We start from the raw sequence: 70,528 nt of genomic DNA, 5'->3' as shown, positions 1-70,528 counted from the left end.
GGACACTGGGCTAGATGGACCTTTGTTCTGACCCAGTCTGGCCATTCTTATGTTCTTAGAAACCCAGGAGCTCCCAGCCGCCATGGGCAGCATGGGGACCCCACAGCTCCCAGACATCATGGGCAGACCCTGCAGCTCCCGGCAGCCATGGAGGGCTCTGGAGCCACAGGTGCTGGGGGAATCCAGGAGCTGCAGCAGCAGTTGGCAGATGCCTCCTGCTCCCCGTTGTGTCAGTTATTTGTAGAAAATGTTAGGGACAAGTCAGGGCCTCCATCAATGTTTGTTTCATGCCTGTGACCTGCCCAGGACTTTCATTGAAAATAATCATGACAGAAATCTTTCCCTAGCAATGATGGGGCAACATGCAGCCTCCTTCCCCGGGACTTTACCCCCTGTAGCAAACATGATCCTGCCCCCCCTCTAGGGTGCTGCTGACACTAAAGTAACCTGAACCCCCGACGTACCTGTCACTATTGGTTGGCAGCTGGTTGCCACCCGCATGTCTGTGCTGCTGCTGGGCCACCCCCGCCCCCAAAATCTTACCCCCCTGCCCTGAACCCAACATGGACCAAACATTGTGACCCCAGACCCTGATCCCCACTCTGAACCAACCGCAGCCCCCCTCCCCCCAGCCCTGAGCCCCATTGGCTGCCAGCTCAGGCAGAAACCGTCACCCAGCAACAGGCAGAAAACAGCACCGCGTGGAAGCACACTATGCCCTGTGAACACCCCGGTGCTGTGGCTTCTCGCCAGGCTGGAGGCAGCAGGAACTGGCATCGCTCAGTCTCAAACTGCTTCTCGCGGGTGTGCACTGAGCTCTGAATGCACAATGCCCTGATGGCTCTGCCCAGCATCGCTGTCAGACAACATCACCAATGGGAGATGAGTCTGTCAGAAAACATCACCTAGTGACCGCCCAATGGGACACTAGCTTTCAGAGACCCTCCCCTCACTAGGGCCAATGGGAGATCAGCTGTCAGAAAACACTAGGCAGGCCAACACCAGCCACCTGGGCACTGCCCCTCTTCTCAAACTCCCAGACAGCACCCCACCCCCACCCATCCGCTACCCTGCACCAGCAGCCAGCACAGGGTGGCTTCACTCTGCCTCACCTGGGCATATGCCAGGCACTCCCTGCACAAAGGCTTGTATCACTCTCACCAGCAACCACCCCTCTGCCTGCCTCAACTCCCCACCCCCATCCTTTCACTCTTCTTTTAGGTAATAGAGACCTGAGATCAAGTGCAGAAAAAATAACCACCAATCAGCAAAGCTTTTAAAAGAAAAAAGCTCTACAGCACAGTCTTAAGCCCTACCAAACAAAAAGCCCAATCACAAATCCAACCACACACAGTCTTTCTAGTCCCAACTCTTTACAAATGCCTGGCACCCCTTCCCCACGTCAGCAAATTGCTCCCAGTTCAGGGTGACCGCACACCCCATTGGGGCAGGCTCTGCTCAGCCAGGCTCCCAATAGCCTGCAGTAAACATGTGGGTCCCAGCCCCAAAACATATCCACATTTCACCCCAATGGCCCCAAACTCTCGCTTTTAATATGTAAATAAGGTGCTGCTGCGCTCAGGCCACTCCCCAGCTCTCCAGGGGGCCTGCGGGCTGAGAACAAGGTGATATTTAAATTAGCCAGGAGGCCGCTCGGTCAATTCTTTCTGCTGCCAGCAGCTGGCGCCGGAGAGCTCCGAGCTCGCTCACTTCCCTTTCTCGCGTCGGCTTCAGCCCCCGGGTTACAAAGGCCCCAGCCGGGCGGGATCCCAGCCGCAGAAGGTCCCTTCTCCCCTGGGCTCAGGGAGCGCAGAGCGTGGGGCTGCTCTGTGGGGACGGACTTGCACACTTGGGATGTTAGTGCAAAAACTCCTTCTTGGCTGAGTAAAGGGCAGAGCTCTGCACTTAGCCTGCCCTGAGTGAGGGGTCACCCAAACCAACCCTCACTCGCTAGGCAGGTGGCACCTTCTGCCTGGGGAAAAGGCGACACGTCCCCACTGCCCAGCTCTGCACGGGCAGACAGCCAATGAGAACTTCTATTAACAGGGAAAGAGAATCAAGCCTGAGTTTGGGAAAACCCCACAACCACATTCACATCTACGCTCATAAGCAAAACCCCCACCCCAGAGTACACTGGACAGGGCCCTTCAGTTTCTCACCTTGCGGTGTGACAGCCAATCCAATGTTCCTTTAACAGACCCCTCCCCTCTCCTTCCACCAACCCCCTCCCCTTGGGCAGCAAAGCCCCAGGGGTGGGGGAGGGAGGGGAAGGCATCGAGCGATACCTCAGCTTCTGCTACCGCCACTCCCTCAACTGGCTCTCAGTTTGCCCTGTTCACTCTGTGTCACCGCCGCTCCATGGCATTGTCCTTCACCCTGCTGCTGAGAGCTCCTGTGTCACCACTTCCCCTGCTGCCACCTGCCTGTCACCTTCAAGCGAGGGGGCAGCTGGCACAGTGCCAAGAGTCTAACCTGTGTGGCAGGAGGCGGCTGATGCCCGCAGCCTGCTGGGGAGCTCCCAGAAGTTATTAAGGGACAGAGACTCCTCAATGCCCTTAGTAACAAGGGTTTGGGGCTCACCGAGGCCAGTAAGGGGGTCACTATGTCGGCCTTATAACCCTGGGTGTCAGGTCGCTGTGCAGCTTTGATCTAGAGCTCGGATCCCAACAACCGACCAGCAGCCCAGAGCCTCCCCCTGGATATGCCCCACCTGGTTACTCCTTACAGGCTGACCTTACCCCCTTCCAGCCCCGGATTCGCCCCCTAATCATCCTACTGTCACTCAGAGCTGCAGATGTGGAGGTGCTGACGGAGTAGCTCCCTTTGCTGGACAGCCAGCCAGCCAGTTAGCTGTAAAATCCCTCTTAGTCTGATCTCTGCTTGCTTTACCTGGAAAGGGTTAACGAGCCCACAGGTAAAAGAAAAGGAAGTGGGCACCTGACCAAAAGAACCAAGGTAGAACTTTTTAAAATTGGGAAAGAAACTTTCCCTTTGTCTGTTGTTCTCTGGGCTGCAGGGACAGAGCAGCAATGCTGTGTAAGGCTTGAACCAGGGGTGAAAATTCATCTTTCAAACGTAGAAGAAATTATTTGGATAGGGAATGTTTAGTTTGACACAATCAGGTTTATTTTTTATTTTGGCTTGTGGATCTCCTCTGGGCTAACCCCAGGTGCTTTTGTTTGCTTGTAACCTTTAAGCTGAACCCCCAAGAAAGCTATTTTGGGTGCTTGATTTTTGGAATTGCTCTTTTAAAGTATAGCAAAAACCTAAGATCCAGATGTAATTTTTTCCTTTTTGTTTTTAATACAATTTACCTTTTTTAAGAACAGGATTGGACTTTTTTGTCTTAAGAGGTTTGTGCACATGTTGTTTAATTAGCTGGTGGCATACGCTGATTCCTATTTTTTTCTTTCTCAGCTCTTCCCCGGTGGCGGGGTGGGGCAAAAGGGCTTGAGGGTACCCCACAGGAAGGAATTCCAAGTGCACCTTCCTGGGCTCTCAAAGGGGCTCTGCACTTGGGTGGTGGCAGCATCAACCCATCCATGGTCAGAGAGAAGCTGTAACCTTGGGAGTTTAATACAAGCCTGGAGTGGCCAGTATTAATTTTTAGAATCCTTGCGGGCCCCTGACTTCTGCACTCGAAGTGCCAGAGTGGGGAATCAGCCCTGATACCAAGTTATTCAGTAAGACCCTGTCACGGGGCAGGAATCACCCCTGCGGTGCCTCCTGCTGGTGTCCTGGGAATTAGCTCTTCACCAGCTCCGGAGTGCCCTCTGCAGGCCGGTGTCCCGCTTGCCGCTGGCCCCCGTGTCCCTCCCGGACCCCGGTGCCCTTTACCCAGGGGTTCTGCCCACTGCAGCAACAACCCCCCAATCTGGGTTTCCCCACTCAGGGGAACCCCAACCCCCATTCCCCACCTTGCCTCAGTGGATACTGCCAGTCACCATCTAGCCCCTGCTCACTGGGGCAGACTGCAGTCTGTAAAGGCCACTCATCACAGACAAGGGGGGTTTGGACCTGCTGCCTTTGCCTACCACTGGGCTGCCCTCTGCAACCCCAGTACCCTTCTGGGCCTTTAACAAGGCCAGCAGCCTGGGGGGTTTCCAGGCCAGAGCTCCCCAGCTCCTCTGGCCTTCCCTCAGCCCTGCTCCACTCTAGGTACCCTGTGAGCTCCTAAGCAGCCGGGTCCTTCCCTCTCCGCAGGCAGAGAGAGACTGAATAGCTCCTGGCCCACTGCCCTCTTATAAGGGCCAGCTGGACCCTGATTGGGGCATGGCCCCAGCTGTGGCTGTCTTCCCAATCAGCCCAGCCTTTTTCTCGGCCCCAGCCCTCTCCAAGGGCTGCTTTTACCCTTTCTTAACTGGAGTGGGGTCACCACCCCGCTACAGGCCCTAATTCAGCAAGGGAGTTAAGCATGGAGTCATCCCCCTGCATTCAGCAAAGCACTTACACGTGCTTGAGTCCTGATGCAGCCAACAGGGTTTAAGAACTCGCTCAAATGTAAGCCTGTATTGAAGTACCTTGCTGAACGGTGGGTTAAGTACTTACCTTGCTCTGAATTCAAGTCACTGTGGATGGGCTATTCCTGCCCTCTGTGCCACCCAGCGGCCCTGTGCTAGGAGAGGAGGGCACCCGAAAGTGGGACTTAGACACACAATGACAGCGGCTCATTAACACACCTCCCAAATACGTCAGGCTCTAGAGATGTAAAGCACATGGGGACTTTGTAACAGTGTGTACCTGGAACTGACCCCAAGTCCTGTGGCTGTGATGTGATCTCAGATGTGTCCTCTCTTCCCTTCTGCTCTTGTGACCAACCCTTGGGGCTGGAGGAACCTTCTCTTTCTCCTTGGTCCCATACTGGAATCTTATTGAGTTAGTCTGACATCACCATGGAGATTCTGGTGATGTCACAAATGGAATGGACCATCTGGCCGGTAGGAGCAGAGAGAATGTGATGCTCTGGGTGGAATGAGGGGTGTGGTTTGAAATATCATTGATCATTAGAAAAGGTGGAGAGGAATCCTGCCCCAGGTAGGGAAAGGGAAGTGGAATTACATCAACCGCTCTGCAAGGCGTTACCAGGCTGAAGGTGCCTCCCTAGCCAGTGACTGTGCTGCAGAGTGGACACATTGCTGCTGACGGATAGGCACTGGCCTTCTCAGAGAACTCCTCTCCTGAGGCTGGCAATAGTCACACTGCACACTGAGCAGGGGGAAACACATTCAGTGGCACTGAGAGATGCTTCCGCTCCCTCCTTGGGCATGGTTAGCAGCGAGTGGGCTTTAGAATGCAGACACAGTTGGTGACAAAGCATTTGAAGAAGAAAAAAGACCAAGATTCGTGGGACAGGTTCCAGCTTAGAGTTGGGAACCAAAAAATATTTTACTGACAGCAACATAATTATCTCCTACTTGATGGACATGAAACACATTTAGCACCGTAAAGCCAATTGTTTTTAATTCAGGTCTCAGCCTCAGGACTTCACCCACATTCCTTAGGCCAGCGGTTTTCAAACTTTTTTTCTGGCGACCCAGCTGAAGAAAATTGTTCATGCCCATTGTAGATAAAACTCTGATAATTTTCATATGACTTTACATTGTGCCTCTTCATATAACCTTGTAGTGGGTCTACCCATGTGTGACCTCTGTTTTCATGAAACTTTGTATCAAGGCCTAATATAGAAACCTTGTACTGATAAACCTTGGTATATGGAAACTTTGTATCAAAGCCTCATGTAGAAACTTTGTGTTAAGCCTTGGTATAATGTTAGAGCCCCTAAGGATAGTTAAAGTAGAAGAAAAATGTCTTTTTGCTAGAAGTAGAATAAGATCTCCTTCCTTAATCAATTGCCCTGTTGAATGAATGAGGTGTGAATGAGCAAGGCATGGAAGGCAGCACCTTCAGACAGAGTGGGACTGGGAGCCAGTCCCAAGGACAATAAAATATGTCAAGTGGGCTAACTAAAGAAAAGCAGACATATTGACGGCCTCGGGGGTTAGAAGCAAGCACCTTCTTTTGGAAACACCATCTTTGCAGCATTGGGACAACACCTAGAAGGAAGCAGCACAAAGGACCAATGGACACAGACACAGATTTTGAATCTGGTACAGATCTGCATGAGAGGGAAGCTGCTATAAAAGTGAGGTGTCTTGCAGAGGACCCCGGGTCTCGTCTTGTCAACATGGGAGCATCGATCCGGATCGGCAGAAGCCCGGCTCCACCATCTAACTCACCTGGCCAGTGAAGTTAAGGGGAGCAACTAATTGGTAACAACAACAAGACGGAGTGTGCTTGTGTGTGTATATGTGAGTGCATGAGTGTAATATATATATCATATGCATATGATACAGTGTTAAGGAATACATGTATTACTAATAAATGTGGCATTTTGCCTTATTCCCCCTGAAAAGATCCTGTGCAGTACTTTAAGTATAACACCATGACCCAACAGAGCTGGGGATGAGCGGTTTGGGGTGCAGGAAGGGGCTCTGGGTGTGGCAGGGCTCAGGGCTGGGGCAGGGGATTGGGGCATGGGGTTGGGGTGTGGGGCTCCATAGAATTAAGTCTCACATGTCGCTGGGAACTCGACTTCTTGTGCCCAGAGAGTCTCGGCCCCCCTCAGTAGATGACCCAAGAAACACAGTGTCCGCTTTTTCCAAAGAAGGGCTTGGAAAAGCTTTTCTTCTGTGACCACATGGTCTAATGGATAAGGTGTCTGACTTTGGATTAGGCGATTGAGGGGTCAAGTCCCTTTGTAGTTCTGCTTGTGCAGTTTTATATTTGTGCTGAAACTCCTGCTTCCTTCAGGGCTGTAACTTCTTCCTGGCCGCTCAGGCCAATGCTCTGGTTTCAGCTAGAGCCCCAGGAAGGAGTTGGGGGTTGGGCATCAGAAAGGCTGGGGCATGAGCCCCACGTGCTTCCAGTCTAGCCTTTGCCATTCCTGACTTGCCAAAGAAAATGGGCGGCTGCCCGGGCTAGCGTGTGGAGCAGTTTCCCTCTTCCAAGTGTGCGCCTGTCCCTGTGCTTGAGGGGGTTTGCTACTTGGCATCCAGCTGCAAGAATGAGAGCCAGGAGAGAGCAGTGTCTGGCTCACCTTGGTGGAGAGAAGAGACCTGGTGAGTGTTGATCTCCTTCAGTCTCCCCCCAATGCTGGTCAGTTTTATTGTCACTCTAATAGTCAGTGCTTCCCTTCAGGGCCGGCCCTAGAGGGGTGCGGGGCCCGGGGCAAATCCCCCCTTTCCACCCCAGGCCCTGCCCCACTCCACCCCTTCCCCCAAGTCCCCACCCCTCTCCCGTCTCTTCCCACCCTGCACCTTCCTGCCCCATTCCTCTCCCTCCCCCACCTCTTCCCGTCCCCACTCCTCTCCATCCCCTGCCAGTGTCTCCTGCACACCACTGAACAGCTGAGAGGCACTGAAGGGGAGCTGGTCAGTAAGGCCTGTAGTGGGGGCAAGAGCTGGCTGCCAGTGGGTGCTGAGCACCGATTTTTTTTCTTGTTGGTGCTGCAGCCCCGTAGTAGCCATGGAGTCGCTGACTCGGCTCTTTCACATGCTAGAGAGAGGAGCAGCAGCCAGGGTTATGGCTGATCTATGGGGTCTGGGGCGCTAGGTGAGTGGCAGAGACTTCAGGTGCTGAGAGTTTGCCTGACACTTCAGAACCACAGTGTAAGGTGGTGTCCCAGGGATCTCTATGAAAGGAGCAGAACAGGATTTACTTGGGGAGGGGAGAGAACTGAGAGTGTCTCAGGGGGTTGTAGAGAGGTATTGCCTGGGTTAGAGACTGGCTAAAATACGGGCCTCGCTGTGAGCAGGATTCAAACCTGCACAGGGAAACCCTATTGGATTTCAATTCCAACACCTTAACCACTCGGCCATCACAGCCATGAGTGCAATAGTTCCCCACTGCCAGAGAAACTGGCAAATAATCACAATGCCCAGGCTTGCAGTCATCTGAAATAGAGAATTCACACGGCAAACCTGGCTTACAAAGCACAGGGGGGTTTGGGGTTTGTTCTCTTGCTTAGCCATGTGCAGTCGCACAGAGAGCGCTTTGAAAAGTCTCCCCTCCCACAGAGCGGGAATGGGAAATGACTCTGAACTTGAAGCTTGATGTGAATGAGGATGTCTGGACCAAGGGGCCAGGGACTGGTCTTTCCTAGAGAAACCAGTGACACTCGGAACCAGGGAAGGAAAATGTTTCCTGGAGTCAATAACTGGAATAGCAGCAGTATTGTGCAGCAAAACGTCTCCCAAGAGGAGTTAGCGCATTGGTGGTTCGGTAGCAGAAGTCACAGATACAGTGGGGGAGGTCTAGCTTTGGTTTCTGGTCAACAGAGGGATGAGTTTTATTGTCTCCAAATTTCAGTAGAAAAATTCAGACCTAAACTGTGTGTTGGGGGTTTCTGTGGTTTTCATTTGGTTTGGTTTGTTTTTCTCATTTGAAATGTCCCTTATCAGCACCGGCTCCAGGGTTTTTGCTGCCCCAAGTGGCGGGGAAAAAAAAAAAAAAAGCGGCGATCGCAATTGCGATTGGCGGCACTCCGGTGACTGCTGCACCGTGCCGCTTTCTTCTTCAGCGGGAATTCGGCGGCAGGTGCTTCCCTCCGAGAGGGACCCTCCACCAAATTGCTGCCAAACAACCCGACGTGCCGCCCCTTCCCCTTGGCCGCCCCAAGAACCTGCTTGCCGGGCTGGTGCCTGGAGCCGGCCCTGTCCCTGATAATTTGTCTGGAAAAACTGTTTGGAGAAGGCCAAGGAAGAGTTAGAACAATGACAAATCTCCATGGGAGTGAGGGGGTCTCTCAGCGCGGGGAAGGGGTGGCGATTTTCATGGAGGGGAGTTGAGGAGATAAATGAGAGGCTTTTGCTCCAGCAAAGGGAGGGATTTGGCAGTTTCATTTTTACCAAGCAAACCTCCCCTCCCCCCACACACAGATACACACACTGCTCCCCTGCTGCTGCTGCCCCAGCTCAAACCCCACTGTCACCCCCAGCATGTGACCTACAGCTTCCTGTTGACAAAGCCCTTATCTATCAGAGACAAACTCCCCTAGTCTGACCCTAATCCCAGCTGAGCCCTCCCCACACAGAGCCCAGGACAACCCCGACCTAGGCATGCCGGGGGCTCGGGCTTAATCCTCAAGGCCGAGCACAAAACCTTCAGCCGGGCACGTTTCACTCCCTTCCCACCTCTGCCCAAGTGACAAGGGAGAAATGGACGAGACACGCCGGCTCGAAGACGCCTCCCTCCTACTTCTCTATAAACTGCTGTGACGTTATTAATATGAACTGGGACTGTAGAGATCATTGTTGTCACCACTCTTGGAGTCTTGGAGCCATCGTGGATAGTTCTCTGAAGATGCCCACGCAGTGTGCAACGGCAGGCAAAAAAGCAAACAGAATGTTAGAAATCATTAAAAAAGGGATAAAGAATAAGACGGAGAATATCTTATTGCCCTTACAGAAATCTATGGGACGCCCACATCTTGAATACTGCGTACAGATGTGGTCTCCTCATCTCAAAAAAGATATACTGGCTTTAGAAAAGGTTCAGAGAAGGGCAACTAAAATGATTAGTGGTTTGGAACGGGTCCCATATGAGGAGAGATTAAAGAGGCTAGGACTTTTCAGCTTGCAAAAGAGGAGACTAAGGGGGGATATGATAGAGGTATATCATGAGTGGTGTGTAGAAAGTGAATAAGGAAAAGTTATTTACCTGTTCCCCTAATATAAGAACTAGGGGCCACCAAATGAAATTAATGGGCAGCAGGTTTAAAACAAATAAAAGGAAGTTCTTCACACAGCGCACAGTCAACCTGTGGAACTCCTTGCCTGAGGAGATTGTGAAGGCTAGGACTATAACAGGGTTTAAAAGAGAACTAGATAAATTCATGGAGGTTAAGTCCATTAATGGCTATTAGCCAGGATGGGTAAGGAATGGTGTCCCTAGCCTCTGTTTCTCAGAGGGTGGAGATGGATGGCAGGAGAGAGATCACTTGAAACCACCCTGACATTATCATCAAAGAGGCTGATAAAGGAGGTGCTGTTGTCATCATGAACAGGTCTGACTACCAGAAGGAGGCTGCCAGACAACTCTCCAATATGAAATTCTACAGGCCACTTTCCTCAGATCCCACTGAGGAATACACTAAGAAACTGCACCATCTACTCAGGACACTCCCTACACTAACACAGGAACAAATCAACATACCCTTAGAGCCGCGACCGGGGTTATTCTATCTACTACCCAAGGTCCACAAACCTGGAAATCCTGGACACCCCATCATCTCGGGCATTGGCTCTCCCACCGAAGGACTGTCTGGATATTTGGACTCCCTACTCAGACCCTACGCCACCAGCACTCCCAGCTATCTCCGTGATACCACAGATTTCCTGAGAAAACTACAATGCATTGGTGACCTCCCAGAAAACACCATCCTAGCCACCATGGATGTAGAGGCTCTCTACACAAACATCCCACACACAGATGGAATACAAGCTGTCAGGAACAGTATCCCTGATGATGACTGTCAAGGCTGCTTCCCCACTTTGAACTTTAGGGTACAAATGTGGGGGCCTGCATGAAAACTTCTAAGCTTAACTACCAGCTTAGATCTGGTCCGCTGCCACCACTCCCAAAGCTAATTCCCTTCCCTGGGTATCCTTGAGAGACTCTTCACCAATTCCCTGGTGAATACAGATCCAAACCCCTTGGATCTTAAAACAAGGAGAAATTAACCATCCCCCCTCCTTCCTCCCACCAACTCCTGGTGGATCAAGAGCCAACCCCCTTGGATCTAAAAACAAGGAAAAATCAATCAGGTTCTTAAAAAGAAGGCTTTTAATTAAAGAAAAAGGTAAAAATCATCTCTGTAAAATCAGGAGGGAAAATAACTTTACAGGGTAATCAAACTTAAAGAGCTCAGAGGACTCCCTCTAGCCTTAGGTTCAAAGTACAGCAAACAGAGATAAACACTCTGGCAAAAGGTACATTTACAAGTTGAGAAAACAAAGATAAGCTAACACGCCTTGCCTGGCTGTTTACTTACAAGTTTGAAATATGAGAGACTTGTTCAGAAAGATTTGGAGAGCCTGGATTGATGGCTGGTCCCTCTTAGTCCCAAGAGCGAACAACCCCCAAAACAAAGAGCACAAACAAAAGCCTTCCCCCCCCCCACCAAGATTTGAAAGTATCTTGTCCCCTTATTGGTCCTTTGGGTCAGGTGTCAGCCAGGTTACCTGAGCTTCTTAACACTTTACAGGTAAAAGGATTTTGGAGTCTCTGGCCAGGAGGGATTTTATAGTACTGTACACAGGAGAGCTGTTACCCTTCCCTTTATAGTTATGACAATGACACAGCACAACTTATTGCTGAGCTCTGTGACTTTATCCTCACGCACAATTATTTCAAATTTGGTGACAATATATACCTCCAGACCAGTGGCACCACTATGGGCACCCGCATGGCCCCACAATATGCCAACATTTTTATGGCTGACCTGGAACAACGCTTCCTCAGCTCTCGTCCACTCATGCCCCTTCTCTACCTACGCTACATTGATGACATCTTCATCATCTGGACCTATGGGAAGGAGACCCTGGAAGAATTCCACCATGATTTCAACAGCTTCCACCCCACCATCAACCTCAGCCTGGACCAATCTACACGGGAGGTCCACTTCCTAGACACCACAGTACAAATAAGCGATGGCCACGTTAACACCACCCTATACCGAAAACCCACCGACCGCTACGCCTACCTTCATGCCTCCAGCTTCCACCCCGGACACACCACACGATCCATTGTCTACAGCCAAGCACTGAGGTACAATCGCATCTGCTCCAACCCCTCAGACAGAGACCAACACCTACAAGATCTTCACCAAGCATTCTCAAAACTACGATACCCACACAAGGAAATAAAGAAACAAATCAACAGAGCCAGACTTGTACCCAGAAGCCTCCTGCTACAAGACAGGCCCAAAAAAGAAACCAACAGAACTCCACTGGCCATCACCTACAGTCCTCAGCTTAAACCTCTCCAATGCATCATCAGTGATCTACAACCCATCCTGGACAATGATCCCTCACTTTCACAGACCTTGGGAGGCAGGCCAGTCCTCACCCACAGACAACCCGCCAACCTTAAGCATATTCTCACCAGCAACCACGCACCGCACCATAACAACTCTAACTCAGGAACCAACCCATGCAACAAACCTCGATGCCAACTCTGCCCACATATCTACACCAGCAACACCATCACAGGACCTAACCAGATTAGCTACAACATCACCGGCTCATTCACCTGCACGTCCACCAATGTTATATATGCCATCATGTGCCAGCAATGCCCCTCTGCTATGTACATTGGCCAAACTGGACAGTCACTACGCAAGAGGATAAATGGACACAAGTCAGATATCAGGAATGGCAATATACAAAAACCTGTAGGAGAACACTTCAACCTCCCTGGCCACACAATAGCAGATGTAAAGGTAGCCATCTTACAGCAAAAAAACTTCAGGACCAGACTCCAAAGAGAAACTGCTGAGCTCCAGTTCATTTGCAAATTTGACACCATCAGATCAGGATTAAACAAAGACTGTGAATGGCTATCCAACTACAGAGGCAGTTTCTCCTCCCTTGGTGTTCACATCTCAACTGCTAGCAGAGCACCTCACCCTCCCTGACTGAACTAACCTCGTTATCTCCATACTGATTTATACCTGCCTCTGGAGATTTCCATTACTTGCATCTGAAGAAGTGAGGTTCTTACCCACGAAAGCTTATGCTCCCAATACTTCTGTTAGTCTTAAAGGTGCCACAGGACCCTCTGTTGCTTTTTACAGATTCAGACTAACACGGCTACCCCTCTGATACTTGATCATTACCTGTTAGATTCACTCCCTCTGGGGCACCTGTCATTGGCCACTGTCGGCAGACAGGATACTGGGCTGGATGGACCTTTGGTCTGACTCAGTCTGGCCATTCTTATGTTCTTATGTTCTTGCCCTGACGCTGAAAACACTCCAAGGATATGCATGTACTGTTACCCGTAGTCATGAGTGCTGGCAGCCACAGGGCCACTCCCACCAATTAACAAATACAGAGAATTAAGTTTCAAACAATTATTTATTCCTGGAATTTTTCCTACTGGGGGCCAGGGTACTGCTGTAGGGATGTGGTACTGGAAGAAACTGGGAATGGGGGGGTATTCTGGGCACAGAGCGCATCTGCCCTGGAGCAGTAGTGACACCCTGTGGCCAGTCGGAGTAAGGCACGGAGTTCATCCGCCCTGGAGCAGCAGTGACACCCTGTGGCCAGTCGGGGTAAGGCACAGAGTGCATCCGCCCTGGAGCAGCAGTGACACCTGGTGGCCAGTCGGGGTAGTACACAAAGAGTGTTTCCCAGAGAGGAGTAGTGACAAGCTGTGGCCAGCAGGGGCAGCTCCAGCCTCTTCCCAGTGGTAGAGGCTGAGATGGAGTAGACAGAAGATTGTGGCTGCTGCGCTCCCCGCTCAAAGAGAAAATCCTGGGTACTAAAGCGCTCTTTAACGTAGCAGCAAAAGGCAGAACAAGAATCAGTGGCTAGAAGTTAATGCTAGAAAAACTAAAATGAGAAATAAGGGACACATTTGAAATCGGGTGATAAAACATTGGAACAAAGTCCCCAGGGCAATGATGGATTCTCCACCCCACATGGAGGTGGCAGGAGGGGGCAGGGGGGTTGAAGCAAGTGCTCTCAGGTGATATAGAAAATGATTTCTCTCAGGTGCTTGTCTGGTGGCCTTGCTCACATGCTCAGGCTCTCACTGATCTCCATTTCTGGGGTCAGGAAGGAATTTCCCCCAGGTCAGACTGGCTGGGATGTTGGAGTTTTTGTCGTCCTCTGCGGCATGGGGCACAAGTCACTTGCCCGGATCAGCTGGGTACATCTCACCAAATCAATTCCCTGCCAGTGCAGGGGCCTCAGGTGTTGGTGCCCCTCTGCCTCTCCTGTGCTCCGCCTGTGGCACACAATGGGATATTCTCCTAAGGGCTGGAATATTTTGGTCTAATCCTGGTAGTTGGGCTAAGTGCAGGGGTGACTTTGTGGCCTGTCACGTGTATGGGGGTTAGACGGGATTATTTAGTTGTTTTGACTGGCCGTGAAATCTAGACATGGATGTTCTGGCTACAATGTTGCAGTGTCACTCCAGCTCCCAGGTGCCTCTTTCCAATCGAATCCCGACCAGTATTCAGAGACTGGCAGCTGCAGCGCAAGGCAATAGGGGGCTGGTGGGAGTCACTTTCGGGCCACCACTAGCCCCAGAAAACAGAACCTCTCCCAACATCCCCGACTGCTGCCCATCAGGGTCTCTGGCCGTACAGGAGATGGGCCAGTGCCCCCCCGTGGAAGGAATGAGGGGGATGGAAACCCCCAAGATGGGGAGTTGTGTGTCTCAGCCATGTGGGTGTGTGGGTATCACTCAAACACATGCACTGTACCCACAGGCAGAGCCAGTTCACACTGTAAAACCCCCAGACCCACGAGTCTCAACACAAATTCTGCTTTAACCCATGAGAAACAATCCTGTAATTATTGTGGCGTCTCAGTGCCAGAGGACACCACACCCCTGAGCTGTCAGGAGAGGGCCAGGTGCAGCGTCACTGGAGCACTGTCGGTGCTGCAGCAGCAAGGCCTTGTGCGTGCTGGCCCTGGTGGCTCAGACACATGGCTAAGGGAAAGGTGAAGGTTACACACACCCCCAGCCAGAGCCCTCACCCCCTCCTGCACCCCAACCCCCATCCCCAGCCCGGAGCCCCCTCCCACACCCTGAACCCCTCATTCCTGACCCTCATCCCCGTTAGAGCCCTCACCCCTCCCGCACTCCATGCCTCGGGGATGGGGTGCTGTCTCGGGGAAGGGGCGGGGCTAGGGTGTTCGGTTTTGTGCAGAAAATTGGTAACTCTACTTCAGGCCTAGGGCCTGGGGTGACCTCTCCACTCCAATCTCTATCCAAGCAAATTGGAGCCTGCAGGTTTCCAGTCAGGTTCACTTCATGTCTCTCATTGGAGCCGCTCTGCACTGGCTCCCTGCCCAGATGCTGCTGCTCCCCCATAACCCCACCCAGACCTGCAGCCAGCTGTAAACTCTGGGGGTCACAGCCTGGTCCACATGCGGCTCTGCATCCGTTCCTGGGGATTGCCCTCTGCATCCTGCTCTCTGCAGCTCCTCACCTGCCATGCAGCCACCACTTCCCACACCAGCCCGGCCCTTTCCTGGTTCAGGAACCTTCCCCTCACCTGCCATGTGCCTACCACTTCCCACCACAGCCTGGCCCTTTCCTGGTTCAGGACCCTTCCCCTTACCTGGCCAGAGGAAAGGGAAGTGCAATGGGGAAGGAACTGATGGGGATCGTAGTCCCATTCTTAGCAGATCTATCACAGTCCCAAACATAGGCTGAAAGACTCTACAAACACAGAAAGTTCCTCTCTGCCCTATCAGATTATGAGTCCCAAGGTTTTGGGGTCACACTGATTGCCCCCTCTTGCTTAAAGAAACAGTCTGAAAGTCTGCAGCTGCCTTTTCAGCTCCTTTCTGTACCTTTAACTGCAAACTTTATATTAGATCATTTTGGTGACACACTGATTTCCTGTATTCTTTTACCGATTGAACCCCCGAAGATCCATGAAATGTTATCACGAAATAGAAAATTGAGCAAGTCAAGGTGTTTGTGAAAATGTTCATGTTTTTTAAAGCCATCCCTTGGGTCAGTGAACCCTGATCAATGGACATTCGAGCCAGACTGAAGACTGAGCAACTGCAGGGAACGTCCAGTTGAGAGACAAAGTTTCCCTTTGCCCCAGCAGCAGGGTCAGCAAAGCCAGTGTGACATGAGCTGGCAGGGCCCATGTCCAGGACAGGTCGGTACATTTCCCAATCCTTGGAGACCATGGCCTGAGGCTCAGTAGGCCTGACACTCTGTAGACCCGAGTCTAAGGAAAGAAAAGGGATGGACACTGAACAAGTCAGCACAACCCACTCCTGTTCACTGGGGGCTTTGCAAAAAAGAAAAAAAAAATCCTCAACATTTTAGTTTGGGTTTAGATTTCCATTGAAAATCACAAAGTTTTCTTGGGAAATTAAAAAAAAAATCCCACAAATACAATTGGAATTTTTGGTCCAACTCTGCTCTGATCGCTGGAAAGAAGCCCTTCCTGTTTTCCCAGGGAGACTGTCCATAGGCCTTATTCCATTCGTGTCTCTCCTGCAGACAGGCTGTGTCAGAGAATCATTTCCCTGGCCTGGCACACGCTTTGGTTCACACGCTTTGGTTCGCCATGGCCATGCCTGCTAGGTTCAACCTGGACAGGCTGAACATACCACCTGAGCCATTGGCGGTGAGTTTTATGGGCCCGTGGTGCCTGGGCACCAGGAATATTCCTGGCCTGGGGCCCGGCTCCAGCACTGTTTGAGGCCAGGTCTCTCCCTCGGCCCCGCCTTCTGCCTCTGGGTGCTTCTCCCCCCCCCCCCCCACGCATCCTCCAGGCCATTTAAAACAGCTCGGGGCCCCCACCCACCACCGGCAGCACAACAGAGCTGAGCGGCTTCCTGCCTGCTCGCTCCATGTGGCTGCCACTCCTCCCTGCGGGTCCTGGGCGGGGTGGGTCTGAGTCCCACCCCAAGTGCCCCTGTGACCAATGGGAAGCTGCAGGGGCAGTGCCTGGGGGTAGCAGTGCACGGAGGCACCCCGGCCCGCCCTGCCTAGGAGCCCCAGGTAAGTGCCGCACACCCCCTCCCAGAGCCTGCAGCCCCTCCCCTTTCCACACCCCCTCCCCCTCCCAAACTCCCTCACAGACCCTGCACCCCCTCCCTCCACACCCCCTCCCATCCCCAAACTCCCTCCCAGAGCTTGCACCCCTTACCCCCTCCTACATCCCACCCCTTGCCCCAGCCCAGAGCCTGCACCCAAATGCCATTCCAGAGCCTGAACACCCTAAGAGTATCAATACAGGACAAATTGCTTAGAACAGGGCAGTTGTAGCCCAAGGCTGGGTTTCCTTTACTCTAAAGGCACCAAAGCAGCCAAAGAGAGAGGACTTTGGTTTTACCCCACTGGCTAACCATAAGCCACACAAGCAATTTTCTTAAACACTCCAGTTTCCCAGTATCACCACCAGTGCCACTCGTTATGGGGATGAGTGGTTATGAAAACCAATACCCCAGTAAAAGGGGGAAAAAAGGTTCTCCCGATCCCAAAGGACCAAGCCCCAGACCCAGGTCAATATACAAGTCAGATCTTACCCACAAATCATGCTGATGCCAATCCCTTCGAATCTAAAATCTAAAGGTTTATTCCTAAAAAGAAAAAGATACTGTATAGATGAGAGCTAGAATTGGTTACATGGAATCAATTCCATACAGTAATGGCAAAGTTCTTGGTTCAGGCTTGTCGCAGTGATGGAATAAACTGCAGGTTCAAATCAATTCTGTGGAGTCCATCCACAGCTGGGATGGGTCATTCAGTCCTTTGTTCAGAGCTTCAGTTTGTAGCAAAGTCCCTCCAGAGGTCAGAAGCAGGACTGAAGACAAAATGGAGGGGTTTCCAGGGCCTTTTATATTTTCTACCCAAAGAAGGACACCCTTCCATTCTTACTGTGGAAAATCACAGCAGCAAGATGGAGTCTGGAGTCACATGAGCAAGTCACATGTCCATGCATGACTCAGTTTGCAGGCCGGTGCCATTGTTTAAATGTTAGTTTGAACGTTCCCAGGAAAGCTCAGATGTAGATTGGCGTCTCCCAAAGTCCATTGTCAGTTAAGTGCTTCTTGATTGGGCACTTACTGAGAATAGTCCTTTCTCAAGAAGCTGACCAAATGCATCACTGAGGCTACTTGGAATCAAATACATTTGAGATACAAGTACAGAGCCCATATTCATAACTTCAAATACAAAAATGGTACACACATACAGCTAGCATAATCATAACCAGCAAATCATAACCTTGTCATAGACACCTCACACGACAACCTTTGTACAATATTTGCTGCAAATATATAACAGTGAACATAAGAATGGCCATTTGGGGTCAGACCAAAGGTCCATCTAGCCCAGTATTGTCTGCCGACAGTGGCCAATGCCAGGTGCCCCAGAGGGAGTGAACCTAACAGGTACTGATCAAGTGATCTCTCTCCTGCCATCCATCTCCACCTCTGACAAACAGAGGCTAGGGACACCATTCCTTACCCATCCTGGCTAATAGCCATTAATGGACTTAACCTCCATGAATTTATCTAGTTCTCTTTTAAACTCTGTTATAGTCCTAGCCTTCACAACCTCCTCAGGCAAGGAGTTCCACAGGTTGACTGTGCACTGTGTGAAGAACTTCCTTTTATTTGTTTTAAACCTGCTGCCCATTAATTTCATTTGGTGGCCCCTAGTTCTTATATTATGGGAACAAGTAAATAACTTTTCCTTATTCACTTTCTCCATCACTCATGATTTTATATACCTCTATCATATCCACCCTTAGTCTCCTCTTTTCCAAGCTGAAAAGTCCTAGCCCCTTTAATCTCTCCTTATATGGGACCTGTTCCAAACCCTTAATCATTTAGTTGCCCTTCTCTGAACATTTTCTAATGCCAGTATATCTTTTTTGAGATGAGGAGACCACATCTGTAGGCAGTATTCAAGATGTGGGCACCCCATAGATTTATATAAGGGCAATAAGATATTCTCCATCTTATTCTCTATCCCTTTTTTAATGATTTCTAACATTCTGTTTGCTTTTTTGACTGCCGCTGCACACTGCGTGGACGTCTTCAGAGAACTATCCACGATGACTCCAAGACTCCAAGAGTGGTGGCAACAATGATCTCTATGGTCCCAGTTCATATTAATAACATCACAGCAGTGTACAGAGAGGTGGGAGGGAGGTGTCTTCGAGCCGGCGTGTCTCATCCGTTTCTCTCTTGCCCTTGGGCAGAGGCGGGAAGGGAGCGAAATGTGCCAGGCTGAAGGTTTTGTGCTCGGCCTTGAGGATTAAGCCCGAGCCATCAGCATGGCTAGGTCAGGGTTGTCCTGGGCTCTGTGGGGGGAGGGCTCACCTGAGAGAAGGGTCAGACAAGGGGATTTTGTCTCTGATAGATAAGGGCTTTGTCAACAGGAAGCTGTAGGTCACATGCTGGGGGTGACAGTGGGGTTTGAGCTGAAGCAGCAGCAGGGGAGCACTGTGTGTGTGTGTGGGGGGGGTTCAGTTGGTAAAAATGAAACTGCCAAACCCCTCCCTCTGGTGGAGCAAAAGCCTCTCATTTATCTCCTCAACTCCCCTCCATGAAAATCTCCACCCCTCCCCCGGCGCTGAGACCCCCTCACTCCCATGGAGACTTGTAATTGTTCTAACTCTTCCTTGGCCTTGTGCAGACAGTGTTCCCAGACAAATTATCAAGGACATTTCAAATGAGAAAAACAAAACAAAACAAACAAAAGCCAAAGAAACCCCCACCACACACGGTTTGGGTCTGAATTTTTCTACTGAAATTTGGAGAGAATAAAACTCATCCCTCTGTTGACCAGAAACCAAAGCTAGACCTCCCCCGCTGTATCTGTGACTTTTGCAACCGAACCACCAATGCGCTAACTCCTCTTGGGAGACGTTTTGCTGCACAATACTGCTGCTACTCCAGTTATTGACTCCAGGAAACATTTTCCTTCCCTGGTTCCGAGTGTCACTGGTTTCTCTAGGAAAGGCCAGTCCCTGGCCCCTTGGTCCAGACATCCTCATTCACATCAAGCTTCAAGTTCAGAGTCATTTCCCATTCCCGCTCTGTGGGAGGGGAGACTTTTCAAAGCGCTCTCTGTGCGACTGCACATGGCTAAGCAAGAGAACAAACCCCAAATCCCCCCTGTGCTTTGGGAGCCAGGTTTGCTGTGTGAATTCTGTATTTCAGATGACTTCAAGCCTGGGCATTGTGATTATTTACCAGTTTCTCAGGCATTGGGGAACTATTGCACTTACAGCTGTGAAGGCCGAGTGGTTACGGCGTTGAAATCCAATAGGGTTTCCCTGCGGAGGTTTGAATCCTGCTCACAGTGCGGCCTGCATTTTAGCCAGTCTCTAACCCAGGCAATACCTCTCTACAACCCCCTGAGACACTCTCAATTCTCTCCCCTCCCCAAGTAAATCCTGTTCTGCTCCTTTCATAGAGATGCCTGGGACACCACCTCACACTGTGTCCCTGAGGGATCAGGCAAACTCTCAGCACCTGAAGCCTCTGCCACTCACCTAGTGCCACATACCCCATATATCAGCCATAGCCCTGGCTGCTGCTTCTCCCTCTAGAGTGTGAAAGGAGCTGAGTCAGTGTCTCCATCGGGGGTGCGGTTGTGCTGAAAGTTCTGGTCCCTGCAAGGCTGGAACCTCTTCTTGGCTGCTCAGGCCAATGCTCTCACTTCGGCTACAGCCCTGGGAAGGAGTTGGGGTTTGGGCATCACAAAGGCTGGGGCATGAGCCCCATGTCCTTCAAGTCTAGCCTTTGCCATTCCTGACTTGCCAAAGAATATGGGCGGCTGCCCGGGCAAGCGTGTAGAGCACTTTCCCTCTTCCAAATGTACGCCTGTCCCTGTGCTTGAGGGGACTTTCTGAATATTGCCTTGGGAGCCTGGGTGTTTCTCTGCTTCTCCCCAGCTGGGGAAAAGCCTCTTGGGATAAATTCTCCAGCCCCACTGCCAAAGTGAGCACCGTGAGTGGGAACGGTAAGAGGCCCCACCAGGGGGGCTGGCCCTGCTTTCCTACCATCTTCTGATGTTGGCCACAGAGCATCAGCAGTCACCCCGCATGCTGGTCTGCGGGTGGCCTTCAGTGGGTGTTTGGCATGGCAGGGAGCAGGCTGACCCGGTGTCTTGTTGCCTGTCTGCTGGCCACACATAGGCATGGTCCTCCCCTCCTCTTGCCTTGCCCTCAGTTGCTCTGTGGCTTATAAACCTTCCTTTGGAGCTGTCAGCAGCAGCCGCCTCTGCTCTAGGTGCCCAGAGGAGGAAAGGTGTGTGGGCTCCAGCCTGGGACTCTGCCTTCCTCCTGCCTAGCCCTGACAATTGAGCCTGGCCCTGGCACTCCTTTCTTCAAGCTCCATGTGGGCAAGAGGAAAAGTGTGGTAGGAAGCACAAGGACCAAACTTGTAGGCATCAGGTGAAGCAGCGAGAATCTCAACCACCCTGTCAAACCACAGGACTGGAGGCAGCCATAGCCACTTCTAGACCCCAACCCACTGCGGCCATCTCAACTAAAGACCTGGCGGGCAGGTGTCACCCAGCAGAAGGGAAACAGCTTGCTCTTGCACAGCTGGAGACAGGAAAGCACTTTGAGCACTAGATGTTTATCACAAGGTCCCACTGAAATTTGAACTCAGATTGCAAGATTCAGAGTCCTGAGTGCTGACCATTACACCATGGGGTGCTGCCTTTTTTGGACATCGGTGACCCTCACAGGGCTGGCTTGTGTAAGGGGACTGTTGGCCCTTTACTAAAACTTAGTGGGTTTTTTGGTTGGCTAGTTCCCAGTAACAATAGAAGGGGGAAGGGCCAATGGGAAATCAGGACCCTGAGACTGACAGTCCCCATGGGTAATGGTCACCAACTGGCAGGGAACAAGTGATGGAGAAAAATTCCTGGTGAAAATTGGCAAAGCTGTGGAGATTTTGAAAAGTTACAGTGAATTTACACATGAAGATACAAACAGGGAGACAAACACACAGAGAAAGAAAATCACACACTGCACAGGCCTACACAGACATAAACAAAAACCACACACACACACACACAGACACACAAACCCACACAGACCCATATACACAAAAGGGAAAGCCACACAAAACATAGAAAGAACAAATCCACACCAAAAAATACAGCAAAAGCACACAACAAGAAAGCACAAAAACCACATACCAAAAGAATACTAAGGAGTGCCATCGGACTCCTTGCTGTTTTTAAGCAAAAAATGATATTCATGCAAAAATCATACACACACGCACACAAAACGATGCAAGGCATCCACAAAAATCACACAGGACCCACATGCACATCAACACGACAGACAAAAAACACACCTGTCACGGAGTAAGGGGGGACTCAGGGCCCTGCACCCCCGGCTCCCTGCGATTCACCATGACTCTCAGCCAGCCAGTAAAGCAGAAGGTTTATTTAGACGACGGGAATACAGTCCGGGACGGGTCTTGCAGGCACAGACAACAGGATACCCCTCAGTTAGGTCCATCTTGGGGTCCTCGGGCACCCCAGGCCCCCTCCAGAGGTCAGAGCCCTCCCTGCCTCCAGCCACCTCAGCAGCCAGCTTCCCACCCTCTGCCTTCAGCGACCCCTCCCACAGCCTTTGTTCAGTTTCCCGGGCAAAGGTGTCACCTCGCCCCAGCCCCCTCCTGGGTTCTCATGTTACAGGCTCAGGTATTTCCCTTCGGTCATTCTCCCATCCCCCAACGCAGACCATCCCAGCCACACTCCCCTGTCAGCACTTACAGATCACAGTAAGAACAGTCCCAGTTCGTCACATCTCCCCCCTTCGAGACCGAACTGAGCGGGGTCACTTTAGCCAGTGACGCGGGGAAGTTCGAACCTACCCCCGTTCCCATGGATGCCCCAGCATCCCTCCCATTCCTTGGTGAGAATTACACCAGGCCCCTCCAGTTTCACGCCCCCCCTTAGGTCGGGGGTGCTCGAGGGCATTCGCAGTTCGCATGTGGGAAGGGTTATGCGGCCTGTGCCCTTTTCCCACCCCAATACCCCTGGGGTTCCAACTGGGCTGTGGTCTTCTCCCAGCGCTCCCGTCTGGAGGTCTGTGCTTCGGGCTCTCTTGGTTCAGAGCCCCCCTTTTAACCTTGGCCACCTTCTGGAAAGGCTCCTCTATGCTGGGCAAGGGTCCTAAAGCCGTTTTCCCCTTGTCCAGGGCCTTCCTCCCCCTCTGACAGGGGTCACAGGATCGGCAGTACTGCCGGACAGTAACAAAGACCCCAGGCCAGTAAAAGCTCCGTAGCAGCCTCTGCTGGGTGCGCCAGGTTCCCTGGTGCCCTGAGAGGGGGGTGTCATGGGCCCGGTACAGCAGCTGGCGGCGATACTTCTGGGGTACCACCAGCTGCCTCCTGATCCCCCCTGACTCCATTTTCCCTGGGGGAGCCCATTCTCGGTACAGGAACCCCTTCTCCCACAGGAACCTTTTCCGGCCACCTCTCCCCATGGTCTGTACCGCACCAAGGTCGGCCAGGTCCCTTATCTTCCGCAAGGAGGGATCTTTCTGCACCTCGGCCTGGAACTCAGCAGCTGGGACAGGGATGGCCACCTGTTCTCTCTCGCCGGCTGGGTCTGAAGCCGCAGCCTCCCTGAGCCGTGTCCCTGGGTGTTCCCTCCCCACCAGGTTAGGGTTCTGCGCCTCGGGCAAGGCACCCTCCCCAAGGCCAGGGCACAGTGCTCCTCGCCGGCTCTGACTGCGGGTCACAACCAGTGCATTCTGGGGGTTGCTTGACCAGTCCTCCAGGTCCCCCCCCATCAACACCTCAGTGGGCAAATACGGGTGTACCCCCACGTCCTTGGGGCCCTCCTTGGCCCCCCACTTCAGGCGTACCCTCGCCACGGGCACTTTGACTGGTGTCCCGCCCACCCCCGTCAGGGTCAGGTAGGTGTTGGGCACCACCTGATCTGGGGCCACCACCTCGGGCCGGGCCAGCGTCACCTCTGCGCCCGTATCCCAGTATCCATCGACCTTCCTCCCATCCACCTCCAGGGGAACGAGGTACTCTTTCCGGAGGGACCGCCCCGCGCCCACCGTATAAACCAAAAACCCTGAGTCTGGAGCATCCCGCCCCGCAGAGGAGCAGGCCTGGAGCTCTCCTCCCTCCTTAGCAGGTGGTACTCTGCCAGCCCCCCTTCCCTGGGAGTGCTGCCTCTCGCCTGGCTGGGTCTCTACCCAGTCAACCCTCTGTGGGTTTGGTCTGCTCAGTCTGTCCCTGAGCCTGGGGCACTGGGCCCGTATGTGACCTCTTTGGTCACAGTGATAGCAGACCATGTCCCAGGGGTTCCCTCGAGTGGGTTGGATGGACCTGACGCTGGATCTTCCCCTTTGGTGAGGTTTCTCCGTATTTTCCCGCTGGGATGGCCCACGGTGACTCTCGCTCTGCGTTGTGGTGGGACTGTTCCTTTGGGACTCCTCCCGGCCAGCCCCTGACCGGCTCTTCACAAACTCATCGGCCAGCCGGCCTGCATGTCGCGGGTTCTCTGGTTTTTTGTCCCTCAACCACAGCCTCAGGTCGGATGGGCACCGCTCATACAGTTGCTCCAGTACCAGCAGTTTAACCAGGTCCTCCTTTGTCTGGGCCCCAGCAGCCCACTTGCTGGCGTATCCTTCCATGCGGACGGCTAGTTGCAGATATGAGATCTCCGGGGTTTTATCCTGACTCCGGAACCTTTCCCGGTACATCTCAGAAGTCAGCCCAAACTCACGTAGCAGGGCCTTTTTGAATAGTTCATAGTCCCCTTTTTCCGCCTCTTCCAGTTGGCGGTACAAGGCCAAGGCTTTGGGGTCCAGTAAGGGGGTGAGAACCCGGAGTTTGTCTGCAGGATCAACCTGGTGCAGCTCGCAGGCCGTCTCAAAGGCATCCAGGAAGTCATCCATGTCCTCCCCCTCCTTGCGTGGGGCCAGGATGCACTTATCAAAGCTCCGTGCAGTCCTGGGTCCCCCCTCACTCACCGCAGCCGGGGGCTCGCGGCCCTTCAGCCTCGCCAGTTCCAGTTCCTGCTGACGCTGTCTCTCATTCTCCTCCCGTTCACGATGCCTCTCTCTCTCTTCATGCTGCCTCAGTTTCTCTTTCTCCTCCCGTTCATGCTGCCTTTGTCTCTCTTCATGCTGTCTTTGTCTCTCATTCTCCTCCCGTTCATGCTGCCTCTGGTGTTCACGATCCTCCAGCTCTCTCAGTTTTAGCTCTCTCTCCCATTCCAGCCCATTCCGCTCCACGGATGCTGCGCGTGGCCGGGAGGATCCCCTGCTGGCCGGGGGGGTCACGGCGCCCTCGGTATTTGCTGGGCTTCTCCCCACCCTTCCCCTAGGCATAGGAAGGAGGGGTCTCGGGAAGCCCTCAGCAGCCGGCTGACCACTCCCAGATGGGACAGACACTGGGGCCTGCGCTGCATCTGCCAGGCTACTTCCCTCAGAGACAGGGATCAGTTCATTCGCGCGATCTCCCTTCTCCAGCTGGGCAATGAGCTGTTCTTTGGTGAGCTTCCCAATGCGCACCCCCCTCTGCTTGCACAGCTCCACCAGGTCGCTCTTAAGCCGCTTGGCATACATCTTCCTGCTGGCCACTCCCAGGCCTGTGTGCTCACCGCTCCCCACAGTCTCCAGGGAGACCCCTAGTGTGCCAGCCCTTCTCGAGGTCACCACCTCTCTGCCAGGGTCAAGCTGCAGACTCCTCCGCCCCTGGGACCACTCGCTGCGATCCCCCGGGGGACCCTGTTACTGCAAAAGTCCTTCTCGCTGGTCACACACTCCCAGGGGTGATAACCGTCTCTCTCTGACTCCTCAGCACGCCTGGTCCCCGTCAATCCCCCTTCGTTTTACTTCTCCCCAGTCACTTACTGCAGGAAGCGCCGTCCACGGGGTGCAGTAGATCCCACCGCTGCCACCAGTTGTCACGGAGTAAGGGGGGACTCAGGGCCCTGCACCCCCGGCTCCCTGCGATTCACCATGACTCTCAGCCAGCCAGTAAAGCAGAAGGTTTATTTAGACGACGGGAATACAGTCCGGGACGGGTCTTGCAGGCACAGACAACAGGATACCCCTCAGTTAGGTCCATCTTGGGGTCCTCGGGCACCCCAGGCCCCCTCCAGAGGTCAGAGCCCTCCCTGCCTCCAGCCACCTCAGCAGCCAGCTTCCCACCCTCTGCCTTCAGCGACCCCTCCCACAGCCTTTGTTCAGTTTCCCGGGCAAAGGTGTCACCTCGCCCCAGCCCCCTCCTGGGTTCTCATGTTACAGGCTCAGGTATTTCCCTTCGGTCATTCTCCCATCCCCCAACGCAGACCATCCCAGCCACACTCCCCTGTCAGCACTTACAGATCACAGTAAGAACAGTCCCAGTTCGTCACAACACCAACATACAGAAAGCCAGGCACGGTTTGAGTCTCACAGCGAAGAGGGTGGCACAAAGGTGGTTTGGGGAGCAAAGATTGAGGGAGAGTCGGGGGTGAAGAATCACAGGATGGGCAGTGCTCTGGGCTCAGCTTGACACCTCCTGACACAGGCTGCTGCTGGAGAGCAGAGCCTGGTAGATCTGTGGAATCTGCCCTGCTCTCTGTAAAGCAAGGGGACCTCGATGTCTTCTGAGCTGGAATCGTCTTTTCTGCAGGACAAAATGATTGGCAGAAGCCATTGGCTTAAAGAAAACTAGTGCTCCAGGTGAGATTTGAACTCACAACCTCAGCATCACTCCATGCAGGACCGTAGTTTGCTTGACCCTGCTGTAGATGAAGGGGACCTCAGTGTCTTCTGAGCTGGCATTGTATTTTCCACAGTGCAAGATGAATGGCAGAAGCCATTTGCTTAAAGAAAGCTGATACTTGAACTCATAACCTCAGCATCACTCCACACAGCACTGCTCTATAAATATTGTGTGCTAACCCATTGCACCACTGGAGCCCCTACTTAGCTTTATCTCCTAGGATCATGAATGGATTTTTGGCGGGTTGGGGTTGGTGGAGGAGAGGGTTGAGTGAGCCAAAACAAATCCATGTTAAAGGCCATAAGGTGGAGACAAGTGAGATGGGTGGCATCCTGCTGTGTGATAGAACTGTTTCCTGCTTTCATCTGCTGATGGGACAGTTGGTGGTTTCAGGTCACCCAATGATGGAACTTCTCATGAGTGACATTAAGGTGACTTTTAAGAAGAAGAGTAAAGTCTCTTCCTTTCTGGTCTAGCTCCACTTCTCTTTGAGGGCCCTTTCGGCTCTCTGCTCCCCTGTTGGGGAGATGCAGAGACAAGCTCCCAGCTGGGTGAGTCACTGAGAGGCTGTAGCCCATGGAGTGTGTGTGGGAGAGGGAGAGGGGTAGGGTTGGATTGGGCTCAAGGGGAAAAGGTTGTGTGTGACAGTGTGTGGGGGAGGGGGAGGGTGTGTTTCTTAGGATAGAAATGATGGAAAACACAGGGGTAGTGACAGTGAAGCCCCGTGTCTGAGTGTTAGGACCCTGTGTGGCGCTGCCATTCACTTTCCCCTCCTATGGCCTCATCTTTCATTGAATCCAGCATTTTTTCACCTATCATCAACCCAGAGGTGTCACACATGCCTCAAATACAGAGTGTGCCTCTTAGAGACGCCGAGGACTGGAACTGATTTCAGCTGCTGGACAGCTCTGCTCAGTTTTTATACATTTGCGTAGGAAAATGCTGAGTGTCAGTGGAACTCCTGAACCTACTGGAGATGGGTATGGAAATAGATTTTCATTCAAAATGTTTCCAAAGGGAGCCCCTGGATATGAACTAGAAGACCACAGCCATGAAGGCAAATAAGCTACCACTGAGCGACACTCTCAACAATGAGCGCTACGTATAGTCCAGACCAGGGATAGGTTTAAACCAGTAAACTTTATCTCTCTACAAACACCACAGCTTACAAAATCCCCACACCCGCTCTGTGTCACCAGAGCACAACAACTCTCCTTGGAGCTCCGTGCCCGTCAGTCTCTCCAGCATTGCTCCAATCCCTTAAAGGGACAGGGCAGCGGTAACTAGAACCCCTTCATCCCCATAGAATTAATGCCCAAATAATTCCATTTCGACCAGAAACGCACAGCTCCTCTGAGCATCAGCCCTGTCCCTGTGTAGCTCCCCAGCAGTGAGTGTGGCCTATAATGCAGAGGTCATGTTTTGATAGTTTGAGGATTTGTGGTTCTCTGGTAAAATTATTGTCTCTCATATGGCAGACCTGGTTGTTAGGATAGAGATATTCAGGCTAATTCTGTGACCTCTGTGATATAATCTTAGCCTTAATTGTTGTTGACTGTCTCTCTTAATCTAGTGGTCTGCTCTAGCATGGGTGGGACAGGGAAGACAGAAGTTTACACCCCAGCACAGGTTTGGGCAGCGATGGCTCTTGGGTTATTTGCTGTGCGTGCAGAGGACTTGTCCAGGTCGGTGGAGCAGCCCAGTCAGATGAGGATCTGGAAGAAGGAGACCTGAGCAGCCTGGATATCCCTCTTTTTCTCCACAGCCACTGCCTGGCAGCAGGATTCCTCCTCCTCCTCACTGAGACTAAATCTAAGCAGCTAGACAGCTGGTCCATCCGCTGCACCCCAATCCCCCATGCCTAAGCCTCCCTGCCAAAGCCCTGCACCTGGCGCCACAGAATTAAGTCTCACATCTCACTGGCAACTCGACTTCTTGTGCCCAGAGAGTCTCTGCTCCCCTCAGTAGCTGACCTGGGAAACACAGTGTCCGTCTTTTTGAAAGAAGGGCTTGGAGGAGGTTTTCTTGTGTGACCACATGGCCTAATGGATAACGTGTCTGACTTCAGATCAGGCGATTGAGGGTTTGAGTCCCTTTGTGCTTGTGCAGTTTTCCCTTTGTGCTGAAAGTCCTGCTCCCTTCAGGGCTGGAACCTCTTCTTGGCTGCTCAGGCCAATGATCTGGCTTCAGCTACGGCCCCAGGAAGGAGTTGGGGGTTGGGCATCACAAAGGCTGAGACAGGAGCCCCAGGTGCTTCTGGTCTAGCCTTTGCCATTCCTGACTTGCCAAAGAAAATGGGTGGCTGCCCGGGCTCGCGTGTGGAGCAGTTTCCCTCTTCCAAATGTGCACCTGTCCCTGTGCTTGAGGGGACTTGCTAAATAGTGCCTTGGAGCCTGGGTGTTTCTCTGCTTCTCCCCAGCTGGGGAAAAGCATCTTGGGGAATATCTCCTGCCCCACTGCAAAAGTGAGCACCTTGAGTGGGAACGGTCAGAGGCCCACCAGGGGGGCTGGCCCTGCTTTCCTATGTCTTCTGATGTTGGCCACAGAGCATCAGCAGCCCCCCCCTTGCATGCTGGCCTGTGGGTGGCTTTCAGTGGGTGTTTGGCATGGCAGGGAGCAGGCTGACCGGGTGTCTTTGTAGCTGTCTGCTGGCCATGCATAGCCATGGTCCTCCTCTCCTCTTGCCCCTCCCTCAATTGCTCTGTGGCTTTTAAGCCTTCCCTTGGAGCTGTCAGCATCAGCCGCCTCTGCTCTAGGTGCCCAGAGGAGGAAAGGTGTGCTGGGCTCCAGCCTGGGACCCTTCCTCCCTCCTGCCTAGCCCTGACTATTAAGCCTGGCCCTGGCACTGCTTCCTTTAAATGCCATGTGGGCAAGAGGAAGAGCGTGGCAGGTGAAGGTGCAGGTACAGGGACCAAAGTTGTGGACATCAGGTGAAGCAGTGAGAAAAACAACCATCAGGTCAATCCACAGGAATCTCTAGTTAGACTGTTAAGTTCTAGCACCCCAACCTATAGCGGCCAATCCATTGAACCTGCTGGACCAAAGACCTATCTCCAGTGGGCCTCAGTCACCCAGCAGGAGGGGGGGAAATGATTTTGTTTTACCCAAAGACAGGGTAAACAAGCACATTGAGCTCTAAAGCAAACCAACATATTTCTAGGAGGTCTCACTGAGATTTGAACGCAGAGTGCAGGATTCAGAGTCCTGAGTGCTGACCATTACACCATGGGACCTGCTGCTTTTTCTTTTTCTGGACCCCTGTGACTCTCAGCTGGCTGGCTTGGACTCTGCACCACCAGCTTCTTCCCACCAGCGGCTTCCTTTTGCAGGACTCTCTTTGTACGGGGAGATTTTGGCAAACCAGTAAAGTGCCTAAAACCACTATGACTTATTGCTAAAAGCAAGTCTCAGCTTGACCAAGGCAGGAGGGGAGGGGGTTTTGGGTGCCTCAGAAAGGGTAGCTTGACCCCCTGTCCTTCCTGATAAGAGTTGTGTTGAAGTTGCTGATACATGCATTTTAAAAGAGCAGGATATACCCTCAGGAATGTCTATTGGGGTCTCAAGGCTGAAGAGTCTGGAAAAACCCACACCTGGTTAATCAATAATCAGAAGGAGACACTTGCTTGCCCATTGGAACTGTTTGCTTGACAAGTTTTCTTTAAGGGACATGTCATTCTATTACTAATGTATAAATAAGGGAGAAGAGATTGAGATAGGGGGAGACTCTTCAGGACTGGTCTCTCCCTCAGGATGCATCTTGTGTTCCCCACCGGCAGATGGGCTGCCACTGTGCCACTCGAGAGCCACACTCAGCTTCGGTAATTATCAAGGGTTTGGGGTGTTTTACTAACCTGTTGTGCATGTGTGTAAGTGCTTGAGACTAATAAGGGCTAGTCTACACTACCCGCCCGAATCGGCGGGTAGAAATTGATCTCTCGGGGATCGATTTATCGCATCTCATATAGACAGATAAATCGATCCCCGAATCAATGCGTGTACTCCCACCTCGTCAGGAGGAGTAAGCGCCGTCGACGGGGGAGCCGCGGCGGTCGATTTGCCGCCGTCCTCACAGCGAGGTAAGTTGAATAGGATACGTCGAATTCAGCTACGCTATTAGCGTAGCTGAATTTGTGTATCTTAAATTGCCCCCCCTTAGTGTAGACCTAGCCTAAGTAAAGTTTAGCTTTAAGTAAAAGCACTCTTGTGTTGTCCTGTTTGTGCCAGCCATCTATCGGTCAGACAGCCGTGTCTCCCCTGATTTATTTCCTGACACCTCCTCACACAGAGTAAAAGTTACCAAGAGCTTTGGGTTGAAAGAACCCCGGGTAACATCTCTCCTCCTCCATCAACTATAGTCCTGCTCTACCGGATCCACAGGTCCTGCCCTGAGTCCCCATATCCCCCTGCTTTGTCTCTGTTCCCTGCAAGTCACAAAAATGTCAGGGGAGGCCACCCCTCCCTTCACTCGGTGGTCCCGTTCATATCGGCCAGCTGCAGACTCATCTCCTGGAACTCAGCCAGCTGTCGCTTGATCCAGTCATACAGTCACACGCTGACTGGCTCCCCTGCCTGGATTGTCTTGTGGAAATCCCACAGGTGACGCTGCAGGACTTGGCACCATTGGTTTCTTTACTGTTGCGGTGTTTGCCTGGCCGCCGGAACAAATTGAGCACACGGTGAGAGCTGTGTGATCCAAACACTCCTGGAACTACTCTGCACAGGGCTGTCAACGTGCTCTCTTTCACGTTAATTGTCCATCACGTAAATCCGGTCAATACGACTCCTGGCCTGTCCCCGCAGAAAGGTGTATCCCCTGTGCGGCTGGTGTGAGCTCGGATCAGAGGAATAAGAGGTTACCGCCTGCCCTCCACTGGTTCCACTACGGAGAAACACGTCCTGTAAGCCAATCTCGCTACAGACCTGTGCTAGGTAGTGCTCATTGTAAAAATGTTTCCTCTGACGGTTGGAAAATGGGACCAGCGGTCCTCAGGCCGGCTGACACAATTAAAATCCCCCACACACACCAAACACTGTGTGGTCCAGAGGAAGGGAGCCAGTTCCTTCCATTGATCTTTCCTATCACATCTTAACTGGGGACCATACACACTAATATAGCAGTAACCAGTGCCACGGAGCACAAAGTCCACCAGTAATTAGCTCCCTAGTCAGAGCTCCACCACCTCTGTACTCGCACCATGAATGTGAAGAACAAAAGTCCAACCCCATCGTTCTTCCCTGGCCCGGAGGACCAGAAAGACGGGCCCTTCCTCCAATCACCCTCTGCCCATCGAGTTACCCTAAAGTCATTAATGTGCATTTCCTGAACACCCACCATGTCCAAGTCCAGCTGCTCCAAGGCACTGAACATCAACCGCCTCCTCCTGGGCCGGTTGGGGAAGGAGCATCTGTGAAAGTGTCCATGTGGAGTGGGGCATGGACACTTTCACAGATGCTCCTTCCCCAGTACTGCCCTCGCTCAGCTGTGCAGAGGAGCTTTCGTCCCCAGTCCCAGCCCTGCACTGCCCAGGACCCCCTCTGGCACCATTCCTGATGGCCACCCTGCCTCACTCTCTTCCCACCATATTGGCTCAACCAATAAGTCACATGGGAAAGACAGCTCCCGTCTCTCATAGTTAAAGGTCAGGTGGGCCAACTAAGGTTTCCTGATGCAGAGCCCAAAATCAGGGACTCGCCTCAGATAAAGGTGCTGCTGTGCTCCCAGAAAACAAGCCACCCCTGCACAAAGATGCCGTGGCACACAAAAAGGATGTCATTGTGAGCGGCCCATGAAAACAAGACTCACTTTTGCCTGCCTTGCTCAGCTTGACTTGCTTCCTCACCCCATTCCTCCCTTAGTTCCTGGGTGGGGGAAGGGGACTGGGGGCCAGTGGAGCGGGGAGGAAGTTGAGCTGGACCCTGAGCTAGACTAGGCCCTGGCCACCACTTGCCACCCCACCCTGTTGTCCTGGCTTCCCCCACGGATGTCATTTAGGGAGGGAATGGGGCTTCTGCCTCCCCTCACCAATTTTCACACCGCAGAGGAGTGCGAACAGAAAAACGAACGGCTGCTCCACACCCACACTGGAGGAACCCGGCGCCCTTAGCTGTGGTGAGTGAGAAGTGTCTGGGGGCTGACAGGGCCTGTCCCCGAGGAGCTGGAACAGCAGCTGCTGCCTCCCCCTCGGCTCCAGGCTGTGGGAAATGCTCATTGCCTGGCTGCATGGGCGGATGCTACTCCATGCTCTGGAGAGCATCTGTATTGCTCTGTCAATCCCCCGCCTTCACTGAGCCAGTCTGGTAAGGTCCCAAGTGCCCCCTCCGGCTTGGCAGCTGAGAGTCTGTGCAGACATCAACCCCCCTGCCTGCCCCCACAGCCAGCAGCAGCGCCAGGCCCCCCAACACCACAGGGGCACTCAATGCATTTCTTGTGGGGAAATCGCTCCTTGGCATCCAGCTGCTAGAATGAGAGCCAGGAGAGAGCAGTGTCTGGCTCACCTTGATGGAGAGAAGAGACCTGGTGAGTGCTGATCTCCTTCAGTCCCCCCGGCAATGCTGGTCAGTTTTATTGTCACTGTGATAGTCAGTGCTTCCCTTCAGGGCCGTCCCTAGAGGGGTGCGGGGCCCGGGGCAAATCCCCCCCTTTCCACCCTTGGCCCTCCCCTCACTCCACACCACCCCTTCCCCCAAACCCCCACCCCTGTACCGTCTCTTCCCGCCCTGCATCTTCCTGCCCCATTCCTCTCCCTCCCCCACCTCTTCCCGTCCCCGCTCCTCCCCCTCCCCCCCCAGCTCCTCCTGCACACCACTGAACAGCTGATCACTGGCAGGCGGGAGGCGCTGAAGGGGAAGAGAAGGAGCTTTTCAACAGGGCCTATAGCGGAGGCGGTGCTGGCTGCCAGTGGGCCCTGATCACCTTTTTTTTCCCTATTGGTGCTGCAGCCCCGTAGCACCCATGGAGTTGCTGACTTGGCTCCTTTCACACTCTAGAGAGAGAAGCAGCAGCCAGGGCTATGGCTGATCTATGGGGCATGGGGCACTAGGTGAGTGGCAGAGGCTTCAGGCTCTGAGAGTTTGCCTAACCCCTCAGGGACACAGTGTGAGGTGGTGTCCAGGCATCTCTATGAAAGGAGAAGAACAGGATTTACTTGGCCCTGGTCTACACCACAAGTTTAGGTCGAATTTAGCAGTGTTAGATCGATTTAACCCTGCACCCGTCCACATGACGAAGCCATTTTTGTCGACTTAAAGAGCTCTTAAAATCGATTTCTGTACTCCTCCTCGATGAGGGGATTAGTGCTAAAATCGACATTGCCGGGTTGAATTTGGAGTAGTGTGGATGCAATTTGACGGTATTGGCGTCTGGGAGCTATCCCAGAGTGCTCCATTGTGATCGCTTTGGACAGTGCTCTCAACTCAGATGCACTGGCCAAGTAGACAGGAAAAGCCCCGTGAACTTTTGAATTTCATTTCCTGTTTGGCCAGCGTGGCAAGCTGATCAGCACAGGTGACCATGCAGAGCTCATCAGCAGAGGTGACCATGGAGTCCCAGAATCGCAAAAGAGCTCCAGCATTGACCGAACGGGAGGTACTGGATCTGATCGCTTTATGGGGAGACAAATCCATGCTATCAGAACTCCGCTCCAAAAGATGAAATGCCGGAATATTTGAAAAAGTCTCCAAGGGCATGAAGGACAGAGGCTATAACAGGGATCCGCAGCAGTGCCATGTGAAACTTAAGGAGCTCAGGCAAGCCTACCAAAAAACCAAAGAGGCAAATGGCCGCTCCGGGTCAGACCCTCAGACATGCAGCTTCTATGATGAGCTGCATGCAATTCTAGGGGGTGCCCCCACCACTACCCCACCCCTTTTTGTGGACTCCTGCAAGGGGGGAGTCTCACGTAACAGGGATGAGTATTTTGGGGATGAGGAAGATGAGGAGGAGGAGGAGGAGGGTAGCGCACAGCAGGAAAGCGGAGAACACTTTCTTCCTGACAGCCAGGAACTGTTTATCATCCTGGAGACAATGCCCTCCCAAGGTGGGCTCCCGGACCTTGAAGGTGGAGAAGGCACCTCTGGTGAGTGTACCTTTGTAAATATAATACATGGTTTAAAAGCAAGTGTGTTTAATGATTCATTTGCCCTGAAGACTTGGGATGCATTGGCGGCCAATACAGCTACTGTAATGCATTCAAGCAACATCAGTTCTTTATCTCTCTGTGTTATCCTCAGGAGAGTGATATCATTCATGGTCACCTGGTTGAAACAGGGGAATTTTATTAAGGGGACATTCAGAGGCAAAATGCGACCTTGTACCAAAAGCACATGTGCTATGTAATGTTAACAGCTTGGTTCACCGTGAAAGAATCTACCCATTGTTCTCTAAAAATGTGTCTTTTAAAATACTACTCTCCCTTCCCCCCCCCCGCAACTGCAAATGTTTCAACATCCCCCTATCATCTCCATCCCAGAGGCTAGCACAGATAAGAAGGTGTAAAAAACACACTGTTTTAAAACCAGTTCCTTAAATTTACCATAGTTTTGATATAAAATTATTCTACTTAACTGCCAGGGGGCAAATTTGTCACGTACACATGGGAGATAGAAGAAGGGCAACATGCAGCGTCAGCTATATCTTAACTCAGGAAGTTTCTTCAAGAGGAAATGTAGCCCAACTCCAAACCTGGAGACAATGGAATTTTCTGTGTCTGTGTTCCATAGATAACTAACTGCTTGGTTTGCAAAATAACGCAAGGGGGGAGCAAGTAGATGAAGAGTAAGGGGTCATAAGAGGGGCAGATACATGTAGCTTGCTAATTATGTATGGTAATGATAGCAAATTTTGGCCAATCATAGAGCGATAGATTATCATAGTCTACTGCATATAATGCTTTGGTGTAAGTGTTCTTGCTGACTTATGAGCTCGAACCCAATTGCAATTGAAATAAACGGATCGCCCCTCCCGGGGCTCCTTGCTTGATTAACTGTGTCTGCCTCTCGTTATTCCTCAGCTGGAACGGACAGGAATTTTTATGACAGTTTGAAGCATCATCAATAGGCATCTCATTCAATATGTCCAGAGCTCTTCCTGTCAATTTTGCTACCAATGTGGCCATTTATTGATCACCAGGGATTGCAAGGAGGGTGCAGAGTCTCTCAAAGATGATGAAATATTCGGCAATATCACTGGATTCATCATACTGTGGACATAATCGCTCCCATTTGTGGATTTTTGGGGATGTGGAGCCAGCTGCTGGAGGGTTTGGTCTCTTCCACTCCATAACAGCCAGTCCATGCTTCTGGGCCTCAATCTGGGCCTCTATTTCTCTGTCTCTTAATTCCAGGGCTCTTTTGTGAGCAGCTTTCTCCCTGGCTGCCTCTGCTTCCATAGTTCCTTTGTGAGCAGCTTCCTCCCTGGCACCCTCTGCTTCTATAGCCCTTCTGTGCGCAGTTGCCTCTGCTTCTTTGAGCTTCAGTTGAAACTCCCGGTCCTTTGCCTTCTCTTCTGCTTCCAGTCTGGCCAGCTCTAGATTAGTAGCTGCCTCCCTGGTAGTCATTTTCCTGTTTTCTTGTGCTGGGACACGCCCCTTTGCAGTTCACTGACACTGGGATGCACTCCGTTCAGGAGCTTCTTAGTTAACAGAGACTTTCCCAGCGCCCAGTGTTCAGCCTTTCTGGGCAGCAATTTGCAACCTGTGCAGTTGTAGCTTCTTCTGCTCTTCACTCTTCAAGAGCTTTGCACAGCCTACAGGGAAGTGGGAGGGAGGCAGTCTTCGAGCCGGCGTGTCTTGTCCGTTTCTCCCTTGCCGCTTGGGCGGAGGCAGGAAGGGAGCAAAACTTTCCCGGCTGAAGGTTTTGTGCTCGGCCTTGAGGATTAAGCCCGAGCGTCCGGCATGGCTGCTGGGAGATGGGTTTCTGAATGCCATCCAGTGCGCTCTTCGGGCCACCAGCTGAAAGCACTGAGGCCAAGAGTGATGGTTTTGAGGCAGCAAAAGGGGGCCTTGGAGGCTCCCAGCAGGTCTCGAGGAGCAAGGAAATAGCACGGGCTTACTTCCGTCCCTGAGTGGGCTCGAGCCACCAGCCTTTCAATTAAGAGCCGTACGTACTGACCCATTGCGCCACAGAGACACAGCTGGAGGGAGCGCAAAAGTCGGGAATCAGCTCAGGGTAGGGTATACCATAGGTGTGCAGTGTTTAGAGAAGAAACAGCAAGGAACTGGACTGGTATCGAGTGAAACTGTATTATGTGTGCCTGATGACTGTACGTTTGAGATAGTTCTGTGGGAAGGAGCAGAAAAGAGCATCGGGGCTGCGGTATAGCGCTTGCGTATGCTTTCTTTGACCTGTTTTGCTGTAAGAGTTAACAGGGAGAGATTGTTAGTCACAGGTCAGTGGGTGGGTATATGCAAATTAGGAGTGTACAGGGAAACCAGTGAGAGGAAGGAGGCTGAAAGACTTCTCTGTCTTTTGAACAGAATTGTGTGTTAACGGTTCTTGCTTTGAATTCCTCCCTTGGAGTCATTTCGGGGAAGTGATCCTCACTTAGAGTTACCTAGTTCTCAAAGTCACGTGAATGGTGTTTGGTGCATGTCTGGGAGCTCGTCATGGTGAGGTAGGAAGCGGTGGGGGCAGAGGGGCTGCGTAGCGTCCAAGGGTGCTGCCATTGTTTCTTTGCTCTCTGTAAGCTAAGATCAAGTGTGCATTACTGGTTATGTACAGTACTCTAAGACTTGAGCCAGAGTGACATCATTTTTTGACTACAAGAAAGGGACCAAATGACCTCCGTTGGATCATATGAACTGGAACCATAAATTTTCTGAACATTAAAACTCACCAAATGAGGGTCAATCCGTCCTTGTCATCATATCCACTCATTATAGTCCACAACCAAACATAGCCACTCTATGAACTTCATACTCTCATATTTCAATGTGTCTACTTTGACCCATCAACCTTTTACCCCCAATCAGGGATATTGCAGATTATGTATTCCTTACGTCACCTGATCTTAAACCAAGCTTTGCACCCTCGATAATCTGTATGTTATTTCCTAATAACCAGAAACTTCTATGCTTAAACTCTGTACTGTTCACTTTTTTTTTTTTGACATGATCTTAATAGAGACATTTATACGGAATGCATCACAGGACACCATCAATACCACATTGAGTAATTGAGACCGCTGAGCAGGGAAATAACCTACTTCCTTCCCTGACACGTACTCATTCGCTACACCGATACTGACATGGACTCCTTATACATTCCATGGTGGCATATCCAAGCCCACTTATCCACTGACACTTTAAAAACTCTTTCACCCCAATCTGGGTCTATGCTGGTTATGGGTGATATGTATGTATCTCTTCACCCTTGCAATTGATACCTGTAATCCCTCATAAATCAAGCCTGACCCCACATGCACAGTACTTCCCTCTTAACGCGTGTATATTTAATTTTAAATGTTAACTTTAATAAAATTTTAAAAACCTGTTCTTATCGGTTTAATATCTGATATGTCCTTTATTTGAGGACTGTATGTTAAATTGATTTTTGAAACAGTGGGCTGGAATAGGAGCTTGCTCTGTCCACCTCATGCATTGACCTGGTATTGCAGTGTCTCCAGGACTGGTGCATCTCCTTTTGGGTAGAATGTTCTGGTTGGAAAAGCAGAAAGAGTTTTACTGTGGTTGATACTTCTTTAAAGCAGACAGAAGGGGCAGGGCAGGGGGTTAGTCTCCCCCCCGCTGGTGGTTCGCGCCCCACCCATGGTGTTGCAATGAAAGAGGCTGCCCAGTCTGCACTTGTAGCGAGGTTCCCTAGAGCAGCATATCTCAACTTTGGCCACCAGGGGATTTTCCTGCAGCCAGGACAGCCTCCTGGGCAGAGATGCAGGTGGAGGGAAAGCAGCAGCCCCTCCCTGCAGCATCCAGCTGTTGCTCCTGGATGCACTGCCTTGGTGTTTGCTGGCGCTACCAGCAGGGGATCAGCGTCATGTACCTCCCAGCCTCCTGGGGACTCCAGGCAGCACATCTGCAGGCATGTGGGCCTGGGGGTGTTCTTGCCGGGGTAGGAACCTTCAACTCCGCAGGCAGCTGGTGAGTTCCCAACTCACCTATCAGGGGCTGAGAGGCTCTGGGGGAAGACTTTGGGCTTCAGCTTGCAGGGCTCCAGGAGTGGGCTTGGGGCTTCAGTGCCCCTCCCTCCCTCGCGTCAGCCCCAGGGCTCTGGGTTTTAGCCTTCCCACCTCTACCCCTCCCCAGCTCCAGCAACAGGGCTTCAGCAGCGGGCTCTGGGCTTCAGCCCATGGGCTATGGCTTCAGGCTTCAACCCCCGGGGTGGTGGGGCTCCGGCTTGGAAAAGTGGTCAGAGTGACCACCAGCAAGAGTTGGTGCCACACTCTGATGCCACCAAAAAAATTGTGATGAGACCCCTGCTCCAGAGCATGAAGGGGCAGCAGTTGAGGCCAGCGGACAGCCTGGGCTGGGCAGATGCTCGGAGCAGAGCACCAGAGGGCTGTACTGGCTCCTTCCTCAGCACCAAACAATCAATTTCCCCCACCCCTGTGACAGCAGCCTGCAGCTAAGGGCAGTGCCCACTGGGGGTTTCTCGTCTTGCTCCCACTGGGGTGAGCAGGGACCGGGGGGTGTTTCTAGCAGAGCCGTTGGAACTGAATTGGGGAACCAGCTTTTATAACAGGCAGCTCAAGAACAGCATCAGATGAGCAGACTATTGCTTTAACTACTAGGCCACCTGGCCTGATGAACGGCCTCTTATTTCATTGTTTCTAAGGTTTCTGCTTTCTGCAACCTTTTCCCCAAGTTCATTGGCTGGCTGGGTACGGGAGGGTCTGTACTATTGACAAAGACTAAGTGACAGGGACAAAAACCTCAAATCCCTCCTGGTGCGGGAAGCCAGGTTTGCTCCTCAAATTCTGTTGTTTCCTAAATGTCCAGGTCTGGGAATGTGCCACAACAGCATTTAATGGGAAGCTGCCTCAGAACAGTTACACTGCACGGATCTCCTGCGGGGGGGGGGGGGAATTAGTAACATTTTGGGGATCTTTTGGGAAATCAGCCTTTGCTGACAAGGTTTGTCTCTGATCATATTTCACCTTCAGGTGTCATGTAGAGGGATCTCTGGCATATTTTTGGGAGGTAAATAACGAACTCCTAAACTTTCTTTACTCAAATTTAAAAATTAAAAAAAAGGGTCTCATGATGTTGAAGTTGGGGAATTCAATCTCTGTTCTTGTGGGGGGTTGTTGCTTCTTTACAGCTGACTCAGAGCTTCCAGCCTCAGGCTGCCCCTACCTCAGCGCCAGGCACACCGGACTGTTAGCTGCACCCACTGTCCTTGCCGGGGGCCCCTGCTGAACCCTGGGAGGCTGCACTGCAGTGCTGGGGTGACTCTGCAGGGAAGAAGCTGCTGTGGAGCAATGTAGAGCAGGTGCAGGAAGGAGCCGGGGTCACTAGTCACATTCTGAACTGCCCAATGTTCCACATTTGGGAATGGGTGAGACCAATTCTAAAGGGAAGGTGAATGCAGAGCAGTGACACTGGAGGTGCCCAGACCTCCACTGGGGGCGGTGCGGAAATTAATAATGGGAAGATCATTTGCAAAATTAGTCGTCACTGACAAGATTTGGCTGTCTTCTTATTTCACGTTGTGGTGTTATTTAGAGGAATCAGGACATATTTTTACTCTATTATTTAAACACAACTTTATTTAATCAATCCAAAAACTTAGTGTCACTTATTTTTTCTCTCTCCTAGCAAGAATGAATTGAATTTTTGACTTTCTGGAAAGTGCAGAGAGATTAAATGTGGGGAATTCAGTCTCTGTGTTTGTGAGCTCATGTTTTCCTCTCACAGTTCAGTGCCTGCATTGAAATACCAAGAGGGATCTAAGGGCTGGTGGACGCTGGGCACTTAACTGGCAGAGTGACGTCTCTCAGGGTGTGAAAAATCCACCTCCCTAAACCAGTATAGTTAAGCTGACCTAAGCCCTGGTTAGATAGTGCTAAATAGAAGGAAGAATTGTTCTGTCAATGTAGCTCTATTACAGGGATGGGAAAACCCCTCCAGTCACTGTAGCAGCTGCCTACTCCAGAGTGCTTTAGCAGTGCCACAGCAGCGTTTGAAGTGTAGACAGCCAAACAATGAGACTAGATCTGGCTCCAGTTATAGATGCTCAGGTACTAAGGCTATAGTAATAACAATAGTCAAGTGCTTCCACAGTGGGTAGGATTTAAACCTGCACAGGGTAACCCCAAGGGATTTCTAGTCCAGTCCCTTAACCACTCAGCCACAACTACTTGGTGTTGAGTGGCTCTTTCTCTACATGATGATTCAGCTCTCACAGAATTGTCACTTCAAATTGCTCACAACAGCTTCCCCAGCACACTCACAGCTGCACATCAGTGTAAGTGTGTCCTTGGCTGAACAGTAAGAATTTCTGCCCATTCCCTTCTGGCTGGAGCAGGATGAGAGTGTGTTTGTGTTAACGACATTGCTGTAGATCGTTGTTTATTCCCCACGTTAACAATTCAGACAGTCCCTTTCCCATTCAAATCTCCAGCACATCATTCCAATAGCAGGGGGCAGGTTTTATCTGGGGCATGGACATTTTTCAGGGGGTTGGTGCATGAACTCAACCTTGACATTTCATGGACTAACAACAGCAGCAGAAAGAAAGAGCCGAGCCAATAACTCCCTGGCAGGGATGCAGGTGCCACATCCCCTCTGTCTGACCATCGTCATTGCAGGAGAGAAGGGTTCACTGGAATTGAATGCCCTGGCTCACACCAGAGACACAGAGAGGTTTTGCTGGTCATGGATCTGTGTAAAGGAAATTGTGTGTCTGTGTGAAATTGAGGTGGGAAATGAAACGTCCATGTGGTGGCCCAATGCCCTAAGGAATGTGGGTGAAGGACTCGGGCTGAGAAATGATTTAACAGGGGTTAGTTTTAATTTATTGCCCTGATTAAAAACTATGGCTAAAAGCCAGCCATGTTGTTAGTACTTGTACCTGTGTAGGGACACCCCAGTGGGTGTCAAGTCCATTGCCTTCACCAGGGGTAGTCGATTATTTTATCAACATCCAAATTTCTTGGTCAAGGTCTAGACTCCAGAGAAAACAATACACTGCTGATAATAAGAAGTATATACAAAATTTTTCAGTCACTATAGCCATAACTATGGTGTGTCATGTTTCACTCTTTATATCTGGCGCCACCTCCTTTCTCTTTGGCATTATAGGTGACCAAGGCTAAACTAAACATCTCAGATACCAGGGAGTGTTTGTGTTCATTCCTGCGAGCTACACAGGGGTTTGATGTTGCTGTTTTCAATCCTCCGGCTTTGCTGGGATAAGGAACAATTCAGGCTGTCACTGAACTGAAGGAGGGAGATCATTTTGTGACAGGGAGAGGGATGCCTCCTCTAAGAGGTGTTTGTCTGGATGGCAGCCCTGGTTCCCAGGTCTCCCCTGAGGGAAGAAAGCTTCTATGCAAAATACCAAAACTTTTAAGGGAGAGGAGGGAAAAGCGATGGGCACAGGATGGGACCAGTATGAACCACAACATGGTTCTTTTATGTGGGATGACTCTGAACATTGACTGATCCCCACTCCCTTGTGTTTGAAGAGAAGTTTACTTTTGCACTTGAGAAACTATAAGGCTGAAGCAATTTTATGGGTGGTGACACTAGGATTCAAGGGTTACTTAGTGTTGTTAAAAAATGTTAAAAAAAACTTAGCTTCAACTTGAGCTGCCTGTTATTAAAGGCTGGTTTCCGCAGGTCAGTTGCAAAAGCTCTTCTAGAAATACCCTTGGTTCTCTCATACCTCGGTGGGAACTAAAGGAAAACCCCACAGTGCTGCCCTTGGCTCCAGGCTGATTTTTCCAGGGAGGGGGGTGGAATTGACTTGTGGGGGAGACTGCAGAAGATCAGCACTCCTCAGGTCACTTCTCTCCCCTTAGGTGAGCTAAATATTGCTCTCTCCTGGCTCCCATTCTAGCAGCTGGATGCCAAGGAGCAATTTCCCCACAGGAAGTGCATTGAGTGCCCCTGTGGTGTTGGGGGGGCTAGCGCTGCTGCTGGCTGTGGGGGTTGGCAGGGGGGTTGATGTCTGCACACTCTCAGCTGCCAAGCCGGAGGGGGCACTTCGGACCTTACCAGACTGGCTCAGTGAAGGTGGGGGGTTGACAGACCAATACAGACGCTCTCCAGAGCACGGAGCAGCATCCGCCCATGCAGCCAGGCAATCAGCATTTCTACAGCCTGGAGCCGAGGGGGAGGCTGCAGCTGCTGTTCCAGCTCCTTGGGGAAAGGCCCTGTCAGCCAACAGACACTTCTTACTCACCACAGCTAAGGGCGTCGGGTTCCTCCGGTGGGGGGGGAGCAGCCGTTCGTTTTACTGTTCGCACTCCTCTGTAGTGTTAAAATCGGGGAGGGGAGGCAGAAGCCCCACTTCCCTCCCTAAATGACATCCAGTGGGGGAAGCCAGGACAACAGGGTGGGGCGGCAAGTGGTGGTCAGACTCTTGCCGCCAGGTTCTAGTCTAGCTCAGGGTCCAGCTCAACTTCCTCCCCACGCCACTGGCCCCCAGTCCCCTTCCACCACCAGGTCAACCCAGGAACTAAGGCAGGAACGGGGTAAGGAAGCAAGTCAAGCTGAGCAAGGCAGGCAAAAGCAAGTCTTGTCTTCATGGCCCATTCACAATGACGTCCTTGTTGTGTGCCAGGGCTGCCAAAACATCTCAGACAGAGAAGAAGCAGGCCAAAGAGGTGCTTTTCAGGTGCCCATGTAACTCAGTTGGGAGAGCGTTAGACTGAAGATTTAAAGGGCCCTGGTTCAATCCTGGGCTTTGGCAAACTTTTCCTCCCTCTTTGTGCAGGGGTGGCCTGTTTTCTGGCAGTCAGTGGCACCTTTACCTGACGCAATTCCCTGATTTTGAGCTCCCCAGCACAACAACAGAGCCTGGGCTTCTACTCCTACTTGGGCCACCTGACCTTTAACAATGAGCGATGGGAGCTGTCTTTCCCAATCTGGTGGGAAGAGAGTGAGGCAGGGCAGACCTCGGAGATGGTGCCAGAGGAGGCAGGTACTGGGGATGAAAGCTCCTCTGCACAGCTGAGCGAGGGCAGTACTGGGGAAGGGGCATCTGTGAAATTGGCCACGTGGAACGTGGCAGGGATTTGGAGACCCAGGAGGAGGTGCTTGATGTTTAGTGCCTGGGAGCAGCTGGACTTGGACATGGTGGGTGTTCAGGAAATGCACATTAACAACTTTAGGGTAGCTCGATGAGCAGAGGGTGATTGAAGGAAGGGCCCGTCTTTCTGGTCCTCCGGGCAATGGAAGAACGATGTGGCTGGAGTCTTGTTCTTCACATTCGTGGTGCGAGTACAGAAGGTGGTGGAGCGCCAACCAGGGACGGCATTATTGGTGGACTTTGTGCTCCATGGCATTGGTTACCGCTATATTAGTGTGTATGGTCCCCAGTTAAAGCGTGAAAGGGAAGATCAATGGAAGGAACTGGCTCCCTTCCTCTGCACCGCACGGTGTTTGGTGTTGGGGGGAATTTTAATTGTGTCAGCTGGCCTGAGGACCGCCGGTCCCATTTTCCCGACCGTCAGAGGAAACGTTTTTACAATGAGCACTACCTGGTGCAGGTCTGTAGCGAGGTCAGCTTACAGGACGTATTTCTCCGTAGTGGAACCAGTGGAGGGCGGGTGGTAGCCTCCTATTCCTCTGACCCAAACTCACACCAGCCGCAGATGGGGTACACCTTTCTGCAGGGACAGGCCAGGAGTTGCATTGGCCAGATTTACGTGAAGGAGAGCATGTCGACAGCCCAGTGCATGGTGGTGCCAATGGACTGTTCGGATCACGCAGCTCTCACCGTGTGCTCAATGTGGGCAATTCCCTGACCCACGGCAGAGGATATTGGAAGCTGAACATCCAGAGCTTGCAAGATAAATGGGTGGGACGGCAAGGCCTGGCGGTGTTGGCAGAACGGGAAAGTATCAGAGGGTTCTAGGGCAACAGGGGGGATTGGTGGGAGTCGGTGAGGGAGGAGTTGGCGGCTTTGTTCCAGCGGTCGGGCAAACACCACAACATTAAAGAAACCAACGGTGCCAAGTCCTGCAGCATCACCTGTGGGATTTCCACAAGAGCATCCAGGCAGGGGAGCTAGTCAGCGTGTGACTGTACGACCAGATCAAGTGACAGCTGGCTGAGTTCCAGGAGATGAGGCTGCAGCTAGCCGATATGAGCAGGACCACCGAGTGAAGGGGGGGTGGCCTCCCCTGACATATTTGCAGCCTACAGGGAATGGAGACAAAGCAGGGGGATGTGGGGACTCAGGCGGGACCCATGGATCCAGTAGTGCAGGGCCACAGTCGATGGAGGAGGAGAGAGAGTCCTGCAAGAGGAAGCCGCTGGTGGGAAGCAATAAGTGTGGAGTGCAAACCAGCCAGCTGAGAGTCACAGGGGTGCAAAAAAGGAATCAGCAGCAGGTCCCATGGTGTAATGGGCAGCACTCAGGACTTTGAATCCTGAAATCTGACTTCAAATCTCAGTGGGACCTCCTAGAGCTATGTTGGTTTGCTCCAAATCCCTGGAGCGCAATGTGCTTGGTTTCCATGTCTCTGGATGCACTACAGTGAGGTTTTTCCCTCCTGCTGGGTGACTGATGCCCACTGGAGATAGGTCTTTGGTCCAGCTGGTTCAATGGGCTGACAACTATAGGTTGGGGTCCTAGAACTTAACAGTCTGGCTAGAGATTCCTGCGAGTTGACCTGATGGTTGTGTTTCTCGCTGCTTCACATGATGCCCACAAGTTTGGTACCTGCACCCGCCACGCTCTTCCTCTTGCCCACATGGTGCTTGAAGAAAGCAGTGCCAGGGCCAGGCTTAATAGTCAGGGCTAGGCAGGAGGGAGGAAGAGTACCAGGCTGGAGCCCAGCACACCTTTCCTCCTCTGGGCACCTAGAGCAGAGGCGGCTGGTGCTGAAAGCTCCAAGAGAAGGTTTATAAGCCACAGAGAAATGGAGGGCTGGGCTAGAGGAGGGGAGGACCATACCTATGTGTGGCCAGTAGACAGCCACAAAGACACCTGGCCAGCGTGCTCCCTGCTTCCTGGCATGCCAAACACCCACTGAAGGCCACCCACAGACGAGCATTCATTCTGCGGCCAGCATCACAAGGTGCTAGGAAAGCAGGGCCAGCCCCCCGGTAGGGCCTCTTACCGTTCCCACTCACGGGGCTCCTTTTAGCAGTGGGCAGGAAAAACAACAACCCACAGTGCGCTGGGCAGTGTCCTTTTGCCTCAGGCTATTAAATCCAGACACCAAAAGCCTTTTGGATGTGCCCGTCCCTTCACTGCACCTCACCCACAGCTGCTGTCCTGGGTCAATGAAAACCCAGAGTTCCAGCTGCGGAGTTCACCTCTCACCTCCTGGGAGGAAAGCCCCTTTCTCCCTCCACTGTCTGGCCACATTGTCGGCCACTTGCCGTTCCACCCTGTCACCACTCTGCTGGCCACCCTCTCTCCTGTGGGATGTCTTGCGGTCCCACCTGGAGCGGCGCAGGCTCCCTAAAAGTAGTGGCCACCAGAGCCCGAACAGTAGCCCCATCCCTTCCATTCGCGGCCACCCCCTGCACCACCCCTCCTCCCCAAGGCCCTGCTCCTAACTGTGGTTTCCCCCCAAGACTCCTCCTCCCACTCACTGCTCTCTGCCCCCTCCACACCCTCACTCACCCTTACGGTCATTACAAGGTGGTAAGGCAGAGACCTCCCATTTTTCAAAGTCCTGGGGTGTTGTTCCCCCGTGTTCAAGCACCCCTGGGTCCCGGCACATCACACAGCTCTCACTGATTTCAGCTGTTAGTGAGGAAGCCTCACTGCTAGCGAAGATTGGACAGTTTCTTGCATGAGAGACACTGTCCCAAAGCAGGACTAATGCTTAGACCTGGTTATCAGTGATTTCAGATCTGTTGGTCTGCAGCAAGACTCTACATTGAGACTTAATCAGCTCTGTTATTACACAGAGAAGAACAAAAGGGTGAAATGGTGCCTGGAACCCTTAAGAAGAATCCACCCCACCAAGTACAATACTTGTCGCTACCTGCTCTCAACCCCACTGAGAATGTTTTGGGGGTCACTCCTTGCCTTTATCAACCTAGGGGCCTGGGACAATAACCATCAACAGGTCCTCCAGTGGCACAATTAGTTAGCACACCGTATTTATAGGGCAGTGCTGAGAGGACCTATGATGATGTTGGGGTCCACTAGGCATAGCTACCAGGTAACTCGGGAGAGCGGAAGACCAAAGTGTCGATGAAACTCTCTTGCTCTGGGCCTATCTGAACCCCCAAACTCCATCTTGTGAACTCTCACCTACTTCTGTGTTTACTGCTTTACATGCTCTGTAGCAGGCTGAAGCAGAAATGTATTGGTCAGCGTTTCTAGTAGATGGCTGCAGTTTCACTCACACTAGCAGAAATAATAGAGATAAGGAGGAGGGAACAGAGGGGTAGTTAGTTTGCAGATGTCTAATTCAAGGTCGCAGAGACTGGGAAAGTTTTCTCACAAGCTTATTGTAATAGTTGTCTGGAAGGGAGGGGTGGGGGAATAGCCAGACAAAGGCTTACACAGAAACAGTTTGGGGTATAAAAGGTAAAAGTTGTTTGTATTTGTTGCACTGGATTTGAGACATGTTGGTCTCCTAGTGCCATTTCAGAGCTCTGAAATAAACTTGGCTTGCTTTCTCCCCTCGGTGTCTTTATTGGTGCTAAGCACACCGGGCCACGGACCTTTGATGTCCCCTCGAGCCCCTTGAGCGGCCAACAGTTTTGGTGTCCCTGGGTGGGCTTGAGGCTGAAATTCAGCCTTGCCCGGATCCCTCCTGGTGGCCGACGGATTACGACGACGACCGACGCCCAGAGCGCTCACCGGTGACTTCATCGGGGGCCTCGGCAGAGACGTGGTTTGTTCGACCCCGGAGGGCACAACGGTGCAACGCACACAGACAGTGGAGAAGCAGCTGCGGGCGACGGTGGGGAACCGGTCCCGTGGATAGGGCGACGGTGCAGAACCGGACCCTTGGATAAGGTAGGAACAGTCCAGTGGGGACTTTATCTGTCTTGACCTGGGGACGCCCAGTGTCTGCCTGTTGTGACTTGTGGACGCCCAGAGTCTCCCTCAGTATGGGGCAGGGACAGAGTACAGCCGGCAGGGTACAGTGTACACCCTTAGAATGCATTCTGGTGAACTGGAAAGTGTTTGGATCTGATCAGTTGATTAAAAGTAAATTGAAAAGGTTCTGTACAGTTGATTGGCCTCAGTACCAGCTGGAGTGCCAAGAAAGGTGGCCACCGGAAGGATCACTTAATTACAACACGATCCTTCAGTTGCTTTTGTTTTGTCTGAGAACAGGTAAATGGAATGAACATCTCTATGCGTATACGTTTATGGTGTTAAGAAATAGGACTGATATTTTGCTCAAGTGCCATTTGACTCCGACAGGCTCGGTAGTATTGGCTGCTAAACCCCAGAACCCTCCCACTGTTGTAATGCCAGAATCGGTGTCCCCTTCAGCTCCTCCACCCCCACAGGCTTTAGAGAGTACCCCCCCCCCCCGTGGGATTGTATCGGTTGATTACTGAGAGTGTGGTAGCCCGTCCAGGAACACAAGAATGGCCAGCACAGATAGTATCTGTATATTCGCATGTACCTTTTAACCCTGTACATTTGGCTGCTTTTAAGGCAGAGGCCGGAGAATTCTCAACGAATCCAAGCAAGTTCATTTCTATCTTTGAAGGTTGTCTAGCTAGCCATAAGCCTGACTGGGATGACTGTAATATACTTATGAGAACCCTGTTGTCTGAAGTGGAGCGGAATCAGGTTACAGCTAAGGCTAAGGAGAAGGCACGGGGAAGGCATTTAAGGTTTAAAGGGAAAGCTATTGGACTCCAGAGGTTGTACAGAGTGGAATCCTCAGAAGTGAGTGTGCTCATCCTGGTTTGTTGCTTCAAAGCTCTGTATAGAAGTTATGTTACTGGAAAGGTGTATGATGGCAATGAGTATGTGTTAATGGTTGGAGGAAAGGTGTCTAAGCGAAGAGTGGAAGGTTCCTTTGGAAGTTAGAAGAAGCTGAGAAAGGGAGAAGAGGAAAAAGCACAGAATGAGTTAACTGAGAGGAAAATACAGCTAGCAGGCTCATCCAAGGACAGTGTACACAGCTAAGACTTGGCTGACAACCAAGAGAAAGGGGGGCCTGAATGTGCCCAAGCAACTGTGAGATCAGCAAAATACTGCAAGGCATAATGAAGACAAACGAAGGGTTAAAAAGCAGCTTTGTTGAACAGTATTGGCTCAAGGATTTAAAAATTCCCCCACTCTGTTCGGCCAGGCTTTGGCCAGAGACTTGGAGGAGTGGGATAATTCAGACAGAGCCCTCCTGCTGCAATATGTAGATGACTTGTTAATTGCTGCTGTGGGTCTAATCCCTTGTCTCAGAGCTACTGTGAGTCTCCTAAACTTTATTGGACTGCGAGGATACAGGGTATCTCAAAGCAAAGCCCAAATTGCTCTTTCAGAGGTTCAATATCTGGGATTTCACATCAGGCAGGGAGAGAGACAGCTCTCAAACGAAAGAAAGGAGGCTATCTGCCAAGTTCCCATCCCCAGCAACCGTAAACGGCTTAGAGCATTCCTGGGCATGGCAGGCTTTTGCAGAATATGGATTCCAGAGTTTGGACTGTGGGCTAAACCTCTGTATGAATGTGTTAAGGGAGCAGATCAAGACCCCTTTCACTGGTCCCCAGAAGCGGACAGGGTATTTAAGATCTTGAAAAGGAAGCTAATGGAAGCTCCAGTCCTCGGCTTGCCCGATATATCTAAGCCGTTCCAACTGTATGTGCATGAACGAAAAGGGGTAGCTTTGGGAATGCTTACCCAGCTATTAGGTGCCTGGAATCGTCCTGTGGCATACTTTTCTAAACAACTGGATCAAGTTTCAAAGGGATGGCCAGCCTGTTTGAGGGCGGTCGCAGCTACTGCTCTAGTGCTTGGGGAAGCTGAGAAACTGACACTGGGAGGAAGTGTGCAAGTGTATGTTCCCCATATGGTCCGAGCCTTGCTGGACACTAAGGGTGGTCTTTGGCTCACACAGGCTCGGGTTGCTCGGTACCAGGCGAAGCTGTTAGAGAATCCTGAAGTCACCCTACAGATCTGTCCCTCCCTTAATCCAGCTACATTGCTACCAGAGACAGAAAAGCAGGAACATGACTGTCTAGAAATCATAGATGTTCAGTATTCTAGCCGCCCAGATCTAAAAGATCAGCCACTCCCAAATGCTGACTTGGAATGGTATACAGATGGAAGTAGTACTGTTGTGGATGGGCAAAGGAGGGCTGGTTATGCTATTGTGTCTCTTCATGATACCGTGGAAGCTGAGAGTTTACCGGCAGGAACGTCTGCCCAGCTTGCTGAACTAGTGGCCCTGACCCGTGCCCTCGAGCTGGCAAAAGACAAACGGGTTAATATCTTTACTGATTCAAAGTATGCTTTTGGGGTATTGCATGCTCACGCTGGTTTGTGGAAGCAAAGGGGAATGCTAACAGCCCAAGGCTCTCCGGTCAAGCATGGGTCTCAAATTCTCCGGCTTTTAGAAGCAGTACAATTCCCCTCAGCAGTAGCAGTGGTGCATTGCAAAGCCCATCAAAGGGAAGATCAAGATTTAACCAAGGGCAATGCCAGAGCAGACAGGGAAGCTAAGCGAGCTGCTACCCTGAAATCACCAACAGAGGAGAATGCCCAAATGCATGCCCTCATCCCATCAGTGGGTGAGCTTGCAGCCCCTCAGTACTCCCAAGAGGACAGAAACCTGGCTGACAGTCTCAGTCTCCAGGAAAAGGAGGGATGGCTTTATTCCACAGAGGGAAAAATCCTCCTGCCCAAGGGCCTGATTCGACCAGTGTTGCAGAAACTGCATCAAACCACACACGCAGGCAGAGAGGCTCTTACCCAGCTTATGAATAAATATTTTCTAACCTCTAGACTTAAACCCCTAGCATCACAGGTACAAGCTGAATGTTTAATCTGCCAAAAGAATAACCCTCGACCAGGAGTAGCAGTGCCACCAGCCACCCTGGAACCTACCCCAGGCCCAGGATTGGTGTGGCAAATAGACTTTACTGAGTTTCCCAGGACCCAAGGGTACAGGTACCTCCTCGTCTGAGTGGATCGATTCAGCAGATGGCCTGAAGCCTTCCCATGTCGCAACAACACTGCCAAAACAGTGGCTCTTAAGTTTGTCAAGGAAATCATTCCTCGCTTCGGCCTCCCCCAGTGGATGGAATCTGACAATGGAACACACTTCACATCTCAAATTGTTCAAAAGATATCAAGTGCTCTGCAAATCCCCTGGAAACTCCACACACCCTGGCGACCACAAGCCAGTGGAGTAGTGGAACGCACAAATCAGACGCTCAAGCGACACCTCTCAAAGGTCTGTCAGGAGGCCTCTCTTAAGTGGCCTGATGCCTTGCCCCTTGTGTTACTTCGCATTCGTGCTCTCCCTAAGGGTAGGATAGGGCTTAGTCCCTTCGAGATTATGTTTGGAAGGGCATGGCCTATGAATGGTACCCCAGTTCTGGCAGGGGAATGGGAAGTGGGGTATGGTTTCTTGTCTCAGTACATGTGCCCTCTGTCTGCTGTTCTTTCTTTTCTTCACAGGTACACCAAAGCTTCACAGCCTCTTCTGCTGGATACCTCGGGTCCACTCCCTGCAGCCTGGTGACTCCGTTCTCGTGCGGACCTGGAAGGACGAGCCCCTCCAAGAGAAGTGGAAGGGACCCCACACCGTCCTGCTTGTCACCCATACAGCGGCAAAGGTCGAAGGACACAAGAACTGGATTCATCACTCCCGACTGAAAGCAGTGCCCGCTCCTAAACAGTGGACTGTCCAGCCTGCGGAGAAGACGGCTAACGACGATTTGGGACTTAAGCTGCTATTCAAAAAAACAGTAAGGGTCGCTGGGAATGCGTTGTGATCTTTCTGAACAGTCACAGCATACTCCCCGCGAGAACCCTGAGCATTGGTTTTATTTTCTCACAGAAGGCGGACCTGGCCTATGTATTTGGTCTTGTTATTTTTTGACTTGTTTAGTGTCAATAATTCTTTTTGTCTTTTGGACATTTGGGTTTGTGGTACTAGTGCCTACAAATGGCTTCCTAATGGTTGGCATGGTAGCTGTTACAAAGGCTATCTTGCTCCTCCCCTCCGCATTCTACCCAAGGCTCCCTCAGGTCGTCCCAGGTACTATCGGTCCTTGAGAGCTACCTTAGAACCCATCAGTGAAGGAGACAGGTTTGGGATGATAGCCCTCCCTTCCTATGGGGTGGGACGACTAGCCCAACTTTACAGAAGACTGTCTAAATTTCTCACCCAGTTTGCCAATGATACCTAGCCATAGAGAAAAGCATAAGTTCTGAGCTGTACCAGCTTCGACTGCTGGCTTTGCAGAACCGTCAGGCCCTAGATTATCTGTTAGCCTCACGAGATGGGGTCTGTGCCCTTACTGGAGAAGAGTGTTGTACCTATGTCCCAGAGTTTTCACAGGACATTAACAAGCACATCTTGTCAGCAGAACGGGCCTTTAACCAGTGGAAGGCCCAGGAAGGGGAACCCACTATTTTGGATTCCCTTTGGGGTTGGATACCTGGTTTAGGGGAACTAGGGGATATAGGGGGAAGCATTGTTCGCATCTTGCTCACAGGTGTGGTGATATGTTTTGTTCTTGTTCTTTTGCTCATTTGCTGTAAAGTGCTCATATGTAAGATTTGTACCTCCCCCTCCCCAGAGGTTCCTTTATACCCTCTTATTGATAATCCTGATTGTATGGAGCTTAATCGCATTTTGTCTTTAGAGTATGAGAAAACTCTGACAAAGGTTTGCTGAGTGTTCTCAAAGGAGGGATTGTTGGGGTCCACTAGGCATAGCTACCAGGTAACTCGGGAGAGCGGAAGACCAAAGTGTCGATGAAACTCTCTTGCTCTGGGCCTATCTGAACCCCCAAACTCCATCTTGTGAACTCTCACCTACTTCTGTGTTTACTGCTTTACATGCTCTGTAGCAGGCTGAAGCAGAAATGTATTGGTCAGCGTTTCTAGTAGATGGCTGCAGTTTCACTCACACTAGCAGAAATAATAGAGATAAGGAGGAGGGAACAGAGGGGTAGTTAGTTTGCAGATGTCTAATTCAAGGTCGCAGAGACTGGGAAAGTTTTCTCACAAGCTTATTGTAACAGTTGTCTGGAAGGGAGGGGTGGGGGAATAGCCAGACAAAGGCTTACACAGAAACAGTTTGGGGTATAAAAGGTAAACGTTATTTGTATTTGTTGCACTGGATTTGAGACATGCTGGTCTCCTAGTGCCATTTCAGAGCTCTGAAATAAACTTGGCTTGCTTTCTCCCCTCGGTGTCTTTATTGGTGCTAAGCACACCGGGCCACGGACCTTTGATGTCCCCTCGAACCCCTTGAGCGGCCAACAATGAGGTTGTGAGTTCAAGCCTCATCTGAAGCACTGGTTTTCATTAACCAAGTGGTGTCACCCCCTCATTTGGTCCTTTCCCGGGTACAGACCTTGTTCCACCTCAGGTGGTAGCTAGGGGATTTCTCATGACGGCTGCCCCCTTCTGTTCCACCCCCTTATATAGCTTTGGCAGAAGGCAGGAATCCTTTGTTCCTCTCTGGGTTCCCACCCCTCCTTCTAAATGGAAAAGCGCCAGGTGAAAGATGGATTCCAGTTCAGGTGACATGATCACATGTCACTGTAAGACTTCATTAGCCACTAGCCAGCACATAGGTATACAGGAAAACTTACAAGTAAACAGAGCCATCTGCAGTCAATTGTCCTGGTTAATGGGAGCCATCAAGATTCCAAACCACCATTAATGGCCCACACTTAATTACAGTAGGCCCTCAGAGTTATATTTCATATTTCTAGTTTCAGATACAAGAATGATACATACATACAAATAGGATGACCACATTCCGTAGATTAAAAGGTTTGTAATGATACCTTACAAGAGACCTTTTGCATGAAGCATATTCCAGTTACATTATATTCACACTCATTAGCATATTTTCATAAAATCATATAGAGTGCAACATCACAACACTAATGTTTATGATTGATTAAATAATATTTAGGGTTTAATTACTACAATATAAAAATAATGACTGATTCCTCAACATAACACAATAAGGTGAAATAAGAGCAGAGACAAACCTTATCATTAAAGTCTCTTTTCCCAAAAGATCTTCAAAATATTATTAATTCCCACCCCACCTCCATAGGACATCTGTGCAGATTAAGTGCCCTGCGTCCAACTTCCCATTAGAATTGCAGCCAATGGGAGCAGCGGGGGCAGTGCCTGCACGGAGGAGAAGCACGTGGAGCCAGGTGCCCCCCAAGAGGTGGCCGGGGCGTGCTGGCCACTTCTGGGAGTGGTGTGGGGCTGGGGCAGGCAGGGAGCCTGCCTTAGCCCCCCTGTACCACCAACCGGGAGCTGCCCGAGGTAAGTACTGCGTGGAAGGAGCCCACACCCCTCTCGCACCCCAACCCCCAGCACTGAGCCCTGTCCCAGAGCCAGTACCCCATACCCCCTGCTCCATCGTGAAACCCCTCCTGCACCCCAACCCCCTGCCCCAGCCCTGAGCCCCCTCCTGCAGCCAGCACCCCATACCCCCTCCTGCACCCCTCCTGCACCCCAACACTCTGCACCAGCCCAGAGCCCTCTACTGCATGAAAACTCCCTGCTAGAGCTTGCATCCCTCACTCTCTCCCGCAACTAACCCCCTGCCCCAGGCTCAGCCTGAAGCCCGTACCTACATTCTGAACCCCTCTGCCCCAGCCCAGACCCCTCAACCCCTCCTGCACCCCAGCCTGGTGAAAGTGAGTGAGGGTGGGGGACAGCGAGCGATGATGGGAGGGGGATGGAGTGAGCGGGGCAGGGCCTTGGGGAAGGGGCAGGGTAGATCCTGGGTTGCACTTAAATTCAAAAACTGATCTTGTGCGTGAAAAGGTTGGAGATTATTGAACTAGGGGAAAGGTTACAGGCAGCAGAAACCTTAGAAACAGTTAAGTAACAAAAAGCCCATAGACAAGGTGGCCCAGTAGGTAAAACAGGAGCCTGCTAATCTTTTGACATCCTTGTGGGCCTTTTTATTCTTCCCCCATTTCTCTCAAACAAGCATTTCCCTCCTGCAGCTCAGTGACAGCCCCACACTCTTTGCTTCCTACACACAAAGTTTCACACACAGACCTTGCAAGAACAATTCACCAATGAGTCAGACACACCTGCTAGGTCCCTGCACCTCTGCTTTACAGACTCCAAACACAAGCAAAGCTCGTCAGGCCCAGGCAGGGACGGGCAAGGAGCCAAGCACTGGGTCATTGAAACCAGCATTTAAATGCAGCCACCAGTGGATTGTTTTGCAGCCACCCCAGCCTCAAAGCATGGGCAGAGATTGGGGCCGGGAAGGAAAGCAGCAGCCCCATAATGCAGCACCAGCTGTTGCTCCTGAATAGTGGTTACGAAGGACAGCGAGATGCACTGACCTGGTGTTTGTGCTGGTGCCACCAGCAGGGATTGGCCCCTGCACCTCGCAGCATAGGGGGAGTTTGACTTCTAGATTTGAGGGGGCAGCTCCAGTCAGGCCAATGGGGCCACATGGGGGAGGGGGGGAATTCTGTGCCTGCCCACGGGGGGGCCATTTCATATATTTGGAGGGGGGCAACTTTAACCATGATTCTCAGGGCTACTTGGGCAACTGAAAACTCTGGGTTTTATTTGCAGATAATAACTTACAAATTAGCTGTCTAGAGACTGTATCTAATTTCTATATCAGGAAATCGAATTAAATCAATCCGAGACCCACTCAGCTCTAATACTAAGATGTTCTGACAGTGTGTGGCAAGTCACTGAAGGGACACTTGCTAGGTTTACAATTGTAATGTCTATTCTTACTCAGACACTCTTACTAAAGTCAGAAGGCACCAACATGATCCTCTAGTCTGACCTCCTGTACTTTGCAGGCCACAGAACCTCACCCACCCACTCCTCTATTAGACCCCTAACCTCTGGCTGAGTTACTGATGTTCTCAAATCATGGTTTAATGACTTCGTTACAGAGAATTCACCATTTACACTAGTTTAAACCTGCAAGTGATCCCATGCCCAATGATGCAGAGGAAGGCGAAAACCCACCAGGGTCTCAGCCAATTTGACCCCAAAACCGCACTGTGACACTTTCTACTTCAGAAGCGCCCTCTGGAACCGCCATATTCACCTCTGGCTCCAGAGGGCTGAGTCACCCAGCAGGAAGGAAAAGACTCGTCCTTGTACAAATGGGGACAGGGGAGCTGAGCACATTGAGCTTCCAGGCTTTGCAGCAAACCAACCCAGCACCAGGGGATCCCACTGAGATCTGAACTCAGATTGCAGGATTCAGACTCCTGACCGTTACACCATGGGACCAGGTGGGACCAGGTGGTGTAGCCCAGAGTGGGGACACTCTAGCCCCTCTTCTAAGTGACCATGACAAGATTGGGGGTCAAGACTCCCAGGAATCCTGGGCCCAGCCTTGTCAGGGTTACGAGGACTCTGGCACACACGAGAGCAGAAAGAGAGTCCTTGGGGTCAGGCAGGCCTCTGGGTAAGGGAGTGGGGACTCAGATCCTTTCCCCAGCCAATTCCCCCGGGGTCATGTATAAGCCAGGGAAGTTTTCCACAATAGCAGGTCCAGACCCCCCCCTTTACACTTGCACTCATTGCTTCTCTCTCTCCCCCCTCCACCTCTGACACACTCCCGCTGGCCCCACAGCACTTCCTGCCACCTGGAGACTGCGCTTTCTAGGCCTGCTCCTGTGGATCTCTCTCCTGATTGCTAAGGAAAGGAACCTTTCCAGGAAATTGCCACGGCTTCTGGGAATCCATGTGTGGCTGTGGAATCATTTGGCTCCTGGCACACAAGGCAACTTAAAAGCTGAGTGTCTAGACAAGGGCTCAAACCCTGGACCCTCAGATTAAGAGCCTGGTGCTCTACTAACTGAGCTAGCTGGGCTTATTGAGAGCATCTTCCCCTTTCACCATAAGAGCGAGCAGGTAGGCAAAAAAAGTCCCAGGAACCCCTCCTCTTTTTCTCCTCAGCCACTGCCTATCAGCAGGATTCCTCCTCCTCCTCCCTCCTGTGCCTCAGTGTCACTAAATCTCCTCACCTAGACAGCCGGTCCGTCCGCTGCACCCCAATCCCCCATGCCTAAGCCTCTATGCCAAAGCCCTGCACCTGGCCCTGTAGAATTAAGTCTCATGTGTCGCTGGGAACTCTACTTCTTGTGCCCAGAGAGTCTTATCCCCCCTCAGTAGATGACCCAAGAAACTCAATGTCCACCTTTTCCAAAGAAGTACTTGGCAGGTCCTTTCTTGTGTGGCCTAATGGATAAGGCATCTGACTTCAGATTGAGCAATTAAGGGTTCAAATCCTTTCATAGTTGTGATTGTGCAGCTTTACCTCTGTGCTGAAAGTCCTGCTTCCTTCAGGGCTGGAACCTCTTCTTGGCAGCTCAGGCCAATGTTCTGGCTTCAGCTACAGCCCCAGGAAGGAGTTGGGGGTTGGGCATCACAAAGGCTGGGGCATGAGCCACAGGTGCTTCCAGTCTAGCCTTTGCCATTCCTGACTTGCCAAAGAAAATGAGCAGATGCCCAGGCTAGCGTGTAGAGCAGTTTCCCTCTTCCAAATGTGTGCCTGTCCCTGTGCTTGAGGGGGCTTGCTAAATAGCACCTTTGCAGCCTGGGTCTTTCTCCACTTCTCGCCAGCTGGGGAAAAGCCTCTTGGGGTAAAATCTCCTGCCCTACTGCAAAAGTGAGCACCTTGAGTAGGAACAGTAAGAAGCCCCACCAGGGGGGCTGGCCCGACTTTCCTACCATCTTCGATAATGGCCACAGAGCATCAGCAGCCGCCCCACATGTTGGTCTGCGGGTGGCCTTCAGTGGGTGTTTAGCATGCCAGGGATCAGGCTGACCAGGGGTCTTTGTGGCCATCTGCTGGCCACGCATGGACATGGTCCTCCCCTCCTCTTGCTCTGACCTTGGATGTTCTCTGGCTTTTAAGCCTTCCCTTGGAGCTGTCAGCATCAGCCGCCTCTGCTCTAGGTGTCCAGAGGAGGAAAGGTGTGCTGGGCTCCAGCCTGGGACTCTTCCTCCCTCCTGCCTATCCCTGACTATTAAGCCTGGCCCTGGCACTCCTTCCTTTAAATGCCATGTGGGCAAGAGGAAGAGCATGGCAGGTGCAGGTACAGGGACCAAAGTTGAGGACATCAGGTGAAGTAGCGAGAAAAACAACCATCAGGTCAAACCGCAGGAATCTCTAGCCAGACTGTTAAGTTCTAGGACCCCAACCTATAGCAGCCAATCCATTGAACCAGCTGGACCAAAGACCTATCTCCAGTGAGCATCAGTCACCGAGCAGGAGGGGGAAAAAACTCAATCTGATGCATGGAAGGCTTTGCAGCAAACAAACATAGAAGGTCCCACTGAGATTTGAACTCAGATCTCAGGATTCAGAGTCCTGAATGTTAACCATTACACCATGGAACCTGCTGTTGTTGTTTTTTCTGGAGCCCTGTGACTCTCAGCTGGCTGGTTTCCACTCTGCACTTATTGCTTCCCACTGGCGGCTTCCTCTCACAGGACTCTCTCTCCTTCTCCAGCAACTATAGTCCTGTTCTACCGGATCCGCAGGTCCTGCCCCGAGTCCCTGCATCCCCCTGCTTTGTCTCTGTTCCCTGCAGATCGCAAAAATGTCAGGGGAGGCCGCCCCTCCCTTCACTCGGTGGTCCTGCTCATATCGGCCAGCTGCAGACTCATCTCCTGGAACTTGGCTAGCTGTCGCTTGATCCGGTCACACAGTCACACGCTGACTGGCTCTCCTGCCTGGATGGTATTGTGGAAATCCCACAGGCGACACTGCAGAACTTGGCACCGTTGATTTCTTTAATGTTGTGGTGTTTGCCCCACTGCCAGAACAAAGCCGCCAACTCCTCCCTCACCCACTCCCACCAATCCCCCTGGTTGCCATAGAAACCTCTGATGCTTTCCCGTTCTGCCAACACCACCAGGCCTCATCGCCCTGACCCTTTATCTTGCAAGCTCTGGATGTTCAGCTTCCAAAATCCTCTGCCATGGGTCAGGGAATTGCCCACATTGAGCACACAGTGAGAGCTCCGTGATCCGAACAGTCCATTGGCACCACCCTGCACTGGGCTGTCGACATGCTCTCCTTCATGTAAATCCGGTCAATGCGACTCCTGGCCTGCCTCTGCAGAAAGGTGTACCCCATCTGCAACTGGTGTGAGCTCGGGTAAGAGGAATAGGAGGCTACCACCCGTCCTCCACTGGTTCCATTATGGAGAAAGACGTCCTTTCATCCGACCTCACTACAGACCTGCACCAGGTAGTGCTCATTGTAAAAACGTTTCTTCTGATGGTTGGGAAAACAGGACCAGCAGTCCTCAGGCCGGCTGACACAATTAACCCCCCCCCTCCAACACCAAACACCAGGCGGTCCAGAGGAAGGGAGCCAGTTCCTTCCATTTATCTTTCCTTTCACGCCTTAACTAGGGACAATAAACACTAATATAGTGGTAACCAGTGCCACGGAGCACAAAGTCCACCAGTAATTAGCTCCCTCATCAGAGCTCCACCACCTTCTGTACTCGCACCGCGAATGTGAAGAACAAGACTCCAACCCCATCGTTCTTCCCTGGCCTGGAGGACCAGAAAGACGGGCCCTTCCTCCAATCACCCTCTGCCCATCAAGCTACCCTAAAGTCATTAATGTATATTTCCTGAACAGCCACCATGTCCAAGTCCTCCTTCTGCAAGGCACTGAACAGCTTTCGTCCCAAGTCCCTGCCCCCTCTGGCACCATCTCCAAGGGCCACCCTGCCTCACTCTCTTCCTGCCATATTGGGTTGAGCAATAAGTCCCGTGGGAAAGACATCTCCTGTCCCTCATTGTTAAAGGTCAGGTGGGCCAACTGGGGCAGAAGTTCACACTCTGTTGTCCTGCTGGGGAGCTCAAAATCAGGGAATTGCATCAGATAAAGGTGCTGCTGCACTCCCAGAAAACAAGCCACCCCTGCACAAAGAGGGCTGTCAAAGCCTGGGATTGAACCAGGGACCTTTAGATGATCATTCTAATGCTCTCCCAACTGAGCTACTTTGGCGGTTGCACAACATTTTTTTGGCCTGCTGCTTCTCTCTTTGGGGGTGTTTTTGTCAGCCGTGGCACACAAAAAGGACGTCATTGTGAGCAGCCCATGAAGACAAGACTCGCTTTTGCCTGCCTTGCTCAGCTTCACTTGCTTCCTCACCCCATTCCTGCCTTAGTGTCCAGGTTGACCTGGTGGCAGAAGGGGACAGTGGGAAATGCTCATTGCCTGGCTCCATGGGCGGATGCTGCTCCCGTGCTCTGGAGAGCCTATGTATTGGTCTGACAACCCCCGTCTTCACTGAGCCAGTCTGGTAAGGACCCAAATGCCCCCTCCGGCTTGACAGCTGAGAGTCTGTGCAGACATCAACCCCCCTGCCAGCCCCCACAGCCAGCAGCAGCGCTAGCCACCCCAGCACCACAGGGGCACTCAATGCACTTCCTGTGGGGAAATTTCCTACTTGCGTCCAGCTGCTAGAATGAGAGCCAGGAGAGAGCAGTGTCTGGCTCACCTTGGGGGAGAGAAGAGACCTGATGAGTGCTGATCTCCTTCATCTCCCCCGCAATGCTGGTCATTTTTATTGTCACTGTAATAGTTAGTGCTTCCCTTCAGGGCTGTCCCTAGAGGGGTGCGGGGCCCGGGACAAATCCCCCCCTACCCCCAACCTGCACCCCTGTGCTGTCTCTTCCCACCCTGCCCCTTTCTGCCCCATTCCTCTCCCTCCCCGACCTCTTCCCATCCCCACAGCATCTCCTGCACACCACTGAACAGCTGATCACTGGCAGGTGGGAGGTGCTGAAGGGGAAGAGGAGGAGCTTGTCAGCAAGGCCTGTACCGGGGCGGGAGCTGGCTGCTGAGCACCTATTTTTATTTCTGTTGGTGCTGCAGCCCCCATGGAGTCACTGATTTGGCTCCTTTCACACTCTAGAGAGAGGAGCAGAACCAGGGTTATGGCTGATCTATGGGATGCTAGGTGAGTGGCAGAGGCTTCAGGTGCTGAGAGTTTGCCTGACCCCTCAGGGACACAGTGTGAGGTGGTGTCCCAGGCATCTCTATGAAAGGAGCAGAACAGGATTTACTTGGGGAGGGGAGAGAATTGAGAGTATCTCAGGGGGTTGTAGAGAGGTATTGCCTGGGTTAGAGACTGGCTAAAACACAGGCCTCGCTGTGAGCAGGATTTGAACCTGCGCAGGGAATCCCTATTGGATTTCAACTTCAATGCCGTAACCAGTCGGCCATCATAGCTGGGAGCACAATAATACTTCAATGCCAGAGAAACTGGTAAATAATCACAATGCCCAGGCTTGAAGTCATCTGAAATACAGAATTCACACAGCAAACCTGGTTCCCAAAGCACAGGGGGGATTTGGGATTTGTTCTCTTTGCTTAGCCATGTGCAGTCGCACAGAGAGCGCTTTGAAAAGTCTCCCCTCCCACAGAGTGGGAATGGGAAATGACTCTGAACTTGAAGCTTGATGTGAATGAGGATGTCGGGACCACAGGGCCAGGGACTGACCTTTGCTAGAGAAGCCAGTGACACACGGAACCAGGCTAAGGAAAATGTTTCCTGGAGTCAATAACTGGAATAGCCTCAGTATTGTGCAGAAAAATGTCTCCCCAGAAGAGTCAGTGTATTGGTGATTCAGTAGCAGAAGTCACAGATACAGCGGGGGAGGTCTAGCTTTGGTTTCTGGCCAACAGAGGGATGAGATTTATTGTCTCCAAATTTCAGTAGAAAAATTCACACCCAAACCGTGTGTGGTGGGGTTTTTTTGGTTTTCATTTGGTTTGGTTTGTTTTTCTCATTTGAAATGTCCTTGATAATTTGTCTGGGAAAACTGTTTGGACAAGGCCAAGGAAGAGTTAGAACAATTGCAAATCTACATGGGAGTGAGGGGGTTTCTCAGCGCCGGGGGAGGGGTGGAGATTTTCATGGAGGGGAGTTGAGGAGATAAATGAGAGGCTTTTGCTCCAGCAGAGGGAGGGGTTTGGCAGTTTCATTTTTACCAAGTGAACCCCCCACACACACACACACATACACACACTGCTCCCCTACTGCTACTCCAGCTCAAACCCCACTGTCACCCCAAGCATGAGACCTACAGCTTCCTGTTGACAAAGCCCTTATATATCAGAGACAAAATCCCCTAGTCTGCCCCTTCTCCCAGCTGAGCCCTGCCCCCACAGAGCCCAGGACAACCTCAACCTACCCATGGTTGGGGCTCAGACTTAATCCTCCAGGCCAAGCACAAAACCTTCAGCCTGGCACATTTTGCTCCCTTCCCACCTCTGCCCAAGCGGCAAGGGAAAAACGGACAAGATGGCTCTAAGACACCTCCCTCCCACTTCCCTGTAGGCTGCTGTGACATTATTAATATGAACTGGGACTGTATAGATCATTGTTGCCACCACTCTTGGAGTCTTGGAGCCATCGTTGATAGTTCTCTGAAGATGTCCACGCAGTGTGCAGCAGCAGTCAAAAAAGCAAACAGGATGTTTGGAATCATTAAAAAAGGGATAAAGAATAAGACAGAGAATATCTTATTGCCCTTACAGAAATCTATGGGACACCCACATCTTGAATACTGCATACAGATGTGGTCTCCTCATCTCAAAAAAGATATACTGGCATTAGAAAAGGTTCAGAGAAGGGCAACTAAAATGATTAGGGATTTTGAACGGATCCCATATGAGGAGAGATTAAATAAGCTAGGACTTTTCAGCTTGGAAAAAAGGAGACTAAGGGAGGATATGACAGAGGTATATCATGAGTGGTGTGGAGAAAGTGAATAAGGAAAAGTTATTTACTTGTTCCCATAATATAAGAACTAGGGGCCACCAAATGAAATTAATGGGCAGCAGGTTTAAAACAAATAAAAGGAAGTTCTTCTTCACACAGCGCATAGTCAACCTGTGAAACTCCTTGCCTGAGGAGGTTGTGAAGGCTAGGACTATAACAGGGTTTAAAAGAGAACTAGATAAATTCATGGAGGTTAAGTCCATTAATGGCTATTAGCCGGGATGGGTAAGGAATGGTGTCCCTAGTCTCTGTTTGTCAGAGGGTGGAGATGGATGGCAGGAGAGAGATCACTTGATCATTACCTGTTAGGTTCACTCCCTCTGGGGCACCTGGCATTGGCCACTGTCAGCAGACAGGACACTGGGCTGGATGGACCTTTGGTCTGACTGAGTCTGGCCATTCTTATGTTCTTATGTTCTTGCCCTGATGCTGAAAACAGTTCAAGGATATCCATGTACTGTTACCCGTAGTCATAAGTGCTGGCAGCCACAGGGCCACTCCCACCAATTAACAAATACACAGAATTAAGTTTCAAACAATTATTTATTACTGGAATTTTTCCTACTTGGGGTCCAGGGTACTGCCATAGGGATGCGGTACAGGAAGAAACGGTGGATGGTGGGTATTCTGGGCACAGAATGCATCCGCCCTGGAGCAGCAGTGACACCCTGTGGCCAGTCGGGGTAAGGCACAGAGAGCATCCGCCCTGGAGCAGCAGTGACACCCTGTGGCCAGTGGGGGTAAGGCACAGAGTGCATCCGCCCTGGAGCAGCAGTGACACCTGGTGGCCAGTTGGGGTAAGGCACAGAATGCATCCACCCTGTAGCAGCAGTGACACCCTATGGCCAGTCAGGGTAAGGCACAGAGCGCATCAGCACTGGAAGAGCAGTGACACCCTGTGGCCAGTCGGGGTAAGGCACAGAGTGCATCTGCCCTGGAGCAGCAGTGACACCTGGTGGCCAGTCGGGGTAATACACAAAGAGTATCGGAGGGGTAGCCGTGTTAGTCTGAATCTATAAAAAGCAACAGAGGGTCCTGTGGCACCTTTAAGACTAACAGAAGTATTGGAGCATAAGCTTTCGTGGGTGAATGCCCACTTCGTTCATTGCGTCTGATGAAGTGGGCATTCACCCATGAAAGCTTATGCTCCAATACTTCTGTTAGTCTTAAAGGTGCCACAGGACCCTCTGTTGTGCTTTACACAAAGAGTGTTTCCCAGAGAGGAGTAGTGACAAAATGTCACCAGCCAGGGCAGCACCAGCTTCTTCCCAGTGGTGGGGGCTGAGATGGAGTAGACAGAAGATTGTGGCTGCTGTGCCCCCCTCTCAAAGAGAAAATCCTGGGTACTGAAGGGCTCTTTAACCTACCAGGGAAAGGCAGAACAAGAACCAATGGCTGGAAGTTAATGGCAGAGAAACTAAAATGAGAAATAAGGGACAAATTTGAAATCGGGTGATTAAACATTGGAACAAAATCCCCAGGGCAATGATGGATTCTCCACCCCACATGGAGGTGGCAGGAGGGGGCAGGGGGGTTGAAGCAAGTGCTCTCAGGTGATATAGAAAATGATTTCTCTCAGGTACTTGTCTGGTGGCCTTGCTCACATGCTCAGGCTCTCACTGATCTCCATTTCTGGGGTCAGGAAGGAATTTCCCCCAGGTCAGACTGGCTGGGATGTTGGAGTTTTTGTCGTCCTCTGCGGCATGGGGCACAAGTTACTTGCCCAGATCAGCTGGGTACATCTCACCAAATCAATTCCCTGCCAGTGCAGGGGCCTCAGGTGTTGGTGCCCCTCTGCCTCTCCTGTGCTATGTCTGTGGCACACAATGGGATATTCTCCTAAGGGCTGGAATATTTTGGTCTAATCCTGGTTGTTGGGCTCAGTGCAGGGGTGACGTTGTGGCCTGTCACGTGTATGGGGGTTAGACAGGATTATTTAGTTGTCTTGACTGGCCATGAAATCTAGACAGGGATGTTCTGGCTACAATGTTGCAGTGTCTGACCTGTGGTCACTCCAGCTCCCAGGGGCCTCTTCCCAATCGAATCCCTGGCCAGTATTCAGAGACTGTCAGCTGCAGGGCAGGGCAATAGGGGGCTGGTGGGAGTCACTCTGGGGCCGTCACTAGCCACAGAAAACAGAACCTCTCCCAACATCCCCGACTGCTGCCCATCAGGGTCTCTGGCCATACAGGAGACGGGCCAGCACCCCCCCGTGGAAGGAATGAGGGGGATGGAAATGCCCAGGATGGTCCTTTCAGCGGGGCACAGCGAGCTTTATGCTTTATGCTTCTTGTGGAGGTGGATTACCCGGAGCACTCCAGCTGCAGAGTCCAGGCGCTCCATGTGGCTTGCCAGTGTGGACACCTCAGGAGTTAGGGCGCCCAGGGCTGCTTTAATGTGGTCTAACTTGCAAGTGTAGCCAAGCCCCTAGACTATGTCACTTGTGTGACTTACTTACTTGTGCTATTGTAGGGAAACTGGAAATTAAGAGTTTAAATTATCTGCCACATGTCCCGCGTCCCACTGAAATGAATCCAACCCACAGGTCACATGGGCAGAAGTATCGGTGTCAGGATGCTCCATTGTTAGCACAGTAAATGAAGCTGCAAAAGTAAATGATGTTTAAATGACCTCACTCTGTTTTTTACAATCCTGTATTAAGAGGTAATAGATACAGATGTGCACCAGGCAGGGTCGTTTGGAGGCCGAAGAGTTTATGCTTCCATCCCCCATCACTGCCAAGTTTTAGCTAATTAGGACAAGTCAGCAAATAAGAACAACCTCAGGTATCAGTAGCTGCTACAGGTAGCAAAGTCCTACAGGCAGCAGTTTCTGGCAATACACCTGTGCAGCTCTGCTCCCCGGCGCTTCTTGGACTCCTGCTCTCTCCTTAGCTCGGCCCTACTCTGGCCCAGGCAGTTCCAGCTCACGTGGAAGATGGGACCCCCTGGCCTGGTGACTCCCTCATTAGACTGCCTGGCCTGTCAGTCCGGCTAACTTGGAGCTTTGGCCTCTCCCCATTGCCCCTGAGGACTGTCAGTCTCAGGGTCCTGATTTCCCATTGACCCTTCCCCCTTCTATTGGGACTGGGAACTAGACAACCAAAACCCCCACTAAGTTTTAGTAAGGGACCAACAGTCCCTTACACAAGCCAGCTCCGTGAGGGTCACCGATGTCCAGAGAAGGTCACATAAGCTGGCCCCATGGTGTAATGGTCAGCACTCAGGACTCTGAATCCTGCAATCTGAGTTTAAATCACAGTGGGACCTTGTGGTAAAGCCTGGGAGCTCACAGTGCTCACATTCCCTGTCTCTAGTTGTACAAGAACGAGTCTTTCCCATCCTGTTGGGTGACTCACACCCACTGGAGCCAGGCCTCTTTTCGCGATGGGCTGGGGCTCTAGAACTGGCTACTGATGCCTGTGGTTTGACCGGATGGTTGGGATTCTCACTGCTTCACCTGATGCCCACAAGTTTGGCCCTTGCACTTGCCGCTGTGCTTTTCCTCTTGCCCACCTGGTGCTTGAAGAAAGGAGTGCCAGGGCCAGGCTTCATAGTCAGGAGGGGGAAGAGTCCCAGGCTGGAGCCCAACAAACCTTTCCTCCTCTGGGCACCTAGAGCAGAGGCGGCTGCTCCTGACAGCTCCAAGGGAAGGCTTAAAAGCCACAGAGCAATGGAGGGCGGGGCAAGAGGAGGGGACTACCATGCTTATGCGTGGCCAGCAGACAGCCACAAAGACACCCAGCCAGCCTGCTCCCTGCTCCCTGGCATGCCGAACACCCACTGAAGACCACCAGCCAACCAGCATGTGGGGCAGCTGCTGTCACTCTGTGGCCAGCATCAAAAGATGGTAGGAAAGCAGGGCCAGCCCCCCGCTGGTGGGGCCAATGTCCTTTCCCACTCAAAGTGCTCACTTTGGCAGTGGGGCAGGAGATTTTTCCCCAAGAGGCTTTTCCCCAGCTGGTGAGAAGCAGAGAAACACCCATGCTCCCAAGGCGCTATTTAGCAGCCCCCTCAAGCACAGGGACAGGCGCACATTTGGAAGAGGGAAACTGCTCTACATGCTAGCCCGGGCAGCCGCCCATTTTCTTTGGCAAATCAGGAATGGCAAAGGCTAGACTGGAAGAATGTGGGGCTCATGCCCCAGCCTTTGTGATGCCCAACTTCTTCCTGGGGCTCTAGCTGAAGCCAGAGCATTGGCCTGAGCGGCCAAGAAGAGGTTCCAGCCCTAAAGAAAGCAGGACTTTCAGCCAAAGTAAGCACAACCACGAGGGGACTCAAATCCTGAATCATCTGATCCACAGGGAGACGCTTTATCCTTTAGGCCACATGATGAGGGGGTCTAAGCACTTCTTTGGAAAAGATGGACACTGTGTTTCTTGGGTCATCTACTAAGGGTGCCGAGACTCTCTGGGCACAGGAAGTTGAGTTCCCAGTGAGATGTGAGACTTAATTCTCTGGAGCCAGGTGCAGGACTTTGGCAGGGAGGCTTAGGCATGGGGGATTGGGGTGCAGCAGACGGACCGGCTGTCTAGGTGCGGAGATTTAGTCGCACTGAGGCACAGGAGGGAGGAGAAGGAGGAATCCTGCTGATAGGCAGTGGCTGTGCAGAAAAAGAGGAGGGGTTGCTGGGAGTTTTTTTGCCTCGCTTTTGCCTGCCTGCTCGCTCTTGTGGGGAAAGGGGTAAATCCTTTTAGTAATTCTGGCTAGCTCTGTCGGGAAAGCATCTGGCTTTTAATCTGAGGGTCCAGGGTTCAAGCCCCTCTCCAGACACTCAACTTTTATGCGGCCTTCTGTGCCAGGAGACGTACCTTTTCTGCTGGTGTCCAGAGCCACACACGGATTCCCAAAAGTCGTGGCCATTTCTGGGAAAGGTTCCTTTCTCCTGCAGAGTCCTTAGGAAGCAGGATAGAAGCCCACATCTGTAGCAGCAGGCCCAGAAAGCGCAGTCTCTGGTTGGCGGGAAGCACTGTGGGGGCAGGTACTGAGAAAACCAAGGGGAGGGAGACAGCAGCATAGAGAGGGGAGAAGAGAGAGAGAGAAGCTGTGAGTGCAGAGTGCAAACCTGCCAGCTGAGGGTCACAGGTGTCTAGAGAATGTGACACCATCGGGTCCCATGGTGCAAAGGGCAGCTGTCAGATCACTGAATACTGCAAGCTGAGCTCAGATCTCAATGGGACTTTGGGACCTGTTGCTTCATACCTAAGCATAGTGGGAGTGTCAAGGCTTTGTCTTGCTCTTTCAAATGACGCGGGAGCCAGTCTTTTGCCTGCTAGCTGTTGTGACTTGCGCGCCAGAGGGGATGTCGGCTCCAGCAGGCTGGCCTTGGCTGGAGCCCTATAGGGAGGGATGGGAGCTGGGTTTACTCTGAGTCCTGCAGCTGGGCTGCAGCCAGGCCTAGGAGGCAGCCCTCTTGGTTGACCTATTGGCCCAGAGTCATGCTGGCCATGTTGGTCTTTACCCACGAATGCTGAAGGGTGGGCCTGAGGGAGGGAGACTCAATCCTCCCCTCTATTAGTCAGGGCTGAAGAGGAAGCTGTAAGAGCAGCCAGGTTGCAGAGCTGGGCCCTCTAGAGTTTGGGGAGGGTGGAGTTGACTGGGGCATGGTGCTGGCAAAATGCCGCAGGGCGTTAGAGGGAGGCACAGGCCAGGATTGGGACTGGGAAGAGAGAGAGAGAGACTAGCAGGTTTCCTCTTTTGTTTCCTACGCTCTTTTTCTTCACTAGTTTCTCCTCTGCACAAACTTGTTCTTTTTAGTTGTGAGCCTGGCTAGCTCAGTTGGCAGAACATCAGACTTTTAATCTAAGGGTCCAGGGTTCAAGTCCCTGCTCAGGTGATAAACTATTCCCAAAGATCTTAAAAATCTCTCTCTTTGGACTTCTCCTGGATGTTACTTTTTCTCTTCAGGATTTTGCCTTTCCTAAAATGGGCCTTTTGTGTGTGGGATTGAAGGGGCAACTTCCTGACACCCCCTCTGTCCTCACAGGCGGGAGGAATAAAGGCCTCTGAGCACATAGCAGGTTCCTAGCAGATGGCTGCATTTTCCCGTGGTGGAGGTGGAAGCTCTGTCTCCTTGCCTCTGTTTCTGCCTTCACATGGCTGTGCTGATCTGGCTGGCCTGTCTGAGACAGGGTGTGAGGAATGTTTGGAGCTTTTGCTTCGTATTGAGGGCTCCTTCCTCCAGCAGAGCGATGTGGGCTCTGCGGAGAGCCAGAAAGAATTGCCCCGTCAGCGTTAGGTGCTCACCCAGCGCTTGACTTCCCTTCGAGGGAGTGGGGCTCAGGCTCCCCAGTTGGAGAGGTGTGCAGGTGTCGGGGCTGCTGGCCGGGACCTGGAGGAGCGTGAGAGGTCTGCGAGAGGAGTGGAGCTGGAGGAGGAACACGTATCTGGGGGAGCCCTGTGCCTCTCCCAGGCAGAAGGTATTTGTGTGCTGCCAGTCCCTGGGAGGCTGGGGTCCAGCCCAGCGTTGGAGCCTGAATTGTCAGGAGCCCAAGAGAGGAGAGTGCGGAATTGATTGAGCTGGGGAGTGGAGCGCCAGGAGCCACTCACCCCACCTTGGGAGCACTTGTGGGGACTGAGCCATCTTTGGGTAGGCATAGTGGTGGGACCCCAGGGGATGGGGAGCAGCAGTCTGGGGGCTCATTCACCCAGGCAAGGAAACGCCCCTATGGGGGGAGCACTGACCCAGCAGTGAGCACCGGACCTGTTGGTGAGCCCTGCAGTGTCCTTGGGTCTGACATGAGACTGGGGCACTTGCAGGTGTCTGAGCAGGGGCAGCCACTCGAGCTGCAGATGGCAGAGGTCAGGCCATGAGATGGTGGAGCTGGAAGGCAGGAGAACAGAGCAATGTTTCAGACCGGTGCCAGCGGTGGGGCTCCAACCAGAGGGTCCCCCACCAGCCAAGAGGAAATCCTACGCAGCAGCAGCCTCTTGTTCAGCGACAACAGTGTGTTCGGTGGCGATTGAGGGACTGCAGCCATCCGCCTCCTTGCAGCAGCAGCGTCACGTGGTTCGGCTATGGTACATGGGGGTTTCGAGCGGGCGCCCCACACGTGACTTTGTAGTGGACACGTTGCTGCTCCGCTCCTTGGGCTTTCCCCCTCAGCAGCTGAGGTCAGTGAGTCACTGCCAGACAGTAGGAATTTGATGTTAGCTGCCATTTGGTCAAGGAGTCCGAGCAGTTCTGGGAGAAGATTGGGGAGAGGCCCCCGTGGAGCAGGTGTGGGCGGGATTTGTCGCCATCCCCCTTTTCAAGCCTGTGATCAAGACAGTGACCATATTTTTCTGCACAGATGTGGTACGGGAGGCGAATGTGTGCACCTGGCTGGAGAGTCAGGCCCCGGTGATCTGGGCCCCAGCCAGGGTGCATGACAAATTCGGGGTTTAGATGGGTGAATTTCGGGGGACAGCTGAGCTTTTAAGGGATGAGGGTGACCAGTTAAGACAAGTTCCAAATATGTTTTACATTGGGTTGGAGCGGGGTTATTGCTGGTATGCGGGACAGCCTAAGGCCTGCTTCAGCTGCAGCTCATCCGAGCACTTCAGTTACGGGTGCTCTAGCCGGCGCTGTCTGCACTGTGAGTCCCCGGAGCACAGGATGGAGGACTGCTGGCAGGGGATCCATTGAAATTTGTGTGGGAGGCAGGGACACATGTACCGCCATTGTCCAGAGGGTGGTGTATCTGAGAGGAGACACGCTGGCGACAGCGTATAGCATGCATGCAGGTGGAGACTGCTCAGGAAACAAGGGAACAGGGAACGGGAGTGGCCAGGCAGACACCAGCCTCGGAAGTGAAAGGAGTGGAGGGTTTCTGCCCCATGGATGGGAAGAGCAGTGGACCCAGGAGTAGCATAGCGAGCCTGGAGGAGCTAGTGCAGACGAGTGAGGAAAGCAGTGGGGTAGGCACGGGAGTACAGTCAGGCGAGGCCATTGGTGAAGTGCTGGCCGGGGTAACAGGGCCTGGATGAT

At 52.0% G+C, this 70,528-nt stretch overlaps 7 non-coding genes across 7 annotated transcripts; 3 read left to right on the top strand and 4 right to left on the bottom strand.

Annotated features, from left to right (window-relative positions):
* Positions 1-7,801: 7,801 nt before the first annotated feature.
* On the bottom strand, positions 7,802-7,883 carry TRNAS-UGA (transfer RNA serine (anticodon UGA)). The gene has a single exon. It is a non-coding gene; the product is annotated as a tRNA-Ser (tRNA).
* Positions 7,884-37,926: 30,043 nt separating this feature from the next.
* LOC135894717 (U2 spliceosomal RNA) lies at positions 37,927-38,116 on the top strand. Its single transcript, XR_010562384.1, has one exon. It is a non-coding gene; the product is annotated as a U2 spliceosomal RNA (small nuclear RNA).
* Positions 38,117-43,276: 5,160 nt separating this feature from the next.
* TRNAF-GAA (transfer RNA phenylalanine (anticodon GAA)) lies at positions 43,277-43,349 on the top strand. The gene has a single exon. It is a non-coding gene; the product is annotated as a tRNA-Phe (tRNA).
* Positions 43,350-44,993: 1,644 nt separating this feature from the next.
* Positions 44,994-45,065, top strand: TRNAQ-UUG (transfer RNA glutamine (anticodon UUG)). Its single transcript has one exon. It is a non-coding gene; the product is annotated as a tRNA-Gln (tRNA).
* A 13,008-nt stretch (positions 45,066-58,073) lies between these two features.
* On the bottom strand, positions 58,074-58,145 carry TRNAQ-CUG (transfer RNA glutamine (anticodon CUG)). Its single transcript has one exon. It is a non-coding gene; the product is annotated as a tRNA-Gln (tRNA).
* Positions 58,146-59,702: 1,557 nt separating this feature from the next.
* On the bottom strand, positions 59,703-59,775 carry TRNAI-GAU (transfer RNA isoleucine (anticodon GAU)). Its single transcript has one exon. It is a non-coding gene; the product is annotated as a tRNA-Ile (tRNA).
* Positions 59,776-60,923: 1,148 nt separating this feature from the next.
* On the bottom strand, positions 60,924-61,005 carry TRNAS-UGA (transfer RNA serine (anticodon UGA)). Its single transcript has one exon. It is a non-coding gene; the product is annotated as a tRNA-Ser (tRNA).
* Positions 61,006-70,528: the final 9,523 nt, after the last annotated feature.

This window comes from Emys orbicularis, chromosome 25 (assembly GCF_028017835.1).
Source record: "Emys orbicularis isolate rEmyOrb1 chromosome 25, rEmyOrb1.hap1, whole genome shotgun sequence".
NCBI lineage: Eukaryota > Metazoa > Chordata > Testudines > Emydidae > Emys > Emys orbicularis.
This window is presented reverse-complemented; position numbering and strand designations above follow the sequence as displayed.